Source organism: Acomys russatus, chromosome 16 (genome assembly GCF_903995435.1).
Source record: "Acomys russatus chromosome 16, mAcoRus1.1, whole genome shotgun sequence".
In the NCBI taxonomy this organism is placed as follows: domain Eukaryota; kingdom Metazoa; phylum Chordata; class Mammalia; order Rodentia; family Muridae; genus Acomys; species Acomys russatus.
Genome location: NC_067152.1, coordinates 44,022,726 through 44,093,291, shown reverse-complemented (window position 1 = coordinate 44,093,291; position 70,566 = coordinate 44,022,726). Strand labels below are relative to the sequence as shown.

The window sequence follows — 70,566 nt, the reverse complement described above, 5'->3', positions numbered from 1 at the left end:
CCCCTGGCACCCTGGGGATGTGGACAGGCCCCTCTACCCTCTGCTACTGCCACACTGTAAGTGCTCTGTGTCTCCGCCTGTCTATGCCCTTGGCCTCCCTCGTTTCTCCTGCAAGGATACCAGTGACCTGGAGCCTCCCAAAACGTGAGTGATCTCCTCTCAGGACCCTGGATCCAAAAGCCACTCCCACAGGTCCTGGGGAGGTAGGACTTAGTGACGTCAGGGTGTATTGGGTGTCGGGCATTCCTGATCAAAGCTGGCTGGCAGCCCATGAGTGCTGTGTGTCCTAGGCAGTGAGTGCCGACGCTAAGGGAGTGAGTCCTGTTGCTGAGGACCATTCCATGTGCTCTAATGTCACGTGGGATGGGCCCACGGCACTTTCCCCTCTCCAACAGCCTGTGTCCTCGTACGTACTGATAGCTGTGAATGACCACTGGGTTCTGAAGGCTGCCATCTTCCCTGGGTTCCTGTGGAGCCCAGAATCCTTGACAGAACCTAGTTCATATTTGCAGGGGTGCTTGGCCACTTCAGGGGATCAGGAGGCATCCGGAAGCTGCTAACTGGACAGCTTAGAAATTGACAGTAGGGCCAGTGAGGTGATTTGTCAGGCAAAGCACTTGCTGCCCCAGAGCACACATGGGCGAAGGAGAGAATCAACTCCAGCAAGTTGTCCCTTAACTTCCACATGAGTGCTATGGTACTACATGCCTCCCCAAAAAAAGCAAAAAAAAAAAAATTTTTTTTTAAATTAATTTGGAAGCATCTAGATGGGTTTAGGGGAGGGATTTGATCCTAGCATCATAGAATAGTCCAAGGCACCAAAGCAGAGGGACTGGGGAGGTGCTCGAAGGAAGAGGAAAAAGAGGAGGACAAGACAGACCTGAGGAGGAAGGAGGTTCCAAAAGCTGGCACAGGGCAGTGACAGACACCTGCTGTTTGCTAGGGACTAGAGAGGAGGCCTTCCTCTAGTTAGGGGAGGGCCAGGCTGGACCTGGGCTCCGAGGTTCCGTCTTGGTTACAGAGCCAAGTCACCCTTCCCCAACCAGGCTCCACGTCTCTCTAAACTGGGTTCCCAGGCAAGACATCTCCTAAGCTCCCACCCTTTAGCCAAAGCCGGCTGCCTCCCCAGGTGGAGTGACAAGAGACAAATAATCACTTTGCTTGTCCTCAGAGTGTCCAGGTGGCCCAGAGCAGCTGTTCAACAGCTGTGACACCGGGTACCACATAGAGGCTCGGGCCTCCAAGCTGGGCCTTCTGAAATGTGTCTGCTCCTGGGATCTGAGTGAAACAACAGCCTGGCCATGCCCCCTCCCGGGAAACTCAAGTCCATCTCAAGCCCTCCTAGGCCATAGTGGCCTTGCAAACTCCAGCCTTAGCAAAAACAAAACAAAACAACAACAACAACAAAAAACCCCCCAAAACCAAAAACCAAACCAAACAAACAAAAAGCCCACTCCTTTGACTTATCAAGAAACAATGCCCTAGATGGCTGACTGACTGCCCACTGCCCTCGGGTTCCTCTGGCTTCAGCAAGGTCTTTCAGTCAAAGTTCCTCTGGTCCTTCATGGCTCCTCCTGGTTGTTCATCCAGTGACCCTGCCTCCTCCCAGCTGATGATCCACTCACCTGCTTATGTTTGAGATGAGCCAGTGGGGACCTTCTGTCCACCAGAAGGCCCCGCCCCAGCAGCCCTGTGTAAGTGATCAACTGCTTTTCGTGGGACTTAGTCTGTAGTAGTGATGTCATCTCTAAGGTGAATGGGGTGGATCCTGGCTCTCAGCTTATGTACAAATGGAGAAACTCGAATGGGCCGTGATACCTTAAAAGCATCTTGTCCAAGTCAGATGTTTTTGAGGGAGTAGGGTCCTTTTTGGCAGCATCCACGAGCCAGGCTCTAAGCTGGCAGTGTGAGTTTGGATGATGGTGCAGAATTTCCTGGGAGAAGTGGGGGGCAGGGCTGCCACCTGGGTTTCCAGAGCCCTTGTTGGGGACTGGCTGTGTGGTTCGGTGCTAAGTCGTTCAGGAGCTTAGAAGACTGTAGGTTGTTTTTAAGTCAGCTCCCAGTTCCTTTTTTGTTTTTTGTTTTTGAGACAGGGTTTCTCTGTGTAGCCTTGGCTGTCCTGGACTCGTTTTGTAGACCAGGTTGGCCTCAAACTCACAGCCATCTGCCTGCCTCTGCCTCCTGAGTGCTGGGATTACAGGCATGCGTCACCACACTGGGCTCAGCTACCAATTCTAAATGGGTTTGTTCTGTCCTGGGGACTCCTTAGTCTGACACTAGGGTGAGCTAGACAAAAGACATCCAAGGTCTAGCAGGTGTTTCCTGTGGGGACTGATCCACAAAGAGAGAGGACCACCTGTCCTCAAGGTCCCCAGTAGGGTACCTGGAGACTGGGAGGGGCCAGACCAGCACCCTGCAGACAAATCCTCAATTCCCTGTGGGCCTGTGATGTGCTGGGTAGCTGCTGAGCATGTGCTAAGTATCCTCATGCTCCTAGGGGAGGAGCCCCTGCAAGCTAGGCATCATCACAGCAGGCCCCATGCCTGAGAGTGAGTACCACAGGAGTGGTGTTGCCATGGCAACACAGACTCCAGGAGGGGTGGCAGTGGTAACCAGAGCTGGCCTGACCTCCACCATCCCCAGCTGCAGTTCTCTCAATTCCCCTTTATTTTTTCTGGGGTGGGTGGGTGGGGGGGAGTGGTGGGGGAAGGGCAAACAATTCTAAGCCTGCAACAAGACTCACCTGGGGAGGCCTCGGCAGCCCCTCACTCCCACCCACAGGATGCAATTCCCAGAGATTCTAAAGGCCTTGGCATACCCTGAACCACCCTTCCCAGGGAGCACACCTGTGGATCATTCTGCAGCTGCTGCCAGATGTCTTTGGCTAGGATGGATGCTGGATGCATCAGGAAGGAATCCTGGCTGGGCAGATCTGGGGACCATGTCCCTGAGAAGTGAGCCTCTGGGCGCTGGCCCTGAGGTTCCTGGGAGGGGAGGGACTGCCTTCTCAGTGCAGGAAGAAAAAGAGTAGCTTATAGCTCTCCCAGGTTTAGCCAACCCTGGCTCTCAGAACTGAGCACTTAGGTTGTCATCCAGCCAGCTTGACACCTTCTCTCCCTAGAAATGGGTTTTGATGGAGTCAACAGGGCTTAGGGCTTCTTGAGAAGATCAGAGAGAGGGGGCCCTAAAGTCAATGAAGAAGAATCTGAGTCATGGCCTGGGGAGATGGCTCAGAGGTTAAGAGCACTGGCTATTCTTCCAAGGGTCCGGAGTTCAATTCCCAGCAACCACATGGTGGCTAACAACCATCGATAATGAGATCTGGTGCCCTCTTCTGGCTGCAGGTGTACATGGAGACAGAGCATTGCATACATAATAATTATATACATTAAAAAAAAAAAAAAATCTGAGTTGCAGGGCCAAGGAGCTTTGCTGATGGTAGAGGAGGCTGTGGTCAGTTGGAGCCTTCCCTGGAGCGCCATAGGAGAAGGCAGAGACTGGCCAGGTACTGCCTTCTCTCAGGCAGTGGATGGACCCTGAGTCCATCATGCCATCCTGGGCAGTGGACAGAGCCGGAGTCCATGATGCCATCCAAGTCTAAAAGTTTAGTCAGGGAGTGTCCCCAAATTCTTCTGGTCTCACCCTCCCAGGCAATAGGGACAGCAGGAAAGAGGTCCCAAGCCCATGACCGAGGAAAAGGAGGAGAAGAAAAGTGGAGGGGGGCATGAGAATGCAGAGGTGGGGGGGGGGAGTGCTGGTCTCTTCCCAGAGAACAAAGAAGACTTAATTTTTATGCCCTGATCTTGAATATCACTGTCCTGTGTTGGGCGAGGTGATTACTAAAGCAGCCTGCTTCAATGGGTGGGGCTGCAGAGCCCGTGGTGGGTGGAGGAACCAGCGGAGGGACTTAACCACGCTTCCTGGTGGGCCAGCGTCCACTCTGCACTGAGCTGCTCTGCTCTCAGGGACAATGCCACCCCCAAAGCCGAGGCCAGCAGAGGGGCCAGGGTCACTGCTGGAGCCAGGTGTAGTGGTCCCAGTTACGCGATGGCTTGAACCCAGGAGTTGGAGGCCTCCCTAGGCAGCACAGACTTCTTTCCCTGGGTCCTGGCAGAAGTGAGGCATGGCTGCTGGTGGGCTGTGATGTGGGCTTGGCCAGAGGAAGGCAGATCCAGTGAAACACGTCGCCCGGCACAGCTATCCTTATTTTATTTGTCAAAGTCAACTTCCAAAAATCCACTCCCCCTCACTGCCACCGTCCATGGAGCACTGGCACAGAGAACTTTGCTGAGCAGGACTAAAGAAAACCTCAGAAAATACCAGAGTGTTCTGGAAACATGCCAGGACAGTGGCTGGCTATGCTGTCTGTTCTGGGGGCAGAGGGCTACCCTGGTCACAGCGCGAGAAGCCTGGGGCTAGGGCTTGCTCTGCCCACCTGCTAGCACGGAGACCCTGATCCTCTTCCCTGGGATCAGCCGTGTGCACTAGTGCACCGCATAGCCTGCCTTTCATCTGCCCTCTGGTTGCATTCAGAGCTGGCTCCTCAGAATGGCCAATGGGGGGTTTTCAAATGTGATCTGGAAACTGTTCCAGATGTAAGAGGGCTAGACACGCAGTCAGCTTTTCCTTAGCCCGTCTCCCCAGTCTGGACAAACACAGAGCTAGAGACATTGTTGGCAAGAAATGGAAAGTTTAACCCAACCTAGCAGTGGCTGTTTTCTACTTCAACAAAATTACTTTTAGGCCGGCATGGTGGCTCAAGCTTTTAACTCCCAGCACTTGGGAGGCAGAGGAAGGAGGATTTCTGTGAGTTTGAGGCCAGCCTGGTCTACATAGTGAGTTCTAGGATAGACAGGACTACATAGAAGACCCTGTCTCAAAAGCAAACACTTGCCATCAGAGGACATTGCCTTCGCTTGGGGACTTGGAACAAACACTTGGTAACAGCAAGGTGTCAGGCAGCAAAGACTAGTTTAAGGCCACACAGGTGGCAGCCAGCTATTGGCCTGACACCTTCTGCACAGCTACAGCTCTACGATGTGGATTGACAGAGGGTATAGGCACCATTAGCAGATAGTGGAGGCCCTGCCTTGGCCTGGAGGGCTGTCTGCCTGCCTGCCTTCTTCCTGCCTGCCTGCCTGCCTGCTGCCTGCCTGCTTCCTGCCTGCCTGCCTGCATGCTTCCTGCCTGCCTCTCTATTCTATCAGTGCCTGGGGAGGGAGGGAGGCCTGCTAGCCATAGCCCATAATGAGATGCCCCATGAGGGACCCCTAGCACTCCACTGGAGCAAGGTGGCACCTGGCATTTGAGCGAATGTCATTCACACTGTGGGAACACCAAATGTGGGGGCAAACAGGTGCTGACAAGTGACATTTAGGACAGTGATACCCTCTGAGGGACACTGAGAGTGTCTTCATACGTCCTCGTAACCTGGTAGAGCCCATAGAACACCCTGGAAAGGCTGAGAGACTCTGATGTGTCAACATGGGATCTATTGTACCCAATATATTATTCTCTGTAAGGGGCAAACTGTGCGGGGAGCCCACTGAGTAAAGGGGCAGTCAGGAACTATGTGCAGTGAGCTCAATTTCCTGTAAGCCAAAACCGTTTTTATAAAGTTTTGTCTGCTTGTCAGAAAATGAATACTTTTTTTCTTCTTCTTTTTTTTTGGGGGGGGCGGGGAGGTTCGAGACAGGGTTTCTCTGTGTAGCCTTGGCTGTCCTAGACTTGCTTTGTAGACCAGGCTGGCCTTGAACTCACAGCAATCCGCTTGTCTCAGCCTCCCGAGTGCTGGGATTAAAGGCGTGCATCACCACACCCGGCTAGAAAATGAATACTTTAAACTTTGGAGCCCGGGAGGGTTGGTAGCTGTAGTGTTGATGGGAAGCTTGCTGTCCTGTTTCCCTCCCTCTTGCTTAGGACACTAAGGATGTTCTGAGCTTGAGAAACTTGAGGAAGAAAAAGGACAAGAGCTGGATGCAAATGTCCAGGTGCCAGGAAAGGACAGGGCTGAGACAGGGTCACTGGTCTTTCTAGTTTGAGCTCACAAGTATGCAGGTAGTCTCCCTGACAGCCACTGCACTGACCCGTTGTCTTGCTCTGCACCCTGTTCATAGTGTCTGTGTCCTCTTCCACCCCACCTCAAGCCCTGACCAGCTCTAGAGCTGCTCCTGGCAGCTTCTGGCTGGACAGAGCTGGGAGAAGTGGGTATCTACCTGTGTGCATCAGTTCTCATGTCCCCTGCCACCACTTCTGCCCCACCAGTTTCTCAGAAGAGGCCTCTGCCCATCACCCTGCCCATCCTCCAGTGCCCATCACCCTGCCCATCTTCCTGTGCCTATCACCCTGCCCATCCTCCTGTGCCCATCACCCTGCCCATCCTCCTGTGCCCATCAGCCTGCCCATCCTCCTGTGCCCATCACCCTGCCCATCCTCCTGTGCCCATCAGCCTGCCCATCCTCCTGTACCCATCAGCCTGCCCATCCTCCTGTGCCCATCACCCTGCCCATCCTCCTGTGCCCATCACCCTGCCCATCCTCCTGTGCCCGTCACCCTGCCCATCCTCCTGTGCCCATCACCCTGCCCATCTTCCTGTGCCCATCAGCCTACCCATCCTCCAGTGCCCGTCAGCCTGCCCATCCTCCTGTGCCCATCACCCTGCCCATCCTCCTGTGCCCATCACCCTGCCCATCCTCCTGTGCCCATCACCCTGCCCATCCTCCTGTGCCCGTCACCCTGCCCATCCTCCTGTGCCCATCACCCTGCCCATCCTCCTGTGCCCATCACCCTGCCCATCCTCCAGTGCCCATCAGCCTGCCCATCCTCCTGTGCCCATCACCCTGCCCATCCTCCTGTGCCCGTCACCCTGCCCATCCTCCTGTGCCCGTCACCCTGCCCATCCTCCTGTGCCCGTCACCCTGCCCATCCTCCTGTGCCCGTCACCCTGCCCATCCTCCTGTGCCCGTCACCCTGCCCATCCTCCAGTGTCCATCACCCTGCCCATCCTCCAGTGCCCGTCAGCCTGCCCATCCTCCTGTGCCCATCACCCTCCCCATCCTCCTGTGCCCATCACCCTGCTCATCCTCCTGTGCCCATCAGCCTGCCCATCCTCCTGTGCCCGTCACCCTGCCCATCTTTCAGTGCTCATCACCCTGCCCATCCTCCTGTGCCCGTCACCCTGCCCATCCTCCAGTGCCCATCACCCTGCCCATCCTCCAGTGCCCGTTACCCTGCCCATCCTCCAGTGCCCGTCACCCTGCCCATCCTCCAGTGCCCATCACCCTGCCCATCCTCCAGTGCCCGACAGCCTGTCCAGTCAGTGCTCCACTCCCCCCTGGTTTAGGCAAGCTGTCTGCCATTCTTCCAGAAACAGCTTCTTGTCTGGGTTTTAAACAACTCAGCTTTCAAGGTCCCAATTCACATTTCTTTCTTTCCTCCTTACTTTGCCTTGAACTTGCTATGTATCTAAGGATGGCCTTGAACTTCTGATCCTCCTACCTCCTCCTCCCAAGTGTTGGGATTACAAACTTGTTGCACCATTGCCCTGTTAATGCTGGGACCGTGGGCTCTGCATGCTAGGCAAGCACTCTGCCAAGTGGGTGACATCTCCAGACGTCTTTCTTGTTTTGTTTTGTTTGAGACAGGGTTTCTCTGTGTAGCCTTGCCCATCCTGGAACTCACTCTGTGGACCAGGCTGGCCTCAAACTCAAACTCTGCCTCCTGAGTGCTGGGATGAAAGATGTATGCTACTGCCACCAGGCTAACCTCTTATTTAGTAGTGATACTGAAATACAATTTACATATGCACACTAAATCCATTTAAAGTGTATGATCCTGTGAGGTTTTTTTTGGCGTTGTTGGGAGGGTTAAAATATTTATTTTTATGTGTGTGGATGTTTTGCCTGCCTGTATGTATGTGGTGGTTTGACTAGGTACCGCGACCCCAACTCATGTGTTTGAATGCTTGGCCACAAAGAGTGGCACGATTAGTCGTGGCCCTACTGGAGAGGTGCGGCCCTGTTAGAGGAAGTGCGTCACTGTGGAGGCAGGGCTTTGAGGTCATATATGCTCAAGCTCAGCCCAGGGTGGAACGCAGTCTCCTCTTTGCTGCCTGCGGGTAAAGATGTATAACTCTTGGCTCTTTCAGCCCATGTCTGCCTGGACCCTGCCTTGTTTCCCACCATGATGATAGTGGACTAAACCTCTGAAACTGTAAGCCCGGCCAATTAAATGTTTTCCTTTATAGGAGTTGCCTTGGTCACGGTGTCTCTCCACAGCAATAGAAACCTTAAGATACCACGTGTATGCAGTGCCCACAAAGGCCAGAGGAGGACACTGGATCTCCTGCTTTTACACACAGTCGCAGGGCACCGTGCAGTCCTCTGTAAGAGCACTGGTGCTCTTGACTGCTGAGACACCGCTCTAGGCCTTCCCCCCCCCCCTTCCCCGTCGTCTCTGGGATTTAACACATTCACTGAGTCTCACACTGATGATCAACTTGAGGATTCTTTTGTCATTTATAAAGAAGCCATCTAGTCTGTGGCTAGATGCGTCCCCATCCCTCCCGCCCCAGCTCTCTTGGCAACCACGGCCACAGGAGTGGACATTAGCGAATCTTTCCTGTCCTGTGTGGATTCCTCCACTTGCCATCATGTTTTCTCCTTTGTGTGTGTAGCCCTGGCAGGGGTGGGGGTGGAACCCGACGTCTTGCGTGTGCACAAGCTATGTCCCTAGTCCTTGCTTATTTTGCTAAGTACACCAAACTGCCCTCAAAGTCATTATCCTCCTGCCTCGGCTTCCCAAGGACTGGGAGTATGGGTGTGAGCCATCACATCTGGCTTGGCGTAGTACTTTTGAGGTTCTTCCACGGCGCACGCAGAAGCGCTTATTTTCGTGGGTGACCAACAGTCCATTGCATGGACACACTCATTTATTCGCCATTTAGTGGACATTTTTTTTTAATGTATTTCTGTTTTTATGTGTATAGGTGTTTTGTCTTCTGCACACATGTCTGTGTACCATGTGCATACAGTGCCAGAAGAGGAGTGGATTCCCTGGGACTGGAGTTATATATGACTTTGAGTCACCATGTGGTGCTCAGAATTGTTTCCGGGTCCTCTGCAAGAGCAGCCAATGCTCTTATCCGCCAACTCATCTCTCCAGGAGGTGGACACATGGTTGTCCAGTTTTTGTTTGGGTTTTCTGAGACAAGGCACCCTTATGTAGCCTTGGTTGGCTCAAACTCGGAGATCCACCTGCCTCTGCCTTCTGAGTGCTGGGATTAAAGGCGTCGTCATGATGGGCATTTTTGATGGGGAAATTTGGGACAACGATGACTTCACCATTCATGTGTCTGTACCCCAGGGCTACCTCACAGTAGCGGCCGCCTTATGTCAGGGCTCCATGGAACAGTGGACTGAGCTCTAGCTGCCATGAGGAGAGCTGGAAGCTTCCTATTTCCACTTTATGGAAAAGACGGTTTGAGTCCAGAGGAGAGAGAAGATGGCCATGAAAGGCGGGCCTTTCTCACAACGCAGACCTGTTGTGTTTCTCCATCTGCCAACCAGGCCAAGGGTCACAGTTGTATCCTTGAGCCTTTGGGCTCCTGGAAAAATCCAAGTCCTCCTTCCCCTCCCACTGTTGTTTTCCTTCTCAGCTCACAGAGAACCTGGAAGCTGTATTTTCTCTGGCAGCCACCATGAGCACCGCAGCCAGGGCACGCCTTTCAGATGACCCTACAGCCTGGAACAGCTGCTGGCTAGACTTGGATTCAGAACTTTGGATTCCCCTCTCCACCAGGCTGAGGAGACCAGAGGCCTTGTAGAGTGGGGCTGCATAAGACCTTCTGGCCACAGACCTCACTCAACTTTCAGGCACTGAGCCATCAGGTCAGAAAGTATGGTGTGCCTTCTGGGGCCGGACTTTGCGCGCCGGAAGAGTACAAAGGGGCCAAGGTTAGGGTTACTAGGCAAGCTGGCATGGCCTACTGTCTTCCTCCCCACCTGATAGCCTCCTGAAGGGACGGACACTGCGATCTCTCAAGAGTGCTGCCCTCTTCAACTCCCACCCATGGCCCACAGACCCCAGGGCTATACACACCTGCTGGAGATGTGGCCGGAGCCACGGAGCCAGTCGTGAGGCTGTTAGCTGGCCCTACACTCAGATGGAGAACAGGCCCTGGAGAAGAAAGAACTACAAGGGAGGATTTGAACTAAGAGTGCTGGTAGAGTTGGAGGGACAGGGGTACAAGGCCATAGCCCCGCCGGGAAAGCATACAAGGTGGTGGGAGCATAGAGAAAGGATGCATGCTGGGAAATGGGAGGAGCCACCCGAAGTAGTGGGAAAAGCTATGCTGGGGAAATAGGAGGGGCCACACCATGTAGTGGGAGGGGCCATGCTGGGAAGTGGGAGGAGCCACACCAGGTAGCAGAAGAATCCTTGCTAGGTAGGCAGTAAAGGGAAGACACACACACACACACACACACACACACACACACACACACACACACACACACACACACACACAAACACACTCTTTTTCTTTTAAAGGGAACTATGATATCTAGTATTTGCTACAAAAGAACCTCCTTTGGGTGGACAGCAGGGGGACCAGACTGGGTCATGTGATCCCCTCTGTGGTGATGGTGATCATCGTAGAAATGGAACTTCTCTACTTCCTATGGTCACTGGTGAGCCTTGGTCCCTCAGGTGGTGACAGTGAGCTGGACTTCGCCACTGCCTGCTTCCCACTTGCACCCCCACACTCCCGCTGTTGACTCCCTGTTCAGCAGGACCGCTCAACCCTGAGTAAGAACTCAGCACCGCCTCTCTGAGGGAAGAGGGAACGTGTTTCCAATCTTTCTGCTCAGCGGTGAGTCACCACCACCAGCTGCTGCCGGCTCCCTCTGCTGCCGAGGGAGGCTCATCTCAGACCCTGCTGACCGCTGGCTCTGCACCCAGCCCCTCCTCACAGCCAGCCTGGCTCCTGGGCCCTGGCCCTCCCAGCGCGTTTCCCCTGTGATCTGGAGCTCAAACTCTTAACTCCAGCTCTCTTCCGAACCATTATTTCTCCCAGGCAGCCAGCCGCCTTGTGCCCTCACTGGGGGCCCATGCGGTCTAGGCATTGTATGGCATCCATCCAGCATACGCTATTTCGTGTGTGTGTGTGTGTGCATACACAAGCATGTGCAGGCCAGAGGTCAACAGTAGGGTGTCTTCTTCAATACCCTCCGCCTTATTCTTTGAGGCAGGGTCTTTCACTGAACCTGGAGCTACTGATTCGGGTAGATAGACTGGTCGGAAAACCACAGAGATAATTTGTCTCTTCCTCCCCATGCAAGGATTGCTGGCGCAGCCACCAAGCTCTGCTTCTACATGGAATCAAATCCACATACCAAACACTTTACCCATCTTCTAAGGCTGCACTTTTTACCTCCTACGAAGCAGTGGTGTGCTGCAAGAGAGGACCGATCCCCTCTGTCCCATCCACAGCCCCAGCCCCTGATCAGCCTTGGCACACGGCTCATGTTCAAGAAAGGCTTTTGAGCAAATGGGTGAAGCCTCTATGAACTATACCCTTAGGAGATATTTAGTCAAAGGCTGGGCATGGTGGCATGTACTTGTAATCCCAGAACTCTGGAGGCAGATGGATCTCTGTGAGTTCGAGGCCAGCCTGGTTTGCACAGTGAGTTCCAAGCTAGCCAGTAAAAGAAATATTCAGTCACTAGGGCAGACAGACCTGAAAACAAGGGACCCGTGAGATAAGCCACAAGCAGTGTAAAACAGGGTGGTGTCCCACTGAACACAGTACCCCCCCCTTTTTTTTTATCCCTTATCAAGACTATGTTCTGTCACCATGCAGTCCCAGACAGGCACCTCTTGGGACTGGGACAGTCTATATCAAGTTCAGATGGACAGGGTTCTGTGGGGAGAGGGGGGAGGCAGTACAGGGACAGCAGGAAAGGATAGTTAATGGGCACCAAGGGTGACTAGGAGGTCATGTCTCAGACATCCCCTCCCTCCCCCCACAGGGCCAGCACTACAGCACAAATGACCAGGTACCAAGGCAGAGATCACAGCATCCCCCTGCCTCTGCAGGGAACCCAACTGGGACCCTGCGCTGGGAGGCATGGCCCACCCAGGTTTACCTGACTTACCTGTGAGCATGGTGGCGTAGCTCTGTAGCCAGGAGAAGCAGAGAAAGGGACTGAGGAGGCAGGGGACTAGCTGTCACCTTTGTTCCTGGGTCACAGGACCTCAGAACAGAACCAGGTGGCTGGGTCATTTGGGACAGTCATCAGACCCATTTCTACCCCCCTGGGAAGCTCTCGGCACAAATGGACAGCCCCTGTCCTGAACTCGCGTGGGCCCCCTCTTGCCTTTGTAGCGGAGGAAGAGTTGAGCAGGCTGAAGCAAAGCCTGAGAGCCGGACCCCAAACTTCAGACAGCAGGGGAGGACAGAGTAAAGATGGCCTCCTTTTCTATGAAGCCTCACTACCTCTTTGCTAGGATGAGATCCGCCCCAAGCCTGCTTTCTTCTGCCTCCCCAGGGGATAGGGCCAGCTTTGAATGCAGAGGTGACAGCCTGGTACACTCCTGGCTGAGGGGTGATGTCACAGGGATGCTAAAACATCAAAGAAGAAGAAGAAGAGGAGGAGGAGGAGGAAGGAGGAGTGGGGGAGGCCAGAAGGGAAAGGAGGACCCGAGGGAACGGGAGGGGATGTTTTCTACACAGAACTAATCACAGCCTTGCCATGCGATTTTACTGCAGCACTCAGCATCAGCCTGCAGCTTGACACAGAGCCCAGCCGCCCTTCTGTTTGGATTAGGCAATGACATCATGGCCAAAGGCTGTCACTCCCCAACAGCAAAGGAAGCGGAGGATGGTGGCGGGGAAACCCTAGCCTCCTGAGCCTCCCATCCACAACTAGTGGGCCAGGGGAACCTGAAACCACCAACCCCAAGCAACCCCTGCTGAGCTGGGCAGCCAGCTCTGGGGGCTCTGAGCCCTCCCTGCTAGCTGAGGCTGCTTCCTGGCGAAAGGCGGGCTAGAGGGGCCAGGGAGGGAAGTAGGGCTCTCATCATAGCCTACTCATGAGCAAAAGCACATGACCACATGCCCAGGGCCAAGAGGAAATAGCGAGAGTGGCAAGCCCGGCATCATTGGCATTCCTGCGTGCTTCATGAGCTGGTCTAGGGGGTCCCCCGGACTCTCAAGACTCCAAAGCTATAGGAGCCTTCTCTCTGACCCCTCTCTTTTCTAGGAAGAGGCCAGGGATCCCCAGCTTTGCGTTCCTTTTAGGATGGAAACCCTGAGGAACAGAGAGGAGGGACCTGGCCCTACAGGGTCCCTGTGAAACCAGGCTGCACCGGCTGAAGCTCAGTTGTCACTGTCACAACAGCCTTCCTCTGGGATGTTGGCCCAGCCAGCACAGTTCAGATGTGGCAATTTTTTTTGGGTCCAGGCATTACAGGACTTCCTGTTCCCCACTGGGACACTCTCCCTCCTCTCCATCCCTTTCCTGTCTGGAATCCGTGTACCAACATGGGCGGGGGCAGGACTGCTGCTGAGGGCTGTGAAGTGTGTCTCACACAAGTGTGCACATGCGCCAATATTCCGAAAGTTGGACATGGAATGCTGGGCTCACAGGCATATGAGATGTGTGCCGGGGGAAGAGTAAAGAGACAGGCAATCACGCTATGGGAGGCGCCGAGCCCTCACTTTAAAGATGTACGGCACAGGGTATAACCAGTCTTCGCTTCTTTGGGGGTTCTTCTTTGTCCCACACAGTATTCTCTCCCTCCTGTTTCACCCCTGTCACTAGATAGAGAAAAAAGAATAGAGGAGGGAGAGGGATCGATCCAGAATCTGAATTCTTCTTGTTTCTCCTTTGAGCACGACTATGAACAAACTGCAGGCAAGCCCTCTGAGTGACCACCAATGTCTCTCAATCCTCTAGCATTTGTATACCCTCTGAAAAGTTCCCAGAATTCCAAATGTCACAACAATCGCAGAAATATCTGCAGCTGGCAAAACCGCGCCTCTGCTAGAGCACAAGGCAAATCAAAGTCAGCCGCTGTGGACAGTCTGAAGCAGCCCTGTATCCCCACACCTGGGATTAAAGCAAAACATGTTTTAATAACATTTTTGTGCTTGTTTGTTTTCCACGACAGAGGTTTGTCTGCATAACCTTTGCTATTCTGGAGCCCAGGCTGGCCTCAAACTCAGAGATCCACCTGCCTCTGCCTCCCAAGTGCTGGGATTAAAGGAGTGCGCCACCAGGCTCTGCTATATCTGTGTTTTTTAAGGAAAGCAAATTTCTAGAATTCTTCCTACAACAGGCAAGGAGGAAAGCTGAAGGGAACCGTAGGCCAAGAGCAAACATCACCTCAAAGTGGATCCTTGACCAGCTGTGGCCAAGGCCGTCCCACGGCCGTAGAGCGTTCCATGGCTGGGGCAGGGCTGTCCTGTCACTGCTGCCATGCATTCTTACCTGACTCTCAGCGCTGGACAGAAAGCCCCACCCACCCCCAGCTCCGGATGCCTGCGGCCTTGGTGTACATCTGTTTTGATTAGAGGCATTCAGTGTCGTACAAATGAAACGAAAGGGACACTATCTTATCACCCCTGGCTTTGTAAGTTATTGTTTCTCCTACTTTCCCTCTGTCCCTGACCAGCGTAGATAGTGTGGTATGGAACTCCTACCTGGGCCTCAAGGTCCCTAATTCACTCCTAAGTGAAGTGGACTTTGCTCCACAAAACAGAAGCCTGCTCTTCTGTCCCCTGCTTTAATTGGAGCCAAAAAGCTGTACCCATTTCTTTCTTTCTTTCAATCAGTCGATCAGCCAAAATGTCAATCAACTTACTCAACTTATTCTGTGTCCGTTCCATCATGTGCCCAGGACAGTATTTGCGTGAAGGCCGGAAGTCCTCAGCTTCTACCTTATTGGAGAGGCCAAGTCTCTCTTACTTACTGGGCTCCTGTGCTGTGTATCTGGAGCCTCGTCAACGTGCCAAGACGTAGAAGCCAGGCTCCAAATGAAGAGCGTGAGTAAAGGAACGAAGCATCTGCCGAAATGCCCCTTTAGTGCATCTGCCACGGGACTGTCCCGCTGAGGCATGGCTGCACCCTGTCTGCAGGTCCAGGCGCTGGTAACTCACCGTCTTGTCAGCCCTGGAATGTTCTGTGTAAACAGGGCCCCACCTGCCTGATGTGGCCAAGAATCTGATGCCCAGTTGGGTGGGGAGGACCATCATGGTGCTGATGGGAATCCTGGGTCACACTGGTACAGTTTCCAAATGGGATACCCGCCCACCTCCCCACAGCTTCCCGCTTCGCTTCCGACTCACTCAAGTCCTGCCCAAGACCCCTCCTCCGACAATTGCTCCTAGAACTTCCTCTTGTTGGCTCCGGGTCCACTTCCTTGGCATGTGTGACCAGTTTTGATGCCCGTGCCTGAGAAGAGCGTCTGGTGCTCCAGGAACCTGACGGAAAGAGGGGGGCGGGGCTTCCGCTCTTCTCAAGCTGTTGCTGAGGAGAGAACAAAACGCGCCCTTGGAAAGATGGGGCAGCCAGGGTGGGTCCCGGATGTAGAGCTTACCCTCCTGGGCAGACTCATCCTGAATACCAGGGCACCCTGACTCTTTTTACATGGGAGAAGCCTAAGGGAGGTACCCTTGGTACTTCCTCCTGGCCTGGACAGTGTTTCCTGGGTCCACTCAGCACATGCTGGACGTACTCAGATGGGACGAGCGGACAGCTCTGCATGGCTCCGGGCCCCAGCTCCAAGCTGGAGTCTCTTGCACGTGTGTAATAGCTCTAAGTGTGTGATCCACTGGCCTGGAAGACCTCTCTCTCCCCAGACCTCCTGCTTGTTGGCCTGGCAAGCACTGCCACCTCCCGCCGTCAGGAGAGTACCAGAGGAGACACTATCTAGGGGTGTAGCTCATTTGATAGTGTTTCAGAACAGTGCACATACCCGAATCCTGATGCTCAGGGGAGGATCGGAAGTTCAAGGCCATCCTTGGCAATGTAGCAAATCTGAGACCAGTCTGGGGTAGCAGAGAACCAAAGCCCTCTCTCCTCTCCCTACCCCCAAAAAACAGAGAGATGGAGGAGGCTTGTTTGGAGTTGATTGTAGAGAGTGACTAGACTCTGTTCTTACCTCACTCCAGCTCGGAGTGGCAGCCTTTCCCCCAGGGTTGGTCCACATTACATGCATGCCCAGTGCCTGCAGGGGAGACCGGATGCTCTGGGACTAACAGTACAGATAGTTGTAAGCCACACCATCTGGGCGCCGGGAATCAAACCCAGGTCCTTTGCAAAAACAACAAAAGCTCTTAACGGCTGAGCTGACTCTCCATCTTCCTGGTTTCTAGGTTTTTCTTGTTTCTTTTTCAGAGACAGGACCTCACCCTGTCGCTGAGGCTGGCCTCACTTTGTTGGCCTTTCTCCTGCCGCAGCCTCCTGAATTCTGGAATTACACATATGTGCTACCCCATCCGTTTAGGAAGGTGGAGGGTTTTGCTTGCTTGTTGGGGACTGGTACCTTCAAATTCACTATGTAACTCAAGATGGCCTTGCCTTCTAATCTCCCTGCCTTGGTCTGTCTAGTATTAAGATCACAGTTGTGTCCCCACACACCATTTTAGAAAGGTTAAAAAAAAAATTTTTTTTTTTTAAATCCCACACACCATTTTAGGAAGGTTTATTCTATTTTAATTTTTTTTTATAATCAATTTACAGATAAATCTGGAAGGTCAGCAGGGAAGGCATGTACCGCAGTTTCTGTTATCAGTTTACAGGCTCCTACCCCGACTGCCCGTCCTCCCAGAAGCAGCTTCCCGTCTCGCCCCTCTCAGAATCCTCCCACACCACTCTGAACATTCATCTTCTTGCTCTCATCCTCCCTGTCCATATCTCCTCTCAGCTCTCTGACCCGGCTCCAGCCTCCACGCTCCTTCCTTAGTCTCTTGGGTACATCACCGGCCCTCAGTAAGATCAGCACAGTCCAGCCTCAGGGCCTGAGGGACTCTGCTCGCCCACCCACCCACATCAAGAAGAGAGGTGAAGGGCTGGGGTGTAGCTCATATGACAAGTTTACCAAGCCCCAGCACGGTGTTAATGGGGTGTGGCGGGACTTCCATCATCTATGGTACAGTGGCCAAACAAGTGGAAGAGGGAGGAGAGACCAAGGGGGAAGTGTTTCCCTCCTAGGACCCTGTTTGGAGAAGAGAGCTGCTGACGGGGGCATAGATGCGGGGTGTTTCCTGGTATCAGAAGTGCAGACCCACATATATTGTAGCCACAGGCCCACTTGTAGCTGAGAAAGGGAGCATCTTAATGAGGATGGGTTAAATACCTGCCCAGCATGGCTGAGGACCCGGGTTCTATCCCACAGAGTGGTGTGTCGTGGTGCACACCTTTAATGCCAGCACTTGAGGCAGAGGCAGGTAAATCTGTGAGTCTGAGACCAGCCTGATCTATATAGTGAGTTCTAGGGCCCATGTAGAGAGACCATGTCTCAAAGAAAGAAAGAAAGAAAGAAAGAAAGAAAGCAAGCAAGCTAAGCATGTTTTCAAATTTTGCTTGTTTATTTTTTACATTTTATGTGCACAGGTTTTATCTGTACATATGTCTTGAGAACCATGTGTGTGCCTAATGCCTTCAAAGGACACCAGACCCGCTGGGAAAGGGGTTGCAGATGGTTGTGAGTTACCATTTGGGCTCTGAGAACTGGACCCAGGTCCTCTGCAAGGGCAACCAGTGCTCTTAACCCCTGAGCTGTTTCTCCAGCCCCATAGATAGAATGTTGGTGGCCATCAGGGCCTCTGCACGAGGGTGGAGAGGGCCAGTGATTAAAACAGTGGAGCAGGTAGGAGAAGCCCAGGCCCCCATCTCCTCCCCTGCTCTCCAAGCATTGGCCTTGGTCCTTTCTCATGATACCTTCAATACCTACATTGGGGGTGTTTCCACACATGATCACTGCTTACATGGTGTCTGAAACTCTAAGAGAGAAGCTCCCAAGTCACCCATTTCTCTTATAAACTGTCCTAGATGTGTAAAATCCAACAGCATTCCATTCAAAAGAATGAAAGAAAGAGACTACAGGCAGCTGACATGTAGTAACATGCCTATGTGTGTGGGTATGTGTGCATGGGGGTGTCTATGTGTGTGCATATCTGTGTGTGCATGTGTGTATGTCTATGTATGTTTGCATGCATGTGTGTGTCTATGTGTTTATATGTACATGTGTGTGCCTATGTCTATGTGTGTGTATCTGTGTATGTATGCATGTGTCTATGTGTGTGTGTGTGTGTGTGTGCATGTGTGTGTGTGTATGTGTGTGTGTATAAATGAATGCCACGTGGTTGTGGGTGGCAGATGAGGTCAGAAGAGGGTGCTGGATCCCCTGGAACTGGAGTTACAGGCAGTTGTGAGTCACCTGATTTGGATGCTGGGAAGTGGCTTTAGTCCTCCGGAAGGGCAGTAAGTGCTCTAAACTTCAGCGCCATCTGTCCAGCCCCATTGACCATGTCTGTTTGAAATAGGGTCTCACGGAGACTTCAGACTAAGCAGGTTAGGCTGGCTGCCAAGAGTCACAGGAATTCTCCTGTCTCTACCTCCCTTGTTCTGGGATTACAATTACATGCCACCAAGGAGAAGTTGTTATATGGGCTGTGAGGACCACTCGGATCCTCGTGTGTTCACAGCAGGCACTGTGCTGACTGCCTCAGGCATCCCCTCACGGATAACACAACTCTATTTTAGGTTAGCAGCAGCCGAAAAATGACTTTGGATTTGTCAAGGTGCTAAAAATAACCACCCTGTCTAACATTTGTCTGAATTGTCTGTCTCTGAAGCAAAAACTATTTTTCCATTCTTTTCGTGTTTCCCAGCATTCCCTGGCTCAGATCTGTACCACATATTATAGTGGGAAATTATACTTTTTAAAAAATTGTGTGTATGTGTGTGTGCATGTGTATGTGAGCAGCATGTGTGCGTGCATTCAGGTGCCCTCGAAGGCCGAAGGCATCAGTACTGGTGAAGCTGGAGTTACGGGCCCTTGTGAGCTACTCAGCCTGGGTGCTGGGAGTCAACCTCGAGTCCTTTACAAGAATAGCAAGCACTCACAAGTGCTGAGCCATCTCTCCAGATCCCTTTATTCCTGTTTTCTTTTCTTCTTCTTCTTCTTCTTCTCTCTGAGGCTTGTGAAAGGGTCTCTTTATGAGTCTAGGCTGGCCTGGAGTTCAGTGCAGCCTGAGGTGACTTCCTTCTCTCTTAGCCTGTCAGTGTTGGCGTGACAGCTGTGCACCACTACATCTGCCCGCCATTACTCTTTGTTTGCTTTTTTGAGACAGGGTTTCTCAGTGTAGCCCTGGTTGCCCTGGACTCACTTTGTAGAGCAGGCTGGCCTCCAACTCACAGAGATCCGCCTGCCTCTGCCTCCCGAGTGCTGGGTTTACAGGTGTGCGCCATCAAGCCCGGCCACCATTACTCCTTAATTGTGTCATTTTCCTCAATTTTTGTCTCTCTATCTTGATGGCCAACATCTGAGGGCAAAGGCGACCCCTCTTGTGTAATACAGGTTCTCCGGCCAGCAGGCAGGAACTGGCCACCCATCACCACAGTCTCTTTCACCTGTCTTTTAGCTCCTTGGTTTTTGCTAGAACACAAGTGCTTTGGCATCAGGCTATGGGCAAAGGGTGTGCATTCTGAGAGAAGGTGGCTGCGCAGTGCTTACTGGCCCCTGGGGGCCCAACACCTTGTTCCTTTTGGCTACCATAGCATACCCCAACCTCTGTTTAACAACTAGCCGAGGGTGCTTGAAATTCTAAGGCCTCCAGGCACTCCACCTCCCCCATGGGAGGGGGCCATGAGGGTAACATTGGCCCCAGAGGGTGCTTAGAGTTTACCCTGTGGAAAGAGAAGTGAAGAAGACCTTGGAGGCAGGCTGGAAGAAAAAGTTGAGCCGGAGGTCATGGGGATGGAGGCGGGAGGCGGCCTGGTGGCCTTCAGGGACAAGGCCTGAGTTCCACCCAGAATTGGGGGCCCATCAGGCATACACACTGCACAGCTGGTCATTTGGGGGACCGGAGCTGCGTGGGTGCAGCCCCCCGTGCGCAGTCAGGTACGCAGCTCGCGTGGCCCTGCGGCGCAGCGTGCCAGGTGGTGCGGGAAGCCCGCAGCCGTGCCAGGCTGGGCACAACAAAAGCCGGGGTTCTGGGGAGGGCTGGGCGGCGCGGGAGGAGGGCTGCTGGGAGCGCCCGGCCTGCACTGGCCGCCAGCCACCGAGAGGAGGAGCAGAGGATCCTCGGAGCGCAATAAAACGGCGGCTCGGCCCGAGCCCGCAGCAAACACAGCCATAGAAGGCAGCGGAGGAGCCGAGCCGGGCTGCGCTCGCTCGCCGCCCCCCAGCCCCTTTCTTCTCCGCCGGGTGCACTGCCCCGCGCCCTCTCCTCGCCGCTTCCCCACTTGACAAAGAGGACAGAAAGTTTTCGCGGAGGAGCGGGCCAGGTGAGGAGGGGCGTGCCCGGCCCCCCAGCCCGCGCCACAGCAGCCGGACACAGGCCCCCAGTGCGCCATGGGCGCCGCGGCCCGCAGCCTTCGGCTGGCGCTCGGCCTTCTACTGCTGACCACACTGATGCGCCCGGCCGACGCCTGCAGCTGCTCCCCGGTGCACCCGCAACAGGCGTTTTGCAATGCAGACGTAGGTAAGCGGCTGTACCCGGGTTCGCGCGGCCCACCTCCCAGCGTGAGTAGCTGGCTGGGGATCCCTTTGCCAACCTTCAACTGAACGCCTCAAGCGCACTTTCTCCCCCTCCCCGGTCTCCCCCCTTCCCAGTTTTCTCTCTTTTCTTCCCCTCTCTGAGCTGGGAGATGCTTGGCGACCTCAAAATTCCACCGAAATTCCGCAGCAGCTCTGGCCCCAGGAAAGGGAGCCAGGGAACGCTTGGGTGTTGGCAGGCGGCCTCCCTGGGATGCCAGCGCTGGGGGTGGGGGAGTGAGGGACACGCGGGGGTGCGGTGGCTAGAAGACTGGGAACCCCGGGAAGAAACTTCCACAGGTGAGGTGTTGGCTGGGTGAGGCGGACTTCTCTGCAGCCATTTGGGAGTTTTGGCGTTTAGCAGGCAGAACTGGAGCCCCACTACGCAGATCCCATCCATGAGCTCAGAGGGACCAAGGAAGGCTGCTAGAGCCCTCTTCCCTGCTGCGTGTCCTCTGGAAGGTCCCACCAACAGGGCCAAGCGGGTTCAGGAGTCTGACTGTTTGCTGCTGTTGACTTCTTTTCAGAAAACACACACACACACACACACACACACAGTGGGTCGATGGACAAACAACTTGGTGGCTATGAGGACCACAGAATTGTGTGGCTGCCTAGATTTACCCTCAGGACTTCTGAACAACAGGGGTGGCAGTAGTGAACAGGTAGGGGGAACGTAGGTAGTTGTGTGGTCCTGGAAAAGCTGGCAGAAGTGAAAGGCTCCACTTGGAGTTGACCCCGTGAAGGCCTCTCCAGCACTGGGCAAACTCGGGTAACCAGCAGGCGAGGTTCATCTATCCTGTGCCCACCTCCCACACAGACTGAAGCCTCTGTTTCTCCAGGTGTCAGAAGTGCCCTCTAGATGCCCTTTTTCTGTGGCTCCTTGGCCCCCCCGGGTTAGCTCTTTGGAGGGTTTTCAGCTGACCCTATCTGTGAGGCTACCTAACTCAGCCCACCTGGTGCAGGGTATGGTGCGTGCTTGTGCAGAAGTTCGCAAACATGTTCTGATTTAGGGGAAATGAGATCTTTTGTCCAGTTTAGCTTTTGTGGTGGTCAGCAAAATTTGGAGGTTGAGGAAGTGGCCCCTTCCAATGAGGGGATCATTAGTGTTTTGGGGCATCGTTTGGGTGTACAGGCACACATAAGGGCCCTTTGTGGAGAGGCCACGCTTCTGACCAGCAAGTTGTGGGGAGCTCAGAGAAAAGCAGCACATAGGACTCAGGGGCCTGGTTCCCAGGGTCAGGGTGGCAGAGAGCTGGCTTGGGATGCCCACACTGCTAGCTGCAGGTTGGGAGGTGCTTAAAGACACTCTCCTGTCTTTGCCAAGGCAGAGCCGGGCCAGGAGCTGCACTAGCCTGGCCAGGGTCAGAGGCCTGTCAATGCCTAGAAGCCCCCTTCTGCTTGCACGTTGCTCTACTCGGCCTAGATTTCCCAGCATTGGTGTCCAAAGCATTGCGTCTAAGTCACCATGAAGCCAGGACTTTGAACTCATCCCATCACAGAGGCCCAATCCCACAGCAGAGCTGTGGCTCCTGTGGCTGCTGTGACAGCTGACCACAAATGAGCACCCCAAAGCAGTGGAACTGACTGTCTCATGGTCCAGGAAGTCAGAAGCCTGAAATCCAGATGCTGGCAGGCTTGGCTCCTTTTGGGGGCCTGGGGGAGGACCTAGCCCAGGCCTCCCTCCCTGCTTGGAGGGGAGCACTCCGGGTGCTCCTTAGTGTTCTTGGGGTGGGTGGATCCCTCCCACTCATCGACACACAGCTATACCCAATTCCCTTTTCTGTTGGATTCAGTGTCTGCTCGAACCCATTTAGACTTCATTACATCGGCAGAGACTTCCAAATAGGGTTCTGGCTGGCCATGATTTGGGGAGTGGGGGCGCTGTTGAAATCAGCATAGCAGGGGTGCACTATCTTAGCCCATCTCACCCCTCCCAGGATTGAGCAGCTTTGACCAAAAAGTGGCCAACACCCCCACGGTAGGGAACTGCAGTGAACCCACCATGTCAGTAGTGGCCTGCCCCTCCCGGAAGTGGTACACACTTGTGACTGACCAGCGAGGCGTCTTGGATTAGCCAGGGTCGGAACTGTCCACTGTTCTCTTGTGGGTTGCAAAGCAGATACAGGAGGTCTGGGCCAGGCTTGGGCAGCTGTAGTTCTCAGAGCCCCTCTCCTGCCTTGAGTGGGGCCCGAACCATGACCTTGGAGCCTGGAACGGCAACCCATCAGGGTTGGCGTACACTGGCTTTCCTGTTGGCTGCTCCCGAATGCAGCTTTGTTGACTGGCTCAGCATCTTCCCAAGATTCCTAGGAGGGAATCTCTCTGCCAGTGGCAGGTCCAGGGGGAGCCACGGCCGGGCAAAGAGAATGTGACCCTTCGGATGGAAGAGGGAAGAGGTGGCCTGGCCCACTCTTGCGGGGGAGCCCCATGTCTCTGCATTTTCGGGTCAGGACAAACAGGAAATGTGTCTGTGTCCTAGTGCTGTTCAGGCACTGCTGCCGCTCTGATTCTGTCAGCTAATGGAGTCTTTCACCGCCTACTGCAAGCCTCAGGCAACACCACATGTGGAAGCAGGAGTGACCGAATCCGCAGAGCTGTTTGGCAGACACCCCCCCACTCCCTCCCACCCCCCTTCCGGCTTCTTTGATTGCCCTGAGGCATCAAGGGTATTTGGGAGTAGAGAGAGAGAAAAAAAATCAACCCTCTCTGCCTGAGAAGTGAGGCCTAAAGCCACAGTCAGGGTATAGGGTACAGGGTACCAGGATACCAGGGTGACCAGGGTGAGGACATACTGGCTTTCTATGGGGCCTGTTTGTATTTGTGTGCATGGTGATGGAGACCAGAGAGGGAGGAGTGGCCACTCCGGAAAGCATGCAGCGCACACTGAGCAAAGCAAGGCACCTGCAGGCCCTGAGAGCGTCGCAGGCCTTCGGTGGATGGTGACTCTCTGAAGAAACAGCTGGCAGCAGGCGCAGGCCCTGCTGGGCCTTCAGGAGGGTTGTTTTCATTCTTGTCTCTTTCAATGAACAAGTCCAGAGTGGCCGGTTCTGCCTTAACAGGGATGCTAAGAGAGCAAAAGAGCCACTGGCGTTGGGGCAGGCAAGCACCAGGGCAGGACGTGGAAGAGGTGGGTCTAAAGGTGGGCGTTCAAGGTTGGAAGGCACACAAAGATCCTTGCCAGTTGCCGGCAGATTGCCAGTGGAAAGTGTTAAAAAAAAAAAAAAAAAAAAAAAAGTCAGACTTTGTGCGGCTCATGAAAAATGATTAACCTAAGTGGTAAACTTGCCAAATTCAGGGGTGAGCATGTAGCAACTTGGGATGGGTTTGCAAGTCACAAAGGGGAAGATTCTGATGGCCATTGAGGACGGGGCTGAGGGGGCCAGGGGGCACTCTGACTAGTGTCCCAGAGGGATATCGTCTGCTGTTGGCAGCTCCCACGGTTGGAACTATACCAGACTGGAGTGCCAGTAAAGCAGAGAGGTGTAGACCCTCCCACACCACGTGCTGAGCTCGGTGCCAGCCTGGGATCAATCTGCACAGCCTTCCTCCACCTCGCCTTCCCCAGGAGGCCTTGAGCAAGAGATGGTTCTTTAGGGAGAATCCTGAGTCTAGTGGAGGACCACTGATACCTAATGCCCAAGTCTGTGGGTGGGGAGGAGTACTGGCATTGGAAAATACTTGAGAGATGTTTCTGGCCCCCAGGAATGAGGGAAAACAACAACAAAGGAAGAAACTAAAGGGAAGGAGGAAGCTACAGGTGGGGGGGGGAGTGTCATAGCAGAGCCCTTCCCACCTCCCCCTCCCCCAAGCTGGGCTCAAAGGCTTGCACCACATGCTCCCTCTGCTCCCCACCCCCCTCCGGAGCATACACACACACATCCCGTGGCTCGGATGGCATTTCTCCAGAAAGAGATAGTGAGACAGTGGAGGAGAGGCAGCGTAGAGGGCACAGACCGGGAAAGAACGCCCCTGCATGGCTAGTGCATGGAGGTGAGAGAGTTGTAGGGTGCACAGTGGCTGAGGAAGAGGACCCAGGTGCTGGTGCAGACTTCCATCACTCTGGATGGTCACATGGTCACTTGGTGCGGTCCACCCCACAGTGGATGCACAGCAAGCCTCCAAGGACACTCAGGCTGTAGACTGGTGACCAGAATCATCAGCACCTGCAGCCTTGAGACCTGGGTGTGGTCACTGGGAATTTTTTGTTTGTTTGTTTTTAGAGACAAGGTTTCTGTGGGTAGCCTTGGCTGTCTTGGACTTGCTTGTAGACCAGGCTGGCTTTGAACTCCGCTTGCCTCTGCCTCCCGAGTGCTGGGATTAAAGGCCTGGGCTGGTCATTGGGATTTTTAAGATGGCCCAGGGAATTCTGTTACTGTTTTGACCCCCAATCAATGGTGCGGAGCAGTGGGGTCCGTAAGATGAGGTAACAACAGCAGAGGTTAGAAGTGGTGCGATGACACAGTGATTAATGGCTGGTGACAGTGCTTGGCCAGGGTCTTGGTTTGGTTGCTGGGTCTGCATGAGAACAGGGGAGCCTATCAGCGCCCCCAGGGGTGGCAGATGATGGGCGGAGGAGAGCTGGTCCAATGATCCAATGATAGGGAAGCAGGTAGACTTTTAGACCAAGCCTGGCCACGACGCTCAGTGCATCAGCAGAGCCTGCGGTGCAGAGCCAGCACCTGCAGCCCTCACCCTGTTGGAAGCCGCTCAGCTGGATGTGTCCCACCCCTGAGTCTAAGCTGGCTGGCATCCACACAGCCTATTGTCACAGCCTGCTGGATCTCTGTCATTGCTGGCATGTGCAGGGGTGAAGGGGCATAGCCTGGGGGACCTCCACACAGTGCACTGCTCCCTGGTGGGCTTTGTCAGGTGGGCAGGAGTCCCTGACAAGGCAGACTGGGAAAGTTCTCCTGCTATGCAAATTGAGGGGTAGCTTTTACAAAGAGGGGACTGTACGTGTGAATGTCTTTGGGGAAGGAGCCTGACCGCCATTGGTCAGCTGCGGCTGCTTTTCTGCTTAAATATTGATCAGAGCTGGACAGAACTTCTGAGCTGGGAGGATGAACCGCAATCCAGTATGTGGAGGGAGGGCTTGCTGTGGCTGTGTGGCTTTGACACCTGTGACCCCGCCCCTTGCCCCCCCACCCCACCCACCCCGTGTGACTATATGGCTTAGACACTCTTGCCTCACCACCGTGTGGCTATGTGGCTTAGCCGCCTGCGGGCCCAGTGTGGCTGTGACTTAAGACACCTGCCTCTCTTGTGGTTTATTCCTCTAAGCATGTACAATTGAATCGTTGCATTTTGGATTTGCTGGCTGTTGTACACAAAGTTCTCCAACAGGTGCTCCAGCGAGTTTTAAAAGAGTGAGTCAGCTCCAGCACCCGTCTTGAGGGAAGTAAAGGCTGGGTTATAGCTCCTGAGTGGTGCTGCTCATTGCGTCATGGCCCTGACAGGAGTCTATTGGATGGAGAGATTATAGTAGAGCCTGGGTTATCCCGTGGTGTGGATCTTATCAGGCCAGATAACCCTGTAGGTCAAGGGACCTGGAACAGAGACAGAGGAGCCCCAGGATGATGACAGGAGCAAGAAACCAATGTGGTTGAGGCTTAGCTGGTTGAGATAGAAAGTGGGTGATGTAGGGAGAGGTTACTGAGCCTGAGTTAGAGACACAGGGCCTGGGCTATGGTCAGTGGGACCTAGGGAGGCTTTGTTAGACACTGCATGAGGGTGGGAGCAATTCAGAGGCAAGAGCCCTGTGGGCACAGTCTGGGGACCAGGGGGAAGCGCCAACACCCGAAAGGGAAACTAGAGGTGATGGGGCCTTGGGGCTGAACACCCACACTCTAGAGTAGGCAGGCAGGTGTGTCCTAGCTTGACCATATGATCAGGCGAGACAAGGCCTTGTGAGTTCTTTTGGGCTGTGGGCCTGGGTGAGGAAGTGCCCAGTCAGCTCTTTAGCAGACTGTGGAAAATGTAGGGGGAAGGGGGCTGTGGAAAGAACAGGAAATGGGGGAGGAGCCAGTAAGGGCGGGGCGCCTGCGTTTACAACAAAATGTGGCCAGAGGCTGGCTCTGCCCAGAGTGATGGCCAGAGAACAGCACAGTGACCTTGGCTTGATATCTGTCCCATATCTGAAATGGAGACAGTAACTCACTCATGACCATCTTAGATAGTGGGTGTTCCAAGGAGGAAGGATGGAGGCCAATGGCTTAGGAGCAGAGCCTACTGGTGGTGGCCAGGCCATAGACTTGCTTCCTCTGTGCCCAACACTGAGCTGGACTTGCCTATTAGTCCTCACTAACCCTCTGCTGACACTGATGGCTGAGATAACAGGCATCATATAGTAAGGGGAGCAAAGGAGAGAGAGACCTGATGTCCTGCCTGCTTCAGGAGGACCCATACCCCACTTACTGCTGTTAATCAGCTTTATTCTCTTTGTCACCCCCCCCCCCAGGTTTGTGTATGATAAAATCCAAGGCCTGAGTTCAAGCCTGGGATCCATATGAAAATAGGAGTAAAGCAACTACAGAGTTGTCCTACTGGTGGTGCACTTACACACACACACACACAGAGAGAGAGTAATAATAAAGATTTAAAAAAAAAAAGGCAAAAGGCAAACTGAGGCTGAGATAGGAGAGAATCACAGCCATGTGGGTAGGAAGGAAACCTTTAAACAAGAGGAGAGTTTCTAGGCCAGTGCCAGCTCCTACCCACATTGACTTGGAGTGGTCCCTGGGAAGCAGGCTGGGGTCCCCTGGAGGAGGGATGGAGTGCTGAGGGGCAGCCGCTCTCTGTGAGGTTTCCCGGCAGAGAAACCAAGTACTGAGTTCTTGTGGTGAAACAGTGAGCTGTTGTTTGTGGTAGGATAGATTCATGTCTCGGATCCAGAAACAGGTCTAGAGTGGGTCAGTTCTACAAGCCCAGGTGCAGCCTATGTACTACTGAGCATGCTCACTTTTTTTTTGGGGGGGGGGGGTTGAGACAGGGTTTCTCTGTGTAGCCTTGGCTGTCCTGGACTCACTTTGTAGACCAGGCTGGCCTCGAACTCACAGCGATCCGCCTGCCTCTGCCTCCCGAGTGCTGGGATTAAAGGCGTGCGCCACCACCTCCTGGCACATGCTCACTCTTAATTCTTGCCCAGTGTGGTACATGGTTTTTAATAAGCATATACCCAGGCATCCATCTTAGCAATGGTGTGGAGTGGATACCCAGGTCAAGAAGCCAAAGAACACTTCCATCTGGCCTGGCCCAGCTGCTTATTCTTTAGAGATAGGGTCCCCAGTGGGGGGCCAGGAGATGAGACGATAGAGACCACAGAGAACTGGGGCTGGGAGGTCTTGTACAAGCTGTGTCTTATGCCAAGCGAGTTTATTATGATGTGTACGGCACAATAGGTCCTGCTTGTGGGTGGGGACGGGGAACGGGACAGAGTCAGCGGAAAGCTATCGTACAATGAGACACAGCTGAGCAAACAGTGTTGCACAAGGGGAACACAGGGCGTCAGAGGCGAGCACACAGCGACCTTGGAATGATGAGTCCAGTCCAGGCTGGGAAGAGTTGGGCTCTTAGGGTCCAAAGCATCAAGGCCCTGGCCCCAGGCCCTTACTGGCTCTGCCAAACGCAGTCCTGGTTTCAGACTGGGAGCTATGTTCCCTCTCCATACAGTAGGGCCTCAGGGAAAGCCTTGGATCAGCCTAGTCCTCAACAGCCACTATCAAACATGAGGGTGGGACCTCACCATCAGACATGCCGCACGCCGCACCATCAGGCACCCCACACCATCAGGCACGCCTCACCATCAGGCACCCCACACCGTCAGGCACGCCTCACCATCAGGCACCCCACACCGTCAGGCACGCCTCACCATCAGGCACACCGCACCATCAGGCACACCTCACCATCAGGCACGCCTCACCATCAGGCACACCTCACCATCAGGCACACCTCACCATCAGGCACGGCTCACCATCAGGCACACCTCACCATCAGGCACGGCTCACCATCAGGTGCACCTCACCATCAGGCACACCTCACCATCAGGCACACCTCACCATCAGGCACACCTCACCATCAGGCACGCCTCACCATCAGGCGCACCTCACCATCAGGCACACCTCACCATCAGGCACACCTCACCATCAGGCACACCTCACCATCAGGCACGGCTCACCATCAGGCGCACCTCACCATCAGGCACACCTCACCATCAGGCACGCCTCACCATCAGGCACACCTCACCATCAGGCACGCCTCACCATCAGGCACGCCTCACCATCAGGCACACCTCACCATCAGGCACACCTCACCATCAGGCACGCCTCACCATCAGGCACACCGCACCATCAGGCGCACCTCACCATCAGGCACACCTCACCATCAGGCACGGCTCACCATCAGGCGCACCTCACCATCAGGCGCACCTCACCATCAGGCACGCCTCACCATCAGGCACACCTCACCATCAGGCACACCTCACCATCAGGCACGGCTCACCATCAGGCACGGCTCACCATCAGGCACGCCTCACCATCAGGCACGCCGCACCATCAGGCACCCCACACCGTCAGGCACGCCTCACCATCAGGCACGCCTCACCATCAGGCACACCTCACCATCAGGCACGGCTCACCATCAGGCACACCTCACCATCAGGCACGGCTCACCATCAGGCGCACCTCACCATCAGGCACACCTCACCATCAGGCGCACCTCACCATCAGGCGCACCTCACCATCAGGCGCACCTCACCATCAGGCACACCTCACCATCAGGCACACCTCACCATCAGACATTCAGCAGCTGGTTCCTACTCTTTTTTTCAGAGTCAGCCACTGGCTTGGTAAATTTGCTAACAATCTCCTGGCCCTTTTTTTCCTTAAAAGTGTGTGTGTATGTGCGTGTGTGTGTGTGTGTGTGTGTGTGTGTGTGTGTGTGTGTGTGTGTGTGTGTGAAGACAACATTCAAGAGGTTTATTTCCTCCTTCCTCCCACCATGGGTTGTGTTCTAGGCATCGCCTTGGGACTTTCGTATTTTATCTCTGAGAAGGGCTCTGCTTGTCAGCATTATTCATTATTGAGGCATGACTCATGTACCATTCAGATCACCCCATTAAAGTGCACGAATTATGGGAGCTGGAGAGATGGCTCAGGGGTGAAGGGCACATACTGCTCTTCCAGAGGTCCTCAGTTTTGTTCACAGCATCCATGTCAGGTGACTTACAACTGACTGTAACTCTAGCTCCCGGGGACCCTATGTTCTCTTCTGGCCTCTGTGGGCACTGCACTCACACGCAATACACACAGACATGCACATATTTAAAACATGTGACTTTGTATTATTTTAACATTTCCCAAGACCCTTCCAAGATGACCTCTGTCTAGTTCACAGCACCCAAAGCACAGCTGCCCTCATCTGAGGCTTCCAGGGTAGCCTCAGGTTGTGCCTTTTCCCAGAGGAACTGGTCCTTTCCTGTATGTCAGGGACACTGGACATGTCATGTGTGCCATCTCAGTGGTGTGACATTCCCAATATTTCCCTGGTTTCTTTCCGTGGTTGGCCCATTGCTGGACAGATGGCCCATTGTAAATAAAGTTTTATTGAGATTGGGTATTGTCTGTGCCTATATTATGCTATACCAGTGGGGCCTGAGAGAGTATGGCAGAGACTGTCTAGACTCTCACAGCCTGAGTCCTCAACAGACCATCCTTGGAGAAAAGTCTTTTCTGTTCTTGGCCTCGGTGACACGGGTATAGGTTTCCAGTCTGTGTTTGATATGGTAGTTTTCATCTGGCTGTCTGCTCTGCAATTTCTACAAGCAAGCAGGATGATGTGAGAAAGCATATCTATGGGGCCGCTCTCCGAGCTGACCCTGAAGTTGCAGTAAGTCCCCTCAAACCACCCTAGGCTCCCAGGGGAAGGGTGGGTGTGTTTCACTGCAAAAGCCCAGTTCTTTGTGCAAATTTCCCTGTGGGCATGAAGCCCCAGAGGTCTTGTGTGTCTTCAGGGTCAGCAAGTTATGGACACATTTTTGTCCCTTTCCAACGTGTGGTTGCACGTGGCTCTGGCCCTCCTGGCACCCCGTTGAAGTTCAGACACCTTCCGGAGGCACAGCAGAGCTTACTGGGGCAGAAGCGACCTTTGCCAGGACACCTCTGGCTATAACAGAGACCTGGTTAGGACCCTGGCCAGCTGGTCCTTAGCCAAGGAAGAGAGAGAGTGGCTTAGAGAGAAGGCCTCACCTTCAGAGCCACGTGTGCTGACAGAGTACCTACTGTGTGCCTCTCAGGCTGTCTGTGCCTCTTCTGTCGCAACAGGCTCTGGAAGTATAGTTGAGAAGGTGTTGATGAGTAAAGTTCTGGAAGGCAAGATAAGATGTCCTGAGGGGCTCCACGGGTGTCAGTCTCACCGTCAACTTCTACAAGTCTGAACTTTGGGGAAAGCTGTGGCCTCTGCCCAGGGGCTATAGGGACAAAGGCTCAAGGTGCCAGAAGAGGCTGTCTTCCCCATCACTCTGTGGATCGAAGCCCCTTTCCTTCAGGGACGCCAGCTTGGCGTCTCTCCACTCCACCCTCGGGAGACAGAGCAGCAAAGTCTGTGACTTGCCGGAGGTCACCAATACAGCGACAGTGCCAGGAGTAGATACAAGGATGCCGTTCTGTGGGGCAGGAGGCTGGGTGTCCTTGTAAAAAAGCTTGGCCACAAAGATGTTTTGTCTCAACGCATGCCTCCTGGAGTCTCCCATAGGCGTGTTGGCAGAAGGAGTCAGGATACAAAAATAAGCTTGTATCCAGGAATTTTTTTTTCCCCTGAGAGAATTGCTAACAGACACCAGTAAGCATTTGGTCACAATTTATTCAGTCTTGCTTTACTGGTGGAAAAAGCTAGAAGCACCTGAGTATGCAGTACCTGGGGTCACAAGTGGATGCCTGTCAGGTGCCCTGCAGGTATGACATCGGCTGTGTGGTGCTGGGATGAACTCAGGACCTCCTACACCACAGCACGCTAACACAAAGCGTGGCATGGATATTTTAAATTAAAATGTAAAAAGGGAGGACATGTAAGGGAATCAGATTCCTGTTGGCAAGTGCCTTTCTCCCCCTGTTTTCTTAAAATGGACTTGAATCATACATGTATTTTTTAAAGTTAGTTCTTGGCACGATTGGCTAATAAACATCCACTAACCCAGTGCTCTCCAGTCTTGGTTGGTGCTGGCCAGTGTGGCCTGTGTTGTTCAGCACAGTGGATGTTTGGGTTTCTGTTTGTTTTAATATTGTTGAGACAGGGTCTCCTGTAGCCCAGGTGACCTTGAACTCTCCTGCCTCCATCTCCTGAATGCTGGGTTTACAGGTATGTGCTCCCACACCCAGCTTGGCAATGTAGATTAGTTTTGTATGTGTGCACATTTGCATGGGTGCGCATGTGTGTTCCAGGGTGTGTATATACAGGAGCCAGAGATTAATCTATAGTGTCATTCTTTAGAAGTGTCTCTCACTGGGCTAAACTTCATAGACTAGGCTAGGCTAGCTGGCCACCGAGTCTTGGGGATCCCAGTCTGCATCTTATCAGGGCTGGGATACAAGAACTCTCCCCTGCCTAGCTACCCCATCTCTCTCCCTCCCTCCCTCCCTCTCTCTCTCTCTCTCTTTCTCTCTCCCTCTCCCTCCCTCCCTCCCTCCCTCCCTCCCTCCCTCCCTCCCCCCCCTGCTGGGACCTGGGGCTCACAGCTGGCCAGTGACCTCATCAGCATGGAGATTCCGAGCATGTACCTCCACCTTGCCCCAAAACCACCCAAGGCTTTTTACATGTTGTGGAGATCAAATTTAGGTCTTCCTGTGACCCTGCAAATGCTTTGTCAGACTGAGCCAGCTTCTTCCCAGCTTGCTGGTTGGATTAGTAGAGAGCTTGGATCTCTAGGAGCAACTGAGGAGGTGTCAGGAGAGCGTGTGCTGGGGCTGGGTGTGGCAGCATCACCTCCATTCCGGGACGGACCCAGAGAGGCGGTATAGAGACTGGAAGCCAAGTGCCACCTGCCAGAGGGCCAGCGTATTCTAGACACCTCTGTCCAGGAAGTTTCCTTTTGCTGAAGGATTGATGTAAGATTAGGAGGAAGGAGAAAAGACATGATGGTCACTCCAAGGGCTGTATTTGCGCCCAAGTAGAGAAAGAATGTCCCCATCTTCTGAGTGCTCTGGCTTAGACAGCAGAGCCCAAGAAGTCTGATTCAAAGATAATCATGTTCAGAAACAGGGCCAGATTAACCAGCTTGCTGGGTGTGTCCCTCAGTTCAGTCAAGTTGACATAGAAAACGAGCCATCATGAGTGTGAGAAAAGGGACCGGAAAAAACGGAGGAGCCTTTGGAAGTCCCTCTTGTCGGGGTAATGCGTATGCCAGCCCAAGTCAGTGGACAGTGACCTCTCCCAGAGCTTACCCAACCCAGTCACAACCCTTGGTTCTAGGCTTGGCTCTCCAGTGAGTCCCACACTTCAGCCTGCCCTGCAGTTCACTTTTACCTCGTTAGGAAAAACTTTAGTCAGATCGCTCTGACTCTATCAAAGCCACCGTCCCCAAACTAAACCTGTCAGTTGTCTTATTTTTAGAGGATGCTGCAGCCTTACAAACGCGGTTGAGCATGTGTGGCTTTGAGTTCTAAGTAGGCTTATGAGTGAGAGAAGGGCAGGAGCTACGGTTCTTCCTTGCTCCTCAGTCAGATGCCCAGAGCAGTTGGGAGGTAACCCATACCCTCCGCCCCAGTCCAGCCAGCTGCTGCCTCTCCAGGAGAAGGGATGGGACGTGCGTCTAATGTACTGACAGCTGGACCAAAGAGTACCGCCTGAGGAGGTCATAAATGCTGCCAGGTGGGGGCAGGGAGGATGCCTTCTACTCCGTCGTCGTCGTCGCTGTGACCTAAAGTTTCTACATTGCATGGCCTGCTGCTTGTCAACACCTCTTCGAATGGGCACCTTCATGCCCGCTATCACTGGAGACAAATTGCTTTTCTCACCTGGAAGTTTTAGCCTCTGGCTAGCCTGTCTCTGTCCCTGACCTCACCCCTGAGGTGATGTCACAGCACAACAGCTCTGCTGTTCCCATGGCAACAGCCTCCCATAGTTAACCAGCCAGGGCAGACACTGGGCTGCTGGCAGAAGTGGGGAGAATTCCAGCTAACCTGGGTCAGTGGCGCCTGAGACCCCACGTGGACTACCTTAGGACGAGGCTGTGGTGTCTGGCCCTTCCCCTCTGGGAGGGGGGGTTCTTTTTGGTGCCCAGCAGTTTGGGGGAGGATGCGTGTCCTGGCCACGTGTTCTGATGCAGATTTAACAGTCCGTCTTACGAAGAAGAATATAGGTGCTGAGAGTAGGGGCAGTGGAGGGGGGGCTGGGGGGAGGACTGTAGCTGGGGGCTTCATTAACAGAGCAAGAGCAGCAGCTGGGTGCCCCTGACCTGCTGGGGGCCTCATTAACAGAGCAAGAGCAGCAGCCCCTGACCTGGCTAGGAACTTGGAAAACAGGTGTGAGGACCACACCTATATTTAGTAAGGCACTAGCGGGATCAGCCTCAAGTGCCCCTCTTGGTTGGCGGATGCCTGGACCCTGAGGTCAGAGGTCAGCTTGCTACAAGGTCTGTCTTCAGAAATCTGAGCTTGTCCCTCACCCCCTCAGCTGGCTGCCCTGCCGTCTTAGCCTGGTGGGACACAGGGAGATGGCCAAACATTAGTGCATAGCACCCCCCCTCCCCATCCCCCACCCTCAGAGTCTGCATGAACACCAGCTGTGAGCTCATCCAGGACTTGTATTTTCTCTCACCTCTCCCAAGTCTGGCAAGGCTGCTCCCAAACCCAGCCCGGCACCTTTCTGAACGATCCCTTTGGAAGGGACAGAAACGGGGTGTGAGGCAGCAGCAAGTGTGAGTCATAGAGTATGGTTTTAGAAGCTAGGACTCAGAGAAACGGGGTTAAAAACATTTCTGATGTTTATTTCGCCTGGGCTTGGCTTGGATGCCTCCAGTGATGGGTGTCTCACTACCTACCCAATGATTTCAAGACAGCTCTATAGAAAGTGCTTCCCTTCATCTGGCCAACTTTGCCTCCCTGTAATGTGTCCTCGATAGCCTGGCTCAGTCATCTGGAGACACACAAGTAAGTACCACCTTCTCCTCACATGACTGGCCAAGCGCATGGGTGGTCCTCACAGTGATGGGAGAGGCTCCCATCACCATCTTTACAGATGAGGGAGTCAACACCTTCCCCTGGGCACACAGCAGGCCACCCGCACGGCACTCCTCCAGACTCCTCCAGCCCTGAAGGCGCCTCTGACTTTTGTCATTGTCCTTCTGGAGTCCTTGTTGGCATCCTTCTCCCGCCCTGACCCTCTTTCTTCCTTTTCCAGAACCTTCTGGGAATCTCCCCTGTTCGTCTGGCACGTTGTTCAACTGTCCTTAGTCAGCTCCTGTACATTTACCGTTGTCCCATATTCCTAACCATTTCAACAGTTAAACTGTGTTCTCTCCCTCCCCCTGCCGCCTCCCCCCTCCCGAGACAGGGTTTCTCTGTGTAACCCTGGCTGTCCTGGAACTCTCAATAGAGCAGGTTGGCTTTGAACTCAGAGATCTTGCTGTCCCTGCCTCCCGGGTGCTGGGACTAAAGGTGTGCACCACCAGGCCTGCCTCTCATCATGCTTTCGACTTGCTTGTTTTGTGTGCGCCAGAGGTCCATATTGGGTCCCTTCCTCCTTTGCTTTCTACCGTGTGTTTTGAGACAGGGTCTCTCACTGAACATGGAAGGAGCTCTTTGAGTACGCTGGCTGGCCTGTGAGCTCTAGGAATCCACCAGTCCCTGCCTCCCCTTACTGGGATCGCAGGCATGAGCTGCTGTGGCCCGCTGTTTAACATGGGTGCTGGAGCGCTGTACCCAGCATGTACCCATGTTTACACAGCAAGAGCTTGACTAAGCCACTGTCTCAGCCCCTCGTGTGCCTTTAAAATGATTACCTTGTGACCGTGTTGCATGGCCCTCCACAGATACTTCTTATGCTTTCAAAGTCACAGACCCACAATTATCCATCAGCTTCCTGGACCTTGACTGCTGTCATTACTGTAGATGTTGGCTGAGCTCCCTGTGAGCCAGGTGCTGTTCTTGGAGACACAGGCCATCTCAATCTGCTGCTGAGGCATCCTGGCTATGGAGACAGGACAGACACAGCAACCCTATCACCACAATGTCACTCTACCCTGTGGGCCCAGGCTGTCCAGGCCATTCAGCACAGGGTTAGATCCTTCTCTGACTGCAGGTAGAGATCACACTGGGGCCTTGGGTGGCCGTGTGGCTCCCAGCTACAAGCAGTGCTTTTATCACCCAAGCCTCCATTTTCTGCTCGCTGGAGTTAGCAAGGCTTGGATGTGTTCCTGTTGCCTTTTGTCTGGGGACACAAGCTGTTGAAAACACTTGTGATCTGGGCCTGGTGGCACAAGGCCTATAATCCTAGCCCTGGAGAGGCTGAGGCAGGAGGATCACACATCATAGACTATCCTATGGTTGAGACCCAATGTCAGCAGAGCCACACAAGAGTCGTCCAGGCTGGAGCCTTGCAGCTGTGTCTCTGTCTTCTCTGTAGGTCATCAGTACCCTGTGAGTGTTGTTTTTAGGATGAGTGAGCTTAGAGTCCAAAGCTTGGGTCCTGACACCAACCAGGCCCACTGACCCCTGTGCTCCTGTTTGCTCTTAGTCAGATACAGCTGTTGGATGGTTATTCCTGTGGTGCCTGGCCACAGCAATTTAGAAGGACGGGTCACTGACAGAGAAACAGGGGACAATTGTAGCCAGTCGGAAGGATGCAGGTAGATACACGGAGTTGACCTACTGAGCCCACGTTACATTTGGGGTCACTTAGTTTAAGAAAACCCCGTGTGTCTTAGGAGCCCTTGAGGGTTTCCTATGTTGTCCCAAAGAACCAAAGAAAACACAGAGCTGGGTAAAGGGTGAGCGGTGTGTACTGTGTGCCAGTCACTCCTCGTGAGATAGTCAGGCTGCTTGCATAAGATTGCAAGGCTGGGCTGTATGGAAATGTTCCCTCTAGCTGTTATCGCTAATCCAGACTGTCCCTGTGTGCCTCAAAAATGATGCTGGTGCCCTTTTGAGTCCTGGGTGTGCAGGCCGTCAAAGAACTACTGTTGTGGAGTATCCCAGGCAGGAGAGTAGCAGGAGTCTGCAGATACAGATGGAGAATGGAGGAGGCGAGTCTCTCTCATGAAGAACCCACGTGGGCAGCACTGGGCACTGGGGCTGGAGCTGGCAGGACAGCATGACCTCGCCTTACCGCTGTCCAACAAGCTGGGTTAGGATCTCCCTAGGGCGAAGCCGTGAAATTTGCTATTGGTTTGTGGGAGCGGTGTTGATGATGCTTTGAAAAGTAGCTGGTAAGGACAGCAGGGAGCCACTGAAGGTCGGCTCAGCAGCATACTGTAGTTGGGGAGGGTGCAGGCAGAGAGGTGGGTGGGTGGATGGGTGGGAGACAGGTAGGCTTGTAAGAAATCCTACAGGCTCAACTACTGTTGGGAGGGTGTGGGGAGGGAGAGAGAGAGCTAACTGTTGGAAGGCAGAAAGTGGAACATGTGGTGAGCTCAGAGGCACAGCCGTGCTCTGGGTAAATACCCAGAAAGCACCACGTGCTCATCTGAGTCCTCAGCAGCTACCAGAAGAGAAGCACAGCCCAGATTGAAGCTGATGAGCATCCTGGAGGTAGCTTCCTGCTCTGAATCCGCTCTTCAAGTTAGGAACCTGGATCAGGGTCTGCCTGCTGAGATTTGAGTCCTCGGTGCATAGGTAGGGGCTGGATGGCCTTAGGCAAGTTTCTTAACATCTGAGCATCTTGCCTATCCCATGGTGCATCTCCAGATAGACTAGGGAACATGTGTGAAGATTTGGGGTTACAGGAAATGACCCCGTTCTATGGCCAGCCTGGCTTTGTGGTTATCGATGTTGAGTCTACCCAGCTAGCTCCACTTGACCCCGTCTTCACAAACACCACCAGGCTTGGCTAAGCATCTATACAGGAGGACACGCTTCCAGGGTGCTCCTGGCATCCCTAGAAGTAATAGTACTTGCTATTGTTGACCTGTGTCTGGGGAAGGCGGTGGTACTCGCTGTATTCGTTATTTAGTGAGTGTTTAAGTCGCACTGATGGCCAACTTCAGTGGGTGGGTTTGTCCCCACGGCAGCTGTGTTACCTGGCAGTAAAAGCATGTGGCAGCATGGTCACAGCAAACCCCAGCAACTAGAGGGCCTGGTGGCCGCTGTTGAGTTGTGTGACTGTCTTCCTGGATGTGCAGTAGGCAGACCTGGGCACTCACGTGGCATGGGCACTAGGATGACTATGCACTAGTGAGGCAGAACCTACGTAGGTCAGCCGCAGGACCCCAGCCTGCCACCTCAGATGGTGGGGGAGCTCAGGGTCTTCCATGAAGCCTGGTGCTGACCCAAATTGGGCTCAGGTGTGTGTGCTGCTGGTGGCTGTAGATGACATTTGGGGACCTGCTGGTAAGGATAAGAGGTGATCAGGTGCTTCTTCTTAGCACTCTCAGGCTCAGAGGAGCCTCCCTGACCCCGTCACAAGACAGAATGGGGGAGGGGCACAGAAAAGAGCAGAAAGGCATTGAAGAGGTGGCAGGCAGGGATTCCTGAAGTACGGCCTTAGCTGTAGTTTACCCAAAGGTTTCTCCATGAGGATGAGGGCCACTGACTGAGATGGTGACGCTCCTGGGTGGCAGAGATGTGACAGGTCTCTAATTGTCACCTGTTAGAAAGGAAAGGAGCCACTCTTTCCAGGCTCAGAAACAGACTTTACACCTGAGGTGGGATTAGCTCCATCAGCAAGATGGTCTCCGGAGCACAGACCTGCCTCATGCTTTACAACACCCCTACAGCTATTCCCCGTTGTGGGTAGAGCTCAGGGTTTGGTGTGAGAGGCATGTTCACACCGAGCCCTTCTGGGGGTCTGAATCACACCATCTCTCTCAGCATCCATTTCTCCCGGCTATATGGTAGCTCCTGGTCACTCCATAAGTCTATGGCTCACTGTCAGAGAAACTGTCAGACAGAGCGCCTTGCTCCATTTTACCCATCCACCATCAGGGTGCAGGGTTCCAGTTTCCTTAGCTGCTTCTGGTTGTGGCCATCCCCCAGGGCGTGAGGCGTTCACACAGCAGCGTCAGTCTGCCTTTCTCTTGGCCATCTTTTTGTCCGCTGGCCTAGCCATTCATCTATCTTTTTCTTTCTTTTTTTTTTTTTTTTAATGTATTTATTTATTTTTAGTTTTAGTTTTTGGTTTTTCAAGAAAGGGTTTCTCTGTGTAGCCTTGGCTGTCCTGGACTCGCTTTGTAGACCAGGCTGGCCTTGAACTCACAACGATCTGCCTGCCTCTGCCTCCCGAGTGCTGAGATTAAAGGCGTGTGCTACCACCCCTGCCTTGCATCTGTCTTCTTTGGTGAACTGTCTGTATCTTTTACAAAGAGGGAGGGAGGGAGGGAGAGAGAGAGGTGGGAGTGGGGGGGGGAGAGGGAGAGAGGGAGAGATCTGTTTTGAATTATGTTGTGGTGGGGGTGGGAGGGGTTGGGGATGGCATGTGACCATGGAGTGAGATGAGTGACTCTGTGGGAGGAGGATGTAGGGGCAGGTGGTGGGACGTACACATGGGTGTGATGCCCGTGGAGGCTAAAGGTACCAGGTCCCTTAGAACTAGAGACCACTGTGAGCCAACACAAGTGCTGGGAACTGACCCCAGGCTCTCTGGAAGAACAGTGCTAAGCTAGTTCCTTTTGTATCTTTAAAAAAGTTATCACAATATTTCCGTGTGCTTATGAGTGGGTGCCTGTGCATGCCCCAGCACATGTGTAGAGGTCAGAGGGCAACTTCCAGCTGTTAGGTCCTCCTTTGTGGGATTCTGGGGGACTGAATTCAAGTCACCAGGCCTGCGTAGCAAGCTCCTCTCCCTGCTGAGCCATCTTGCTGGCCTCTGCTTCTATCTGTGGGGCAGTTTTACAGCTGCCTGAGTTTACCTGAGTTGAGGGTCCCGGCTTCCTCTAACTTTCTCCTTTTGGCCACCATGGTGGTTGGCAAGGCTGGTGGGTGTAATGTCAGCTGCTGTTTAAAGAGCATGCTTCTTATGGGGCTGTTTAGGTGTTATTGACTGGAGTCTCCTTAAGGATCTCTTGTCTTGAAAGCTTGGCTTCTCACATGCGCAGGCTTTCTTTCTGAAGGCGTTCATCTATTTCCCCTTTAGCTGCTTGGTTTTTTCTGTAGCATCTAAGAAAATCTTTGCCTAAGCCATATATATATATTATTTGCTTTCTTCTAAACATTTATAGTTTTAGACCTGACATTAGGTCTATATAGGATCAACTTTTGTTTGATGTGAGGAAGGGTCTGGGGTCTTTGACTGTGGTCACCCAACTATCAGAGAATCATTTGTTAAAAAAAAAAAAAAAAAAAATCCAAGGAGGAGTGGGGGAAAGCAATTCTTTTCCATACTGCATTGCCATTCCTTTGAAAGAAAATCTCAGTACCTGAGTTGAGGGTCCCAGCTTCCTCTAACTTTCTCCTTTTGGCCACAGTGGTGGTTGGCAAGGCTGGTGGGTGTAATGTCAGCTGCTGTTTAAAGAGCATGCTTCTAATTGCCTGGTCTGGAGCAAGGTGCTCTCACAAAGGCATAGCTGTTCACGTCAGTGATGGTGTGACTGGCCATGGCTGGTCAAAGGCCCCATGCTCTACCCAGTCAGAGGGCAGGCCCTGCTACTTCTTTCTAGGTATGTAACCTGCCTCCAGTGTTCCCCTGACTCCTTGCCTCAACTTCCCCACCTGTGAACCTCGGGATGGTAATAGTGTTTTACCTCCCAGGGCTACTTGACAAAAAAGAAAAAAAAAAAGAAAGAAAAAAGAAAAAAAGAAAGAAAGAAAATGTGATCTGTGCTGTGTTTGGCAGCACATGCCTTTAATGTCAGCACTTTAGGGGTTGAGACAGGAAGATTACAGGTTCTCAGGCCAACCTGGGCTATATAGGGAGATTCCCATCTCAAAACAGGAAACCTACAGTGGCTTCTTGGTGCATGTAGGAGCCTGAACTGTAGCATTATCAGTAAAGGGCATGCAGAGCTGTTTTTCTGACCGCTGTGACCAACACTGGCTTAAGCTGGTCAACCTGCTTCTATAGGAATCGAAGGAAAGGGCAGTCGGGGGCCTCTTCATGCAGACCATAGTGACCAAATGGCAGCAGGCGTGGCTCTATCCCCTTGAGAAGCACAGCTTCTCTGGGAAGTTCTGGTAAAGCTTGGGCCCTGCTGGTGCCACAGGGATACACAGCTGTCCCCCGCCTGGTGATGTCACAGCGGCAAGCTGAGCATTGTGACGTGGCATGCATGTCTCTTTGTCTGGTTTATATTAGATCTCCCACACACACCTACGCACCCCTGTTCTGGTAGACGTGCACACAGACGTGTGTGTGCCTGCATCTGTTTGGTTTTTACTGATTCCACATAGTAAGAATGGATGTACACACAGCAGCCCTTCATGCACGTGCCTGCTTGTATGCATACAGGTGTGTAACACAGATGTGTGAGCACACGCCCATGCACATACCATGCCTGCAGTCCTTCCCTCTCCTGCCCCTTCATCTCCTCACCTAGAAGCGGCTCTTTCATCACAGGCCAGCCTACATAGCTGTTATTCCCACCTATCCTTCTCCGGCTCGGTCCTCAGTTGCTTCTTTTTTTCAAGCTGTCCTCCACACCTGAGTCCTAACCTTGCCTCCTTGGGGTGGAGGGCTCTCAGTCTCAGCCCTGTTGCCACTCTTAGTCGCAGGGCCACCCTGTGCCTTTCTGGGTGTTTAGTGGCATCCCTGGATTGCCCGCAGCTGCAGATTGGTAGCGTCTTCTCCTTTCAGGTGTGATGACAAAAATCATCTCCAGGCATTACGGGACGACCCCTGTAGCCATACTCTGTGAAACACGACCCCCCCCCCCCCAGGCTCTTATCCAAGGTGTTCAGGACAGAAGCTGAGAGCCGAGGGAATGCGTGTTAGTGGGCAGAGGTGGGAGAGATCTGGTGGTCATGTTTTTGAGTGTACCCTGCACTGAGAATCCTATATACACTTGTCTCCAGGGCCTTGCACACTTTTCTCCAGCCGTCTGGAGTGGCCTGTGCCCTCCTAGCTTTACAAGTTTGCCGTGAATCTTCTGCAGGGTCCTCAGGCCCTGCATCCTCTGCTTCCAGCTACGGCCCCCTTTGCTTGCAAGCACGTCTGCAGAACTCACAGAGATGGAGAGGGAACCGGAGAGAGCAGCCCAGCCGAGCCCCTCTTCTGATGAGGAGGCCTTGGATTTGAGGCAGAAGCCTGTGCTGGCAGAAGACGAACTCGAGGGCAGTGTCAATCTGCAGCAGTGGAAAGCACAGCAGCTGCAGCGCCTGGCTGAGGAGTTGAAGGCAGAGTGGCAGGAGGCCAGACTACAGCAGGTCAGGGACATGGGACGCCTCTACCTAACCCATCTGTTGGATGAAGCGACAGGGCTGCCCGTGGGAAGCGACCTCGATGTGGGCGAATACAACCAGAGAGGAACGACAAGACACGTGAGGGCTAAGGAGAGAAACAGAGCGGCTTTTAGAGAGGAGAAAGGCCGCAGGGAAGAGTACCCCAGACAGCACCCCAAGTCCAGGAAAAAAGCAACATGCTCAGAGAGACAGGGTTCTACCAAAGCCCGGGGCCCGAACTTCAGTGAGAAGGGCAAAGGGAGACGCATGCCTTCAAGTAAGAGCAATAGTGGCTGCCAGCCCTTGGGCCCTCGGGCGGGCAGGGTGGCAGACCTGGCAAGGCTCAGCCCGCTCTTAACGAGTGCTGAGGAAGCTGAGTGCATGGAAGAAGTACAGAAGGCAACGGGCTGGGAGAGGAGGCGGCCGATAGGAAGTGGGGCTCCACGATTCGCTCAGAGCATAAGTCAGGGCAGCTCCAGGGGCCGAAGAAGGAGGCAGGACAAAACAGCTGACCTAGACCAGCCCCCCAGCCCCACCTTCAAACAGGAGGCCACACCCCAGTGGGCTCCGCGCAAATACAGCGGTAAAAATCAGTGGCACAAAGAGATCGAGTCTGCCTTCGAAGAACTGTTTAACACGAACAGAAAGCTGAAGAAACATCTGGATTTGCACCTTGACCAGAGGCTCAAGGCAGACTGGAACCCGGATGAGCAGCAGAGCTGCTTGGAGACTCAGGACGAGAACGAGAACAGCCGGAGAGAGGAGAGTGCCGAAGCCGAAGAGACGGAAGCTGCTTGCGAGGATGAGTCTGGGAGCCCCGCGGAGGTGGAGGCCCACGAGTCGTGGTCCAAAACCAACCTGAAGCAGCTGCTGAGCGAGGACGAATGCCCCGGCCACTACCAACAACTGGCAAAGCACCCATCGAAGAAGGAAAGCCTGATGCCTGCCCCCGTGGCAGGAGCGTCTAGCGAACAGGATGACTCCTCAGAAAGCCCAGAGTCAGGAAAGGAGCCACCCAAGGTGGCCACCGAGGAGGAGGAGGAGCAGGTGGACTCTGTAGCAAGCTGGATGGCTTTAAGGCAGAAGCAGAAGGCGGAGCTGGAGCAGAGGCGACAAAAGATGCTGTTGGGGCAGACAGAACACCCCGACATGAGCTTGGAAATCCATTACAAGGCCGAGCTGGAGGAAGAACGCAGGGAGCGCAGGAGGATGCGCTTGGCCATCCTCAAGGCTTATAACACTGGCTTCCAGCCCCCGTCCACTGTCCAAAACACTCCCCTGGACAGTGGCCTTCTTGATGAGGAAAAGCAGAGCCAGATGATCCGAAACCTTCAGCAGCAGATTCTAGAGCAGAACAAGTTACACAAGCAGTTTTTGGAAAAAGCCAGGAAACGCTTAGAGGAGTTTCAAAAAACATTTTAAAGGCAGAACCCACCCGCGATAAATACATCCCTGTTGGCCGCTTTGCCTGCACCGTGCCTGTGTGTCCGTGCCTGTGTGTCCCTTAAGTCTGTCTGTTCGCTGTCCTGGCAAACGCCTTCCCTTAGAAGCAGGATCCTTGCAGGGTCCTGAGGGTTAGCCTCGCCTGTGTTCTGTAGACGAATTCTGGTTTTATGGTCTGTGCGTACTCATGGGAACCCCAGGTTGGCTTAGCCAAACACCGGGCTTTCAGGGGCATTCAGGGTCAGACAGGCAGAGTTTCAAAAGATACATCATTGGTTGCTTTGGCCTCTGGCTGAGACAATGTCAGAGCCATTAGCTTAAACCTCTCCTTTAGGAGATTGGGAGGTGGGGGGAGACAAAAACTACGGTGGGGGCGGGGGGAGACAAAGACTACAGTGTTTAACACTATGTGCATTCTTAGAACCTTTAAGGGTTGGGGGCAAGCAAGCCCAGCCCAGCTGAGTGACGCCATCCGGAGGCAGTGCTGATGTGGGGTGGTGGGGGAGAGGGCGGGCTGTAGCTTTGAGGAGCTGTGAGCATTCTGGAGGATTCATGAGGCCGAGGTCCAATCCCAACACTACAGTGGCAGTTGAGGTGGTGGTGGGGTTGGGGTAGGGATCTGCCGCAGGGGATGTAGCCATCAGTGGGCATGGCCAAGTGCAATGAGAGTTGAGTAAGGCAGTGGCTGCTGGCTATGGCTCCTCATTAGTTTCTCACATCTCCCCTCTCCTTCTCTGCCATCTTTCCTTCATTGCCTTCTTCCAGATGCCTTGATTAGTGATACCTGCTTATAAATGGCCATATTTAGCTCTTATATGTATTTTTTAGATCATATGAACAATTGTAAGTATGCCAGCCAAATCCATGACTGGGGAGGGGGAGCTAAAGACAGGTTCTCTGCCATGATTTCTGTCCTCCTCAGACATGCGTCTGCCGAACCCCCTCACATAGATGATGCACACCGAACATGCTTGGTCGTAGGCGGCTTTCCTTGGGGTTCAAGTTACTCTTCCGTTCTGTGCTCCTGGCCTACCTCCTGACATCCAGCCCGCACACACAGAACCTCCACTCGCCCGTGTTCACCTTGGCATGGTGTTTCTATGGGGCTGGCAGAGAGGGCCTGCCTCCCAGGATCCCAGCCGCGTCTGCACCTCCTTCCGGACACAGCTCTGCAGCCAGAGCCTTCGGATCAGGCAGTCTGGTGCGGAGAAGCACCCGCATAGTCTAAGCCCAGCTTTGGCACCAGCTCTTGTTTAAAACGCTTTTGGGAGCTGCAAATGAAAACGTGCAGCTGGGACGTAGGTGGGAGGGCTCCGCATCCCGCCCCTCCGCTTCCCTTTCTCACCGTCCCCGCTGAAAGAGATCCATCTGCTTTCCTGATATTTTACATTTATGCTGAGTGCCAAACCTTGAGTCCCTGACCCTGTCCCCGACCCTGTCCTCGACTCTGTCCCCGGAGGTAAGCCGTGGGCCATGCGACTTGTGGCTAGTAGAAAACACAGCAACGAGTAGCCAGGGACAAGGGTCTCGGCCCTCAGGGAGGTGAGATGCTGGCCCTGTGTATGGTTCTGAGCAATGCAAGCGGGCGGCCTCGTACTGCCGTGCTGGATTCTAACAGCATCCCACATGGGTTTGAGATTTGCCTCTTGTTTCTTACTCATCATGCCTGCTTCCCACCTGGTGCCTGCCTGCCAGCTTGGCTTGGCATTGCACGACACAGGACACTCTGCAGCGTCACCTCTGTCCGAGAGGATAGAGTGGGTGCGGCATCCCTTGGCCTGAAGCTGTGGTCAGATTTGGGCCTCACATTGCGTAACTGAGCCTCCCAACTTAGTTGGAAGCCGCAGCCCATTGAGCAGACAGATCTTCCCGGAGAACATTGTTTTTGTTTCCATTTACAAAGATGGTATTTGTGGCCCGTGTTCTGAGTAAAGAAATTGCTCCTTCTTGGCTACATCGAGCTAAAAGTAGGTGTAAGGATGGGCATTGAGACATGATGGAAGATGACTCATCTCTGCCCGGACAATAAAGCGTAAAGAGACACCCTGCCCTCTCCCACCTGCCTTATAGAAGGCTAAAGGGGGATGGGCTAGCCTTGGCTAAAGGAGGATGGGCTAGCCTTGGCCCAGGCCAGTGGTATGAGTAGTGAATCCCAATCCCTAGGATCTCCTCCCCTAACAAAATGACTTCCCAATGATTCCCTAAGAGGATGCCATGGCTGCCTTCCCATCTCTCCCTCTGAGGTTCACTCTCAGTTACCTTGAGACATCTGAGAGACAATGTGAAGCCTTTGAATGTAACCTGGGGCCTCCCCAGTCGCCTCTGCTCTTTTCACCCATCAACCTCCACAAGGAGCCAGCGCACCATCATGACACGAGTAAAGGCTGCGCCACCTTGGGTGGCAGGCAAGGGGTCAATGCCCTGACCTTCCCTGGTCCTGCCATTCCACCTCCTCCCACATACCCAACTTTAGCCACCTCTGTCACCAGGGTCCACATTTTTGACATGAGTATTCAGAAGGGGACACTTTGGGCTCCTGCTGGGCCGGTCAAGTCCTTCCTGATGCATTGGATCACATAGACGGCTATGCTGGCTGGGGTGGAGGGGCCGTCTATATTCACACTCCGGTCCTATAAGCTACCAGCCAGACCTGGCCTCCAGTTGACTGAAATGGGGCAGTGGGGCAAGTGGGCAACTTCTGGGTCTGGTGGCAGGAGAACCCAGGCATGGAGGTTGCCTTCATCTTCCTCCCGAAGTGCTCTTGGGTTCTTGCCATGTACCTGCCCAGAGCACCGTGTATTCTAGAACCTCTCCCTGGCTTGTGTTTCTGTCATGGGGTAGGGGGCAGAAAGAATCTTTATCACTGCTAAGTCCAGGCATTGACCAGAATCCTGATCACCAAGCTACTTCCTTGTGTGTCTGCCCCATGCATTTTCCCCAAAGTACATGGACTCAGAAAAATCTCTGGGGCTGACCAAGTGGTGGGCAGGCACCCTGTCTGCCCCAGAGGTTTGCAGGACAATAGCGCTGTCCGCAGGTTGAGGAGTGACCAGGGTGTCCAACAGGTGAGACACGTGGAGAATCCTTGGCCTCAACTGCTCACTGCCACACTGGCTAAATCTGTCATGACCATGATGATCCGGTGAGGCGCACTTGGCTCAGTCACCAAGCCACCTAACCCTGTGCATAGCCAGCACATACACACATGCTGACAGCAGCATCCAGGACCACATAGCTGAGAAGATGGGTTTTTTAAAAAGGGCCATCAAGTTGGGAGTGGGGCAGGGACCCTCTCTGATGTGGATTGTCCCTTCAACAAGTAGATAAGGGCAAGAGGTTAGTTCAGACCTCTGAGGCCAGACAGGATCCAGGCTTTGGAAGCTGTAGGTCCTGGACCACCTGGCTGGAGACTTGAGGGCTGCCCCGAATGTTCTTCCATACTCCATGGCTGTCAGTCCTCTGCAGTGGCGGCAGCGGTGGCGGTGGCAGCAGCCACTGAGTGAAGACCCTCCCTCAGTGTTGTGTGAAGATGGCTCACAGGGGTTGGCAGAGTATGCCCCAGGGACCTCTCCAGGCTTTCTCTGCCTCCTGCCCTGCCACTGCCCAGCTCACCCAGCTTCGGGATTTACAGGGCTGAGCTTGGCTCCAGTGAGGCCCTCCGCTTCTTGGTAGAGAAACTGCCGAGGAGCAGTAACAGCAGCAACAGCAGCGTCCTCCACAAAGCCACACTGTTCTCGGCAAACCCTCCCAGGAGCGGGACGCATTTTTTTCAAGTGACTCAGCAGCACGCGGATGGGAAGGGCCGCACTTAAGGCCCTGGCATGAGCTCCGGCTGGCCCACAGCTGGGAAGGAAGGGGCGGGTTGGGCCATGGGCTTGGTTCCACCAGGCCTCGAAGGAGAGAGCCAGGGTCCTGGGCGGGCACGAGACAGCTGGAGGGGCTGGGCTTTCCTGGAGACTGCTGTAGCTTTCCTCTGCTCACTCATGTAGATGTGCCATCACCCTCCCCAAGAAGAGCCAAAGCAATGGGCAGGAAATGGAGATGGGAAAGCTGGTCTCCATGGAGACGGGTATCTAGCGGACAGCCACCCTCCTGCGCGTGCAAGCCTGCTAGAATCTGAGCGGTGGGCAGGGAGCCTGCTGCTAGGCAGGCCTGGCACGTTCCCAGGCACCAGTGCACGGTGTGGCCCAGAGCCGAATGCCCTGCAGTCCTCTGGTCAGAGCCTTGGAACCTCAGCCCCCTCCCCACCTAACCCTCAGCCACACCCATCCGCTTGCTTGCTCGCCTTGGCCTGAATTATTACAGCAGGCCTTGACCTCATCCTCAGTAGGCTCAGCCCTACCCCAGGGCTGGGGCCCTGTTTCTGCTTATGAAGGAATAGATGATCAGATTTGGGAGTTTCTGTGGGAGGGCCCGGTCTCAGCTGCTGATGCATGGAGGCAGTGCTGAACCCTGCTGCCCAGCACCGGACTGTTTTTAATTACTGAATGACAGCCCCCTTTTCCTTTTTAGGGAAATGATTGGGAAAGAATTTGGAGAAGGTCTTTTTCACTAACCAGAGTGGCTGGGCATGGAGGGCACAAAGGAGGGCTGAGCTCAGGGGGCGGAGGGCACCTCAAGGTGGCAGTAGTGGGAATGGTGACCACCCTGAGGCCAGAGACAGAAGGGAGAGCTGGAGACCTTGGTACCTAAGGATTTGTCAGGACCAAACCAGTTTTTCATCCCTTGGGACACCTGGATGCTCACCCATACCTGCGCTCCCACGTGCTGAAGTGTGTGGCCTCAGGACCTAGGAACCAGAGCAAGTCTTAGGACCCCAGAACACCAGGGCAAATCCCCTGTGTTAATCAACATCCCCCATCCGGAGTGGCTCCTCCAGCCACTGAGGTCAGCCTACTCAAAGGAACAAGGAAGGCCCATCCAAATCCTCCATGGCCCTGCTCAGGTCCCACAGCTCTTCAAGGACAGCATCTGGGACAACCTGACCATCTGATGGCAGCCATGTAGGACAACCTGACCATCTGATGGCAGCCGTGTAGGACAACCTGACCATCTGATGGCAGCCGTGTAGGACAACCTGACCATCTGATGGCAGCCGTGTAGGACAACCTGACCATCTGATGGCAGCCGTGTAGGACAAAGCCAGGAACTGTCTCCAGCTCACAGTGTCGAATTGGGGCAGTGAGCTATACTCCTCCTCTTCCTCCTGCTGACTTCCAGGGTTAAAGACACATTCATGCAGATTCAAAGGGCAGGTAGCATTTGCCAGGCTGACCAGCCATAACGCCTGTGATATCCACTCTAAAGGCCTAAGAAACTGATCCCAAAGCAGCAGCCCCAGAGTCTAAGTTATGATTGGAACTGGAACTTTGCTGGCTGAATTGAGGGTGTAAATGACAAGGCCGTGGCACCCTGTTTTCTGGGGGTGGGGGGCGGGGAGATTAACAAAGAGACCTTATAGCCCCTCCCACCCCTGACAGACTAAAAAAGGCCATCGGAGCCTCACGGGTTGGGTCTACCCTGGGACACAATAATGTTTCTTTTATGAGCCCTCTGAGCTGGTTGGCATGAACTCTACCCAAGAAGGAAAGAAATGGTGCAGCTGACCTTAGGAGGCCATGTGCAGTGGGGCCTGAAATTGCTGCATTTGCATCTATCTGTGGGGGGGATTCCCCCCACCTGGATGCTAGTAGTCTTAAAACAGTGTATCTCGGTCTTTGGTTGGCCCCAGTCTAGCTGCAGCATCCAGGAGTCTCCCAGCCCCTAATGATTTGGGCTGGCAGGGTCTCGGCAAATACAGAAGCTTGGCAAGGCTGGCTGTCATTCCATCTGGCTCCAAGGGAGAACAGCCCTGAACTAGCCTTCCTTGTTTTCTATAGCACCTTGCTGGCCCCATGTCACACACAGCAGAACCCTGAAGGATAGGGTGGCCTGGTTGTGACCCTCTGGTGACCCTGAGTGAATCTTTCCAGCCTCAGAGGACAGGTGTAGATACCTCCAGGACTGTTTGTGCTCAGTGTAGGAAGCCCAAACCCCAGAGAGGGAGCTAAGTGGGAGCCATCTACAGGATGTAAACATTTACATGGCATATGGGATTGTCCCAATAACAGGTGGGTGCCAGGAAGACTCTTGCAGGCAGCTTTCCTTCAGGTTATGACCCTTCAGTGGGCTACGGGCATGGTGTGAAGGAATGTCCCCAGTGCTGTATGGGCACTATAAAATCCAAAAGTGGTTGGCAAGCTGTGTGTGGTGGCACGCCTTTAATCCCACCCAACACTTGGGAGGCAGAAGCAGGAGGATCTCTGTGAGTTCAAAGCCAGCCTTGTTTACATAGTGTGAGTTCCAGGCCAGCCAGGGCTACACAGTGAGACCACCTCTTTGTACACACAGTGGTATTTATGAGCACGTCTTTAGGGCTCCGTGGGCCACGTGTTGGTGGCTCAGGGGACAGGCAGTTGCACCCTGGACAGGAGAGCCATGGTTCTGTTTGCCACAGTTGGGATCTGTGGGGTGCAATTGAGTCTTCCAGTTACCCTTTAGCCATGGCCATGGCCTCCAGGGTTTCTAGCAAGTTCCCTCACAGAGAAGATGCTGCAGGGCAGCCTAGCCTCTGTTGGCATCCCTGGGCAGTTGTGATTCCCAGGGCCCAAACACAGCCTGTCACCTCTGGCCCATCATTGTGACCTTCTCTGTCTTTTCCATCCCCTCCTGCTGGGTGTGCTGAGATTGTTTTTGCAGACTCCTCTAGGAGGAAGTGACATCACGTGGTATCCTCAGCTCAAGGGATGGGGGTAGGGGCTCTGCGGTTGTGTGTGCTTTGAATTAAGTCACCGCTTGTGCATTCCAGTAGCTTCTGGCAATGAATTTGTCAGCCAATGTAGCACTCCCAGATGGCAAACCCAGATGTTGGGTTAGCAGAAGAAAAAGAAGAAAAAGCAAATTTTGAGCTGCAGGGGCCAGGGACAGTGGTTGGGGCACAAAGCAGTTAAACAGGGGTCTCCTGCTGCTGTGTCCAGCTCTTTGGGTACGTAGAGGGGCATGGCGGATGTAGCTGGTCCCATCCTGGTGTCTGTCCCCAGCCTAGCATGTAAGTGCCCGGTCAACAGTCACCCATGCCTTGCTTTTAGTTCATCCCAAATTCTTGGAGCCTCTGCATTTTTCTATCCTTCAAATGGCCCAGGACTCGGGAAGGCTGTCCGTTCTGTGATGTGTTTTGTTTTGTTTTTCTTCTGCCACCCGGGAGGTCACCCCAGAGGTCACAGTGATGACTGCCTGTGTGTGTGTCTGTGTTTGTTGTGTGTGTGTATCGTGTATTTGTGTCTGTGTGTGTGAGTGTGTGTGTATGTATGTGTCTGTGAGTGTGTGTGTATGTGTGTGTGTATGTGTGTGCGTGTATGTCTGTGTATGTGTGTGTCTGTGTGTCTGTGTGTGCGTGTATGTCTGTGTATGTGTGTGTCTGTGTGTGTGTCTGTGTTTGTGTCTGTGTTTGTTGTGTGTGTGTATTGTGTATTTGTGTCTGTGTGTGTGAGTGTGTGTGTATGTGTGTGTCTGTGTGTGTGTCTGTGTTTGTTGTGTGTGTGTATTGTGTATTTGTGTCTGTGTGTGTGAGTGTGTGTGTATGTGTGTGTCTGTATGTGTGTGCGTGTATGTCTGTGTATGTGTGTGTGTCTGTATGTGTGTCTGTATGTGTGTGCGTGTATGTCTGTGTATGTGTGTCTGTGTGTCATGTGTGTGTGTCTGTGTGTGTGTCTGTGTGTTAGTATTGTGCTTCTAGAGAGTCTCTAGTTCCTTTCCTGTCCTTCCGTTTGCCCAATGCCTAGATCAGAGGCGTCCCCTAAGGCTGGGGCTGTGCAGGTTTTTACCGGCACGACTTTCTCATTTCCCTTCTCCGCGCACTGTTCTCACCAGGTGACAGCTCAGACAGGAGTCTGCTGCAGTCAACAGGGGCCCTGTCTCACAGGGACGCTAGAGAGAGGAACGTCCATCCAGCTTTTAACCCAGATCTGTGGTCAGGGCCCCCATGGCCAGCTAGAAACAGCCCAGTTGTCGGTGGAGAGTCTGCCGCCCCTGCCCCACCCCCCACGAGCATCCCCAGCCTTGCCCCAGTTAACTTTCCAGCCTGAAAACCATGTGTCTTCCCCAGACTCTCAGTCCACCCGTCCCTTCTCTTCTGCCCACAGTGCTGAGGCACAGTGAGCACGTAGCCGTATACCGTATAGCGTCCAGGCTTAGGAGCCCACCGGGCTGCCACGGGGCCAGGCCAGCGCTCCAGGTCCTTGTCACATAGGAGCAGTGAAACCTCCTCCCTGCCACAGTGTGTCCCTAGCACTAACCCTGTCCAGCACCTTATGACACAAGCTGGTGGCGTCTGTGTTGGAGGCACAGTCAATCGCGGTGTCCGAGCTCGTCTCTGCAGCGCCTTTCGCACACATCTTCACCCCTGACTGCTTCTCGGCTTTTTGGTTTGGATTGTGCCATGGACTCGTGTGCGTGTGGGGGGAGCTGGGGACTTCCTTCGTGCTATGGGAGAGCATGGAGCCTTTTGGCTGTTGGGAAGTCCCTGGCCTTATTTCCTGCTTGCATTTATTGGCGTTTGATGGTTTGTCCTGTGCTGAGACATGGTCTCCAGCAGCCCAGCACGCGAAGATTCCATGCATGTGCCACGTGCAGTTGTATGTGGTGGGACTTGGACTTAGGGCTTTGTGGATGTCACATAAACCTTCGCCCACTGAGCTACCGCCCCAGGCCTTAGGCCTTTGGAGCATTAGGCATTGTGGAGGGTAGTAGGCCACTACTGAGAAGCAAGGCTAGGATGTTCTCTAGACGGGTAGACAGAGTTGGATCGCTCGTTTGGGACCCCACCCCTCTCTGGTTTCTGAGTCTATGAGAATGCTATACAAAGAGCAAACACTGAACAGTGTTTACCTGTTGTGGTCACGCATGCGCATAAGCATTGCAGTGATGGTTGTATAGATTACATGTTAGGGACCAAGGACCATCCGCACCTGTCCTGCCATCCCGAGGCTGTCAGGGTCAGCCCGGTTCCATCAGGTTGGTGTTTTCTGATGTTCCCCGGCATGGCCTCTACCTGTTAGGACCTCTCAACAGACATGTGCACGGGTGTTAACAGCAGCATGTGTGGGAGGTGAGCAACACACCAGTCACTGCTGGAGGTTGCACTATGGTAGTTCTCCCAGCAGAGAGCTGGCGGCGGCATGTTGGGAAGATGAGATTTTCTGTTCTGAGGTGGAACATATCTGGGTATCCGAGCACGTGGGAGCCAGGGAGCAGGAGGGTTTAGGAAAGAGCATGGGCCAAGTGAAGTTGTAGAAGGCATAGCCCCTTGGCTGTCCTGGAACTAGCCGTGTAGATCAGGCTGGCCTCAAACTCAGAGATCCGTCTGCTTCTGCGTGTGCTATCTGGCTCAAGTTTTAAGAGAAGGCCTTTTGCAGGAAATCTTTATGGAGAAGGCACAGAACCAAGAGAGAGCCCTCTGTTCTGGGTGGCCTTCCAGGTGGGCGTTACTAGGTTGTGGCTGTTCGAGGTGAGGCTTAGGCTGGGAAACAGGAACCTGTGGCCAGGCCAGTGGTGACTCAACTGCACAGAAGGACCCAAGGACCAATGTTAATGGTTCTTGGAGCTGGGTGGGGCCTGGGCTGTGGTGTGAGACTGGCGAGGAGGGATCCAGAGTGCATTGGGGTCTCAGGAGCAGATGGCACTCCCATGTGCCCGGACCTCCCTGCCTTTGTGGGAAACAGTCCTGGCTAGAAGTTTCCAAGACTCAAGCTGACCGCTGGAGACTCTGAGCTGGGCTGTCTCTTCCTTGTCTCTGTTTAGCTCATGTGCCCAGTGACAGAACACTTGGCCAGAGTGGCTCTATCTACAGCACTGCCGTTTGAAGGGCAAAGCTTTTAAAGCCATTAAAACAGGCTTTGACCCAGGGAATAACCTGAAGTAAAGAAGGGCCCCACCCTGCCCCGCCCTGCCCTGCCACACCCTGCCCTGCCACACCACGCCACGCCCTGCCCTGCCCCGCCCTGCTCATGGCAGGACCTGCTGCTCCTCAGAGGTAGGGTTTCTGGGGAGGGACTAGGGATATAATTCCTAAAAGTCTTGTTAGGCATGACCAGGCTCCATAACATTCTGGAACTTTCCTGGACCCTCTTCCCACTACCTCGTAAGACTGATGCTCGGGATACACTCCCTACAGGACCTGCTTTCTTCCCATCTGTGTCAAAGGCTTACGAGCCACAGTAGTGTTACTAACCAGATCCATAGCCTGCGTAATATGCCCCCTTAACTCCACGTCTGTCACACACCTCCTACAATATGTGTTACAGAAAGCCACGTGTGGTGGCATGCGCTTGCAATCCCAGAACTGGGAAGGAAAAGGCAGGATGAACGCAGAGGCTTGCTGGCCAGCCTAGCCTACTGTCAGCTTCAGGCCAGTGAGGTGGCTCAGTGTGCTTGCTGCCATGCCTGCCCACTTCCATGCCTGGAACCCACATGGTGGAAAGAGAGTTGACTCCCACTGTCCTCTGACTTAGACATAATGACTGTAGCATGCAACGTGCAACCCCTGCCCACCCCAATAAAGCAAACTGTAAAAAAAAATCCAACCCCCCAAAAAGCAGATGTCACCTGAAAAACAAAGTTGTCCTCTGATCTTCGCATGCAAGCCCCGCAGGACATTTCACAGGGAAACCTCTTTCTTCTGTGTGGCTAGGGAGGAGACCTAGGCCTTCCTGCATGCTAGGCAGCTGCTCCACTCAGAGCTGTACTCTGGGAGCAGAGTCCCCAGATCTGTTAAAACCAGGCTCCTTTGAGGTAGATGAGTGTGCACCTGCTCCAGCCCCCAATGCCTGTTTGAGGATGAAGTGCTGGCTTGTCCCCAGCCCTACGTGCAGGAGCAGGACTGCCACCAATTAGCAGGAAGAATCAGACCCAAGGCCACAGGCTGCAGCTCCCAGCCACCTGGGCAGGGGCTCCGAGCCTCTGTGTTTGCCCTTGTCAACAACGGATTCAATGGGAATTTGGGGGTTTGTTTTTGTTTTGGGTTTGTTTTGTTTTCTTTGGGATGGAGTCTCACTTTGTAGCCCCTTGCTGACCTGGAACTCACTATGTAGACAAGGCTGGCCTTGAACTCACAGACATCCACCTGCCTCTGTGCCCTGCCAAGAGCCAGAGTTAAAGGCATGTGTCACAACACCCAGCTTTTTGGTTTTCAGTTTTGTCTTTTGAGCCAGGGTTTCATTAGCCTAGGCTGGCCTTGACATTCTAAGCCTCCTGACTTTACCTCCCAAGGGCTGGTAAGGTGTGTACCACTGTGCCCAGTTTTTTGTTTGTTTGTTTGTTTTTGCTTTGTTTTTCGAGACAGGATTGCTCTGTGTAGCCTTGGCTGTCCTGAATGTACTTTGTAGACCAGACCGGCCTCGAACTCACAGAGATCCACCTGCCTATGCCTCCCGGGTGATGGGATTACAGGCGTGCATTTACAGGCGTGCGCCACAGTACCTGGCCTGTGCCCAGTTTTATATGGTGCTCTGTGCTAGAGATGGAACGCAAGCGTTGGTGCGGACCAGGCAAGCACTGAGCCACATCCCAGCCACAGCGAGAAACTCTTGCTGACAACCCCAGCATGGAAAGCCGCAGAGCCTCCTCTCCTTGCTGGGCCAGCCAGGAGTCCTCTGGCCCCTCAGGTTACAGCCGATTAGGCAACAGGCTCGCCTCCTCCAGCGCCTCCCGTAGAGCAGAGCCCACCCTGGTCCTGGGCCCTCTCCTCACACGTGTGTGTCTCTCTGTGTTTTTGCAGTGATCAGGGCCAAAGCAGTGAGCGAGAAGGAGGTGGACTCCGGGAATGACATCTACGGCAACCCCATCAAGAGGATTCAGTATGAGATCAAGCAGATAAAGGTAGGCTTGACTGCACGAGGGACTCAGGGGGCGGGGACTCAGGGGGCGGGGACGCAGGGGGCGGGGACGCAGGGGGGGGGGACGCAGGGGGCGGGGTCCTGGAACGCCACTCAGCCACCCTGGGCCGAAAAGCTGAGTTGTCAAGTCACAAACAAGTCCAGTTCTCCTTAAGCCACCAGAACAGGAAAAGCTGGGCGGAAATGTTAAGTTCCCAGCTGTCTTAGTCACTGTCCAATGCTGTGAGGAAACAGCAGGACCAAGGCAACTCTCGTAAAAGAAAGTATTTCATTGGGGGGGGAGGGCGTTCTTACAGTTTCAGAGGTTTAGTGGGTGATCGTCGCTGTTGAGAGCAAGCATGGCCCCAAGACAGTAGCTGAGAGCTTTACATCCTGCTCCAAAGGCAGCGGGCGGATGGAGAGAGACACCAGGCCTGGCATGGGCATTTGAAGCCTCAAAGCCCACCCCTAGTAACACATCTTCTGATAAGGCCACACCCCGTAATCCTTCTCAAACAGTTCCGCCAGCTAAGGATGAAGCATTTAAATATCTGAGCCTATGGGACCATTTTCATTGAAACCGGCACATGCTCTCTTGATTTTGCTGGGTGACCAGCTGGGGAGTAGCAACGCTGTAAGAGGATGAGCCTGGCAGGCAGATGTGCTCAGGGGTAGCTTTTTTGACTGTGCTGGGTCACTTACTGAGAAGGTATCCCAGCTGGTGGACAGGGCTGTGGTGAGGGACCTCAGACAGCAGCAATGGTGGCTGTGGTGGTGTCTGCTAGTATGGTCAGAGTACTTTCCATGTTGGGACAAATGCAAAGAAACCCACGTTTGAGGGGGGGAGAGGGGGAGGGGAGAGGTGCTGTGGCTTAGTTGGTAGAGCGCTTGCCTAGCACGCATGAAGTTCCAAGTTTGATCCCCAGCGTTGTAAAACTGGGTGAGGTCGTGCTGTGATGGTTGGCATTTCTGACTGGGTGTTCAAACAAAGACACTGGCTCCTCCGGTGTTAAGGACAGCTTTGCCACACCTCGGTGGTTGTGTCACCTCAAGGGGATGACTAGCCTTTCATTACCAAAGTCTCTCTATGAGGCAGAGAAGCAGTGGCCTTTCATAACGTCTTCATTGCTTAATGCCAAGGAAGTTACTCTGGCCCCTTGGTGTGGCATCATTTATGACACATGAGGAGACTGTCACCCTTGCAGCCTTCCTTCCTGCAGGGCTAGAGAGAAGCTCCCCACAGCTGCTTTGTCTCGACAGTCACTGGAGAGGGACTGCTCGGTGGTTTAAGAGCGAGCAGAGTTTGGGTCCCAGCACGTGTCAGGCAGCTCACAGTTGCCTGCGTCTCCAGCTTGAGGGGCATCCAGTGTCCTCTTCTGGCTTCCGAGGGCACCTCCATGCCCATGTCCACAGAGACACAGACACAAACAGCTCATGTAGCTAGAAATAATATTAATCTGTGGAACTCAAAGGAAGGAAAGGGGGGAGGGAGGAAGAGACAAAAATAAAAATAAAAACCTTGGGGCTAGAGATATGCTTAGAGGTTAAGAGCACTGTCTGCTCTTCCAAAGGTTCAGAGTTCAATTCCCAGCAACCACTTGGTGGCTCACAACCATCTACAATGAGATCTGGTGCCCTCTTCTGGTGTTAATGTGTATGTAGGTAGAACACTGTATAATAAATAAATAAACAAATAAATCTTTAAATAAAAGCTAAAAACCTTTTTCTGGAGTGATAGGACGGGATGGAGTAAGAGAAAAAGTGGGAACACCCCCCCCCCACATTTAGGTGCTGGGAACTGTCTTCCTCAGCAGGGCAGTAGGTACACCCTTGTAGAGCCGAAGCGAGTAAGACATTGAGAAATCAAGCCCTCCCCTGACCCTGGGGTTCTGTTCTGGTTCCTTCTTTTGTCGTGGTGGCCAGAGCTTTGCCCAAATCTCTGGAAATAAACAGGGTGTTTAGTACAAGCCTATAAAACCGCCATCCTGGCTGAGGCAGGAGAATGGAGAATTCCTGTCCAAGCCTGGCTACAATGTGAGGCTTTTGTGTCAGGGAGGAAAAAAACTCCTGGAAGTAGGGCTGGGGTGTAAATTCGTGGGCTCAAGGCCCCAGGTTTAATGCGGAAGGTGGGGAGGAGTGGTGGGGTAAAGGAAGATCAAAAGAAAAGGAAAAATCCCCAGCAAACAAATGACCCCATTCCTGGGAACAGCCAAAGATGGGGCCCTCTGTGAGAATCTCTAGAACTTATGGGGAAGTTCTGAAATGACCTCGTGTGAAGAAATGTCCTTAGAGAAACTGTGCTCACCTGCTGAGATCTGCCTGCGCCCTCAGCATGACCTGAGCACCTTCACAAAAACAGTGGTGGCTTGTGAATCCCTGTGAGGTGCCTGCCTGTTTACCCCTCTGCGCACCTTTGCCGGGAGGTGGGGTGGGGGCGTGCCTTGGTGCAGCCGTGTATCCCTGTTCCCATCAAGCTCTGGTTGGGAGCCACACCTCTGCTTACACCCGCCCTCCTGTATTTTGCAGATGTTCAAAGGACCTGAAAAAGACATCGAGTTTATCTACACGGCCCCCTCCTCAGCAGTGTGCGGGGTATCGCTGGACGTTGGAGGAAAGAAGGAATATCTCATTGCAGGTGTGTAGGAGCTCAGCCTTACCGGCTAAGTGATGGTGGTACCCTAACAGAGACTCCCCATGGCGTAGTCCCTAAGGAATCAGCTTACCACACTGCCCTCTAGGGGCCAACCAGCCAAATTGCACTGGCTGATACCCCTGGTCCAGGATGCTGTAGGGGAGTGGCCTTTGTCTTGCCAGCCCCTTCTTCCAGAGATACCCACAGGTCCTCACCTATACAGGAGCCACATTCCTGGGCGGGACCAGCATCAGTTTCTTCCCTGGGCACTAGCTGGGAGGCAGGGGACTTCCCATTTCTCCACAGAGATTGTACAAGTCCTCTGCCTTGATGTCATAAAAGTGTTCTCATGTGTTGCTGTGTGTTGCTGTGGCCGGGCGTGGTGGCACACGCCTTTAATCCCAGCAGAGGTAGGCTGATCTCTGTGAGTTCGAGGCCAGCCTGATCTACAAGGCAAGTCCAAGACAGCCAGGGCTACACGGAGAAACCCTATCTCAAAAAATGCCTTAAAAAAAAAAAAAAAAAGATGTTGCCATGATTTCCCCAGGACAGATTTGCCCCCCAGTACAGTGACCAGCATGGGGTCCCCTGGCAGCACCTGGCAGGAGCCGGTAGTTATGAGCTGATTGGTATCATATTGGCAGCTTAAACCCAGCCAGAGTGGGGGCATTTCTGGCCCAGCTGCTCTTTCCTCATTTCTCTCATCAGCTACTGCAGAGAGAGCCTTTTCCTCCTAGGAGAGCCTGACGGGAGAGATTCCTCAGCGCAGCCCTGCAGCACCCCTGCTGGCTCTACCCAGTCATTCTTTAAAAAAAAAAAAAAAAAAAAAAAAGGATTTATTTTTATGTGTATGGTGTTTTGCCTGCTTTGCTGCCCACCAGGATTCTCCACAGCCTGTGACACGCCAGATGCCCAGGCTGTAACCAGTCCAAGTTAAAGAAAATCTATGGCTGGAGTCTCTCCTCGGGGGAATCCATGTGTGGTCAGGGCTATGAGCCAAGTTCCCTGACAAGGGCCAGAAGTTGCCAGTAGCTGGCTAGTGCATTGTGAGAGGGGTGTACCTCAGGAGCCAGACATGGCCATGTCCCATGCACATGGACCCTGCCGGCTATTTTTACCTGCCAGAGCCAGACCTGTCAGTCAGGCCTGCTTATTTGGCTATCCCAAGCACAGTCTCTGCTTCCTGTTCTGTGAGATAGAAACCAGCTCACTGGACCTTTAAGGGGCTTCTGGGCCGACAGCCTACGGATAGGTAAGCCATGACTTGCTATCAGTGACTGGTACAAGTGACTGCTGCAACAGGGTCAAGCTCCTGCTCCATGCCTCAGGCCCTGACAGTGCAAGGAAGCTGCAGGAGGCCTGAGCAAAGGGGAGGGAGGGGCCTTACAGGGCAGCCGTCTGACGGTCATTGCTGGGGCTGCCCTGTTTTGCCACCATCCACATCGGCCATCGTAGCTTCTTGCACACACCATCTGTTTTGTCCCATCCATACCACACCCATGCTTGTTCGCTTCTCCTCTGTCTTAGGAGAATCCCACACAGGTAGCATGACACAAGTGTTCTAGGCCTGCTAAGACCCGACTCCACTGTAGCTCCAGGTATACTGTAGAGGGAAAGTCTCCAAAGTCACTTAGTAGCCAGGTGCCTGTCATCCCAGACTACATCACACTTGAAGCCCCAGACACACGGACACACTTTAGTCTCCTGACTGGCCCCAGAGCGTAATGTCAATAAAAGACACTTAAATATGCTGCATGCCGTCTTTAAAACCGCACTGGCGTAGTTGGGTATAGTGGCACATGTCTTTAGTCCTGGCACTTGGGAGGCAGAGGCAGGCATCTGTGAGCTCAAGGACAGCCAGGTCCTACACAGTGAGATCTCATCTCAGCAAAGCCAAGCAAACGAACAGCAACAAAAAGAATACCCCCAAAACCGCTGCAGTATCCAGGCCAACGAGATAGCTCAGTGGGCAAAGGCACTGGCCACTAAGCCTGACAACCTGAGTTGTCTTCTGACCTACACGCACACTCACCCAGACACACAAAGTAAGTGAAAGTAGCAAAGCCCACAGAACCGAGCGTGCCTCTGTAGCTGTGCCGAGCCGTTGCCGTCTACTCCAGCACAGTGTCGCCTCCCCAAGCCCCACGCCTGCCTCACCGGCCCAGAGCGCCTTGTTCCTTGGCTTGCCCGAGGCCCCTGGGTCCGCGCCCCTACCTTCTGTAAACGTGCTGTTCTAGGGACCTCCAGGGTCCAGCAGGTGTTATATCCTTTTGTGGCAGCTTATTTTACTGAGCATGATGTCAGGTTTGTTCATGTTATAGCCGGTATATGACTTGCCTCCCCTTTTATATATATGTGCACACACATAATACACATATACACATGTGCATATAAGCACATGCATAAGTACATGAATACACACACAAATGCATATACACACAATACATATACACACATGCATACATACACATGCACGGACACATGCACACACATATATACACACATATATACACACACACATATGTACATACATACTACGTAAACAATGCACACATACATATATGTTCATATCCATGTACGTACATACACATTCACAAATACACAGCCATATACTCATCCATACACACACATGCATGTGCACGTACATACACACATATACACACACACATATACATGCCCATATACACATGCACACACACACACATATACACACATATACATGCCCATATACACATGCACACACACACACACATACACACATATACATGCCCATATACACATGCACACACACACACAATACACACACATGCCCATATACACATGCACACACACACATATACACACACATACATGCCCATATACACATGCACACACACACACATATACACACATATACATGCCCATATACACATGCACACACACACACATATACACACACATACATGCCCATATACACATGCACACACACACATATACACACACATACATGCCCATATACACATGCACACACACACACATATACACACACATACATGCCCATATACACATGCACACACACACATACACACACACATACATGCCCATATACACATGCACACACACACATATACACACACATACATGCCCATATACACATGCACACACACACACATATACACACATATACACACATATACATGCCCATATACACATGCACACACACACATATACACACATATACACACACATACATGCCCATATACACATGCACACACACACACATACACACACATACATGCCCATATACACATGCACACACACACACATACACACACACATACATGCCCATATACACATGCACACACACACACATACACACATATACATGCCCATATACACATGCACACACACACACATACACACACATACATGCCCATATACATATGCATATATATTTGTGTGCACACACACACATATACATACACATACATGCCCATATACACACATACACATGCATGCACACACATACACATGCATGCACACATGCGTACACACACATACACATGCATGCACACATGCGTACACACACATACACATGCATGCACACATGCGTACACACACATACACATGCATGCACACATGCGTACACACACATACACATGCATGCACACATGCGTACACACACATACACATGCATGCACACATGCGTACACACACACACACATGCATGCATATATACGTATACACATTCACACACATATAGATACACACACATATAATATACATATATGCATATATACACATATATTTGGGTATGGAATCCAAGGCCTTAGACACGCTATGCCAGGGCTCTAGTACTGAGTTTTGGGGTAGTTGGGGTTGAGTTTGTTTTTTGTTTTTTGTTTTTATAGACAGGGTTTCTCTGTGTTAGCCTTGACTGTCCTGAAACTCTCTTTGTAGCCCAGGCTGGCCCAGAACTCATAGAGATCCACCTGCCTCTGCCTCCCTGAGGGCTGGGATTACAGGTGTGTGATGTGTAATTTTGTGAGATTTCTTCCCTGAATCTGACAAGTGGTCTCCTATCTCTGATGTCACCATTAGCTTCGCAACTCAGACGCCGCGTCACGTCTGAAATGAAGCAGTTGAAGGCTTCCGTGGCGAAGGGGATTAACTACACTTCCACTTATTTCACTTAGCACGTGCACATGCACCCGTATGATGGCATCTGAGTGGAAGCCGTAGAGAACTTGAGAGAGTCAGCACTCACCTCCTACAGTGCAGGTCCTGGGGCTTGAACTCAGGTCAGCAGGTTTGGCAGCAAGGGCGCTTATACACTGGGTGTGGCCCAACGGAGGGGAACTGAAGATGCTGAGAGGTCTCGTGTTTTGTGGCAGGTGGGCCACGTGCCCAGGTGCTGCCTCTGCAGACACATCTGCTTGGGTTTGAACTGGTAGCCAACACCCGACAAGCCAGTGTCCTTGGCCCAGTGGCCTGAATTACCAGCGCCTCTCTAGCCTGTGGTGGGTGGCTGTTGTCATATAGAAGTGACAGATGGCAGAGACACTGGGCACCTTTACCAGGGCCTACTCCACATTCACAAATAAGTGTGTTTCATAAGTGCAAGAGAAATCCTGTCTCAAAAAAAGCCACGTGCAGTGGCATACACCTGTAATCCCAGCACTAAGGAGGCAGAGGCAGGTGGATTGCTGTGAGTTTGAGGCCAGCATGGTCTTCAAAGTGAGTCCAGGAAAGTCAAGGCTACACAGAGAAACCCTGTCTCGGGGGAAAAAAAAAAAGCCACTCTGTGGGGACTGGGGAGATGGGTCCACTGGTAATGCCCTTAAGTTCAAGCCCCAGGAGCCCATGACAACTGGGCATGGCCGCACATGCCTGTGACTCTAGTGGCAGGAGATCCCTACAGCTCACTGACAGCCAGGCTAGCTGAATTGGTAAACTATGCTCAGTGAGAGACCCTGTCTCAAGAAATAAGATGCTGAGCAATTGGAGGACACATCCAACATGGACCTCTAGTCCACACACACATACACACCACATATGCAAACACATATGAACATGTGCACATCCGTATAACACACATGCACATACCACGTACTCAAGCACATATGAACATCTACACATGCATATAATACACCGTGCATACAAATATGTACCACACACACACACACACACACACAGAGCCATTCTTAGACTGTTTACAGATGGCAGTGTGCTGCTTAGGATAGCCAGAGATTTTTCTCTTGCCTCTTTTGGCCTCTCCCCGTGAGGCCTGTTCTCTGGGACAGCTCAGTGCAGATTGTGTCTGCCCGCAGGCCAGCTGCTCCGCCACTCGGGGTACACGTCTCATTATCCTCTTGGGATTGGGGCCAGGCATGAGGTACGATGTCCAAACAAACAAAAAACCCTCTCTAATCTTTCTCTTTTTGGGCTTGGCCGGATCATTCCAGATTTGTGTCTTTATTTCCCAAGGCGCAGAAGCCATTTCCTGTTCTTTAGAGTCAGGACAGGCCTTTATCCAGGGCCTATCCAGCAATCACGTGGCCCCACAAACTGCCCAGCCCAGCCAGCTGGCTGTGGACGCCTCGTCCTCCCAGCCTGATGATTCAGCCCCACGTGTGGACGTGCATAGATTTTTCCCCCTGTAATTTTCTTTTATGTTTCCCTCTCCTGAAAGGAAAAGTAAACATACAACCAGAAACATTTTAATTAATTCCTGTCCTTCTGTACCCAACACTTGCGCTTTGCCTTTTCCCAAGTTAGCACATTTCAACATGTGCCATGTGAGCCCAACCAAGTGGGATTATGCTAAAAAGGACTTCTTTTTATTAGTGTTCACTAATTGTACAAATAATGGGCGGTCTTCAAGATGGCTCAGACGGTGAGGGCACTTGCCAAAGACACCCGATGGTGAGAGTTCAACCCCCGAACCCCTGTAAAAGGCAAAGAAGAGACAAAGTGCTCACTGACTTCCACATGTGCACTGTCATGTGTAGGAATGCTCACATCCCCTCACCCATCGTCCACACTATAAATATTTAAACATGAATCACTGTGACGTTTTTATACACAGATGCACTGTGCGTTAATCTGGGGCTATTAAGAGTGATTGCTGTCTGGTGCCTCACATGTGACCATGTCCCCTGGAGGGGGAGACCTGGTGGCACTCAGAGGAAGGACAGCAGGTAGCCAAGAAGAGACTTGATACCCTATGAGCATATACAGGGGGAGGTAATCCCCCTCAGGAACAGTCATAGGGGAGGGGAATAATGGGAAAATGGGAGGGGGGAGGAATGGGAGGATACAAGGGATGGGATAGACATTGAGATGTAACAAGAATAAATTAATAAAAAAATAAAAAAATAAAAAAATAAAAAAAGAGTGATTGCTGTACGGCCATAAGGACCTGAGTTCAGATCCTAGTACCCATGTAAAAAGCCAGGCGTGGTCTCACATATGTGGGGCGGGGGAACGTGGTCTCACATATGTGGGTGTGGCAGCTGCAGATGAGGAAATGGGGAGCCCCTGGCCTTCTTGGTTGTACCTCCTAAATCTTCTTCATTGAGCATTTTTTTAGTTTCCACCTCTAACGTAATAAAATGTCCTTACAACGCTGGGCTAGTGGCGCACACCTTTAATCCCAGCACTCGGGAGGCAGAGGCAGGTGGAGCTCTGAATTCGAAGCCAGCCTGGTCTACAAAGTGAGTTCCAGGGCAGCCAAGGCTACACAGAGAAGCCCTGTCTTGAAAAACCAAAACCAAGCAACCAATGAACAAACAGACACCTCAGAGTAGTCTAGCCATGGTGTTGTTTGAGCTTCCCCCTCAACACCCAGAGCGGGACCTGGAAGCAGGAGGAGGAGACGTGTCCCTCACACTGAGCCTGGTGACTCTCCCCACAGGGAAGGCAGAAGGAGATGGCAAGATGCACATCACCCTCTGTGACTTCATTGTGCCCTGGGACACGCTGAGCACCACGCAGAAGAAGAGCCTGAACCACAGATACCAGATGGGCTGTGAGTGCAAGGTGAGCAGAGCTGCGTCCCCACCCCCTCCCGGCTTTGCCTTCCCTGGGTCTCCAGGCAGAACACTGGGGATGGATGGGGCCTCGTCTTCCCAGCCCCTCAGGATACGGAGTCCTGACTTTGGGATGGACCCTGGGAGGTAAGGGAGTTAGTTAGGCAACCTGGCTAAATACAAAGCTTTTGGCACCTGGTCCCTCAAAGAACCTTGTGCTTTGCCCCTGGAAAGGAATCTTTGGAAGATAAGAGCATGTGGGGTCGGATAAAGTATACTAATCAAACCTTGTGCCTGGCAGCTTCGAAGAAGAAAAGCTCCAGGAGCCGGGGGGCTTTTGTGGGGAGAACAGAGTCCTGGAAATATTTCCCTACTGTGTACAGGTGTAAACATTGTGTGTCCAAGGGTGTAGGCATTGCTCCCAACATTGAGTAGAGACTCATGTGAGTGTGGCGTTGAGAGTGCTGGGGACATTTGCCTGTCATCTCAGAGCCTGCCCAGAGGTGGAACTGGGCAGAGTTGTAGATGCATACCTGCTTAGATGTGACAAAAAAAGGTGAGATTTATCCCCAGATTTGGGGGTTGTGTCAACTGCAAGGAACCATTGTGTCCACAGTCCTGATGCTCTTTCCCTCACCAGTGCCAGATGCATCACTGGGGTAGCCAGCACCCCTCCTGTTGCCTGGAGTGAGTCTGGAACTGGGAGTTGGCAGCAGAGTGTTGTCCCATAGGCCTGTGGTAGCTGACAGTTTTTTAATGCTGTCTCCTCACCTTCTGGCTGGTGCTACCCATCACTTGGTTACCAAAGATGCGATTCCAAGCACAGGTGTCCAGCCAAATGCAGGCCAAGCGTGGCTCCAAGGTGCCTGGCACCTCAAAAGCAAATACTACTGGGCGTGCTTGTACACTACATTTGGGAGGCTAAGTCAGGAGAATTGCTGAGTTTGAAATGAATCTGAACCATACAGTGAGTTCCTTGCCAGACTGGGCTATAGAGATACTGCCAAAAAGAAAACAAGAACCCGCAGGCAGGGAAGTAGCTCAGCTGACAGGTCTTGCTAGCACATCTGAAGCCATGTTTTGTCTCTAGCACCACATAAAGCACGTGTGGTTCCTGTAATCTCAACGTTTGGGAAATGGGAGCAGTCAGTCCTTTGTTTACATAGCAACTTCTAGGCCAACCTGGGATACATGAGATTCTGTCTCAAGAACAAACAGGCCAAAACCTAAGCTTCTTCCTTCATCTCTGTGTGGCTGGAGGTGGACACTCTTGAAGCTCCATAATCTTTTGTCAAGAAGCTAATCCCAAGCAGATGCTTTAGAACAAGTGTGGGGATTGTTTGGTCCTAATCTGTCTTCCAGTGTAAGCCCTTTGGTTTTTGTTTTGTTTTGTTTTTTGGTTTTCTGAGACAGGGTCTCTCTGTGTAGCCTTGGCTGTCCTGGACTTGCTTTGTAGACCAGGCTGGCCTCGAACTCACAGTGATCTGCCTGTGATCTGCCTCCCAAGTGCTGGGATTAAAGACGTGCACCACTACCACACCTGGCAGTGCAAGCCCTTTGTGGTGACTATACTTTCAGAAGAGCCCAAGCTGAAACCATCCCCTGGGGGAAAAAAAAGGTAGACCAGATAGCCCAAAGCAGAGGCGCAGCTGTCACACCAGGGCTATATAAACAGTTAGATGCAGAGGCCATTGTATGCACATGCCTCCCCCAGGAGTGTCCTCAGCTACAGTATGGGGACATGGGACTCAGCAGGACTGCTGTCCTTGGACACCTTCAGTAGGTTGTGTTCTGGAGGTACTGCAACTGCCCTTGGCCCCACCTGTTCCTTGGTCCAAACTAACACTTCCTGCATGTGTCTCCCAGATCACGCGCTGCCCCATGATCCCGTGCTACATCTCCTCCCCGGATGAGTGCCTCTGGATGGACTGGGTCACGGAGAAGAGCATCAACGGGCACCAGGCCAAGTTCTTCGCCTGCATCAAGAGAAGTGACGGCTCTTGCGCGTGGTACCGCGGGGCGGCACCCCCCAAGCAGGAGTTTCTTGACATCGAGGACCCATAAGCAGGCTGGCAGAGCCCCCTGCGGCCAATTGAAAAGCCTCTGAAGGTTTAGACTGGTCCAGCTCTGACATCCCCTCCTGGAAACAGCATGAATAAAACATCAATCATCCAAGTGGGTTCACGCTAGTGTGATTCTGCACACCTCTTCCCCCCCGCCCCCCATTTTCCCTAAACATGGTAGTGGGTCTGGAGGGCCAGGTGGGCCAGGGTCCCTGCCACACCCCCTCCCTCTGCCAGCCTGAGCACTGTGTGTTGTGTCTCAGTCTCTGATCCTTGGCACTGTCACATATAGCAGACAGGTGGCATTTAAGGGTCCCCTAGCCCTGATGGGGCACAGCCTGGGAATGTGCATTTTGCAGAAATTCTTGAAGGTTGTTGTAAGACTGTGTAGCCGGCCTACCAGATCCTTTTCATCCTGAGAGGGACATGTCCCTCATTTTCTGCAGTGGCCACCCCTCTGGCCCTAGATCTCTGGCCCTTGCAAGTGCTCCCTGGCCCCGTCTCTCCTGTACCTGGTATGGACTCCCAGCACCGGGGACTCCCTCAAATTCAAGAGTACCCTCCAGCCAGCGGATTGTTTGTCTAGGAGCCCCAGTCAGCCCCATGAGTCCACGGAGAACGGGCCCTCCCCTCCCGCATCTCCACTCATACCCTAATGGGGATCTGTGAGGTTTCATTCTGGGGGCAGGCATCTGTGGTGAGGGGCGCTTGGCTGTCCTTGTAGACACCCCCATGCTTCTTAAGCTATTCTGAACCCCTTTCCAGGCTTCAGGCGTCTGGGTTGAGCAGCACAGCTCTGCTCTCTGGAGCATCATGCCCTGCCACTATTGGGGTGCTGGCAGCATTACCTTTTTTTGCACGAGCTGAACATGTAAAAGGCCAGTCCTTCTAGGCCACAACAGGCCAAGTCTAGTGTGTCTCTTTGTCGCATGTGGATTTCTCTACATGTTACCAACCAGGCACATGAATCCACAGGGCAGCGGAGACTGGAAGGGGGGTCCTTCCCAAGCCCCCCAAGATGCTATGGCCTGTTTTTAGAGCCATCTCATTTCCCTAAAGGTGAATTCGCAAACAAGGCTGAGAGGCAAGTGTCCTCAGCTCTTGCTTCTGTCTCCTAATGTCACTTACAGTCCTACAGCCCTTATAGGGAACGGGGCACCTACTTGGCTCCCGAAAAAAAAATCATCTTCTGATGCCAATAGGATGGGGGTTAAGACAGGCAGACTTTTGTCACTAACGTATAGATAGTAATTGCTCTTCCTCCTACCCATGACTTAAAAATAAGCTGTCCTGAGGACACACATGTATATTAGCCAAACATGCACGCATATGCTCACACACAGGCACTGAAGTCTGGCAGCCTGTGAGTGGTCCTTTTGTAAAATGCTTCTAAACACCCCTCTCCTTTAACCTGCCCTAACCATCAGAACTCCCCAAAGAAATCGTTAAGGACCTGCCCCCAGGCACCCTCTACCTGCACCCCCACACCAGGACCTGGCCAGCCCTTTTAAGACAGACCAGGGGAGGACGCCCAGGAATCAGCCTGCCCCGCCCAAGGCCATTTTCATGTTGTGCAGTGCCCGTCTTCCTAGGATGCTGTCGTGGACCAGCCCACAAGACAGCTGCAGTCTATCCCACCGGGCCTGTTTGCTTCCTGTGCAGTGGTATCATATGTAACAATGCCCGTTTCTGCTGACTTTTTGACATGTTCTGGTTTGTCTCTGATGTTCGCTGTGAGCATTCTTGTGCTGTGTTTATGCCCTTGGTAGCATTAGACTTTGCACTTTAAAAAACAAAAAACAAAAAAAAAACAAAAAACATAAACGTCTCAGCATCTCGAGGAAGCATTTGGCCCGGAGTGGAAAGCGGGAAGCGTGGCATGGTAGCTGGCCTGGGACCTGGGCGCCCTTCTTACCTTTATTTTGAGTTCTTTGAATACCTTCTTCTCCAGCCTCCTATCTTTTGTGTCTGGTTCAAATTCTTGCGAGGCAAAGAACCTCTGAGCAGACTGGTTCTAAAAGACGGCCTTTATATTTTCCACTCACGTTGATTTTTCTAGCCATACAAGGCAGATGAGAGGAAAGCAGACAGACAGACAAACAGCGATTGGGACAAAGTGCCAGATGGCAGCTGAGCAGCAGCCGCTCGAATGCCTTTGCAGCAGATTGATATGTAGTTTAAGGTGTCGCTTGGCTTCTGCTGTGTTCTAAGCATTGGGCTTTCCTCCCCCTGCCTCCAGCGACTCGGGATATCCCAGGTGACGTTTACACGCAGCTGTTTCCAGATCTCTGCTTGATGCGTATTAAGACATAGCGGTGAGCTTGCTGCATAAGTTAAAGCTTTGTTGATTTTATTTCTGTTTGAACTCTTGGGTGTTGAGGGGATGCACTGTGTTCACAGTGGAATATGGAGTCTGAGACGTACCCCCAGCACCCGAGGCTGGCAGCACATGAGGGTTGTCGAAAGTCAACAAGCCGACTACATGCGTTTCTGATGCTTTGTATCAGTTTTTATTTTTATTTTTATGAGTGATTGCTCTGTCAATGGACAATAAACCGTATTATCAAAGAGAAGGCTGACTCCCTGCGTGGCTGTTTCAGCAGTCTTTTAGCTGAGGGATGAGGGCCAGGCCTCTACCAGCTAGAGGGAGGAGGAGTCACAGAGGGAAATGGAGGTCAGAAGGCATCCGGTGCCCTGGCAGTGGAATTATAGGCAGTGGTGAGCCACCTTGTGAGTGCTGGGAAACAGATGTGGGTCCTCTGCCAGAGGAGTCAGTGCCCTTCGTTGCCGAGCTGGCCCCTCAGCCCCTGCGCGCTCCCTTCTTTAAGAACCGAGAGGAGCATTCCTGCCCAATAAAAGTTGAATTCGGCAGGACTAAAGCGGTGGCTCAGCAGGTGAAGGTGTTTACTGCCAAGCCTGGTGACCTGAGTCACATCTCCGGACCCACGTGGTGGAAGGAGACGACCTATTCCCACAAGTTGTCCTCTGACCTCCACTTTGTGCACACATGAGCATACCTACATACAAATAAATCAGTGTGGTTTTGTTTTTTAAAGTGGGAAACATGCAGGAATGGTGGCATGCAGATAGGATTCTGGCTCTTGGCAGGCTGAGATAGGAGGATTGTGAATTTGAGGTGAGTTAGACTACATAACCAGACTGCCTCACACACACACACAAAAAGTGGTAAAGTCAAATCTGAGCTTGCAGAAAGATGGGGTGTGG

At 53.0% G+C, this 70,566-nt stretch overlaps 2 protein-coding genes across 2 annotated transcripts; both read left to right on the top strand.

Annotated features, from left to right (window-relative positions):
* Positions 1-20,256: 20,256 nt before the first annotated feature.
* On the top strand, positions 20,257-67,453 carry Timp2 (TIMP metallopeptidase inhibitor 2). The gene is made up of 5 exons (XM_051159152.1): positions 20,257-20,713; positions 55,540-55,640; positions 58,163-58,271; positions 65,164-65,288; positions 67,145-67,453. Exons 1-5 carry the CDS (start codon positions 20,584-20,586, stop codon positions 67,340-67,342), a joined length of 663 nt encoding a protein of 220 aa, XP_051015109.1. The 5' UTR covers positions 20,257-20,583; the 3' UTR covers positions 67,343-67,453.
* Positions 42,066-43,766, top strand: Cep295nl (CEP295 N-terminal like). The gene has a single exon (XM_051159151.1). The coding sequence runs from the start codon at positions 42,075-42,077 to the stop codon at positions 43,704-43,706; it is 1,632 nt and encodes a 543-aa protein (XP_051015108.1). The 5' UTR covers positions 42,066-42,074; the 3' UTR covers positions 43,707-43,766.
* Positions 67,454-70,566: the final 3,113 nt, after the last annotated feature.

Excerpts from the sequence above, each read along its gene's own strand:
- Timp2 (XM_051159152.1), top strand. The coding sequence starts at position 20,584 with ATGGGCGCCGCGGCCCGCAGCCTTCGGCTGGCGCTCGGCCTTCTACTG. Across the intron at positions 20,714-55,539 it reads GTTTTGCAATGCAGACGTAG|TGATCAGGGCCAAAGCAGTG; the intron begins GTAAGCGGCTGT and ends GTGTTTTTGCAG. Across the intron at positions 58,272-65,163 it reads GAAGGAATATCTCATTGCAG|GGAAGGCAGAAGGAGATGGC; the intron begins GTGTGTAGGAGC and ends CTCTCCCCACAG.
- Cep295nl (XM_051159151.1), top strand. The coding sequence starts at position 42,075 with ATGGAGAGGGAACCGGAGAGAGCAGCCCAGCCGAGCCCCTCTTCTGAT.